Source organism: Cupressus sempervirens, chromosome 7 (assembly GCF_028749045.1).
Source record: "Cupressus sempervirens isolate cs-2001-9-10 chromosome 7, ASM2874904v1, whole genome shotgun sequence".
NCBI classification, from domain to species: domain Eukaryota; kingdom Viridiplantae; phylum Streptophyta; class Pinopsida; order Cupressales; family Cupressaceae; genus Cupressus; species Cupressus sempervirens.
Genome location: NC_143124.1, coordinates 687,286,452 through 687,358,540, shown reverse-complemented (window position 1 = coordinate 687,358,540; position 72,089 = coordinate 687,286,452). Strand labels below are relative to the sequence as shown.

The following is a 72,089-nucleotide window of genomic DNA, read 5'->3' as shown; positions in this document are numbered from 1 at the left end:
ACCTGATCAACGCACTTGAAGGGTCAAGTTTGTGGGGTGACTTGATGAACGGACCTAAAGAGTTGACCTGGTGAGAGTACTTGGTGGGGTGACTTGATGAACAGAGTTAAAGAGTAGACTTGGTGAGAGTGCTTGGTCGGGTGACTTGATGAACGCACTTGAAGAATCGACTTGGTTAGAGTACTTGGTGGGGTGACTTGATGAACGAACTTAAAGAGTCGACTTGGTGAGCCGACCTGGCAGGGTGACTTGATGAACGAACTTAGAGAGTCAACTTGGTGAGAGTACTTGGTGACTTGGTGGGCCGACCTGGCCGGGTGACTTGATGAACAAACTTAAAGAGTCCACTTGGTGGGCTGACCTAGCAGGGTGACTTGATCAATGAACCTAAAGAGTCGACTTGGTGAGAGTACTTGGTGGGCAGACATAGCGGGGTGATTTGATGAACTAAATTAAAGAGTCAACTTGGTGAGAGTACTTGGTGGGCCGACCTGGCAAGGTGACTTGATGGACTAACTTAAAGAGTCGACTTGGTGAGAGTACTCGGTGGGCTGACCTGGTCACGTGACTTGATGAACAAACTTAAAGAGTCGACTTGGTGGGCCGACTTGGCCGGGTGACTTGATGAATGAACTTAAAGAGTCGACTTGGTTGGCCGAACTAGTGGGGTGACTTGGTGAGAGTACTTGGTGGGCTGACTTGGCAGGGTGACTCGATGAACAAACATAGAGAGTTGACCTTGCGAGAGTACTTGGTGGGTCAAACTGGTGGGGTGACTTGATGAACGAACTTAAAGAGTCGACTTGGTGAGATAACTTGGTGGGCCGAGCTAGCGGGGTTAATTGATGAACGAACCTAAAGAGTCGACTTTGTGAGAGTCCTTGGTGGGCCAACCTGGCTGGGTGACTTGATGATCGAACTTAAAGGGTTGACTTGGTGAGAGTACTTGGTGGGCCGACCTGGCAAAGCGACTTGATGAACGAACTTAGAGATTCGATGTTGTGAGAGTACTTGGTGGGGTGACTTGATGAACAAACCTAAAGAATCAACCTGGTGAGAGTACTTGGTGGGTCAACCTGGTGAGAGTACTTGGTGGGCCGACCTGGCGGGGTGACATGATGAGAAAACTTGAAGAGTCAACTTGGTGAGAGTACTTGGTGGGCTGACCTGGCGGGGTGACTTGATGAACGAACTTAAAGAGTTGACCTTGTGGGCCGACTTGGCATAGTGACTTCATGAATGAACTTAAAGAGTCCACTTGGTGGGCCAACCTGGTCGGGTGACTTGATGAATGAACTTAAAGAGTCGACTTGGTGAGAGTAATTTGTGGGCTAACCTGGAGGGGTGACTTGATGAATTAACTTAAAGAGTGGACTTGGTGGGGTGACTTGATGAACACACTTGAAGGGTCGACTTGGTGGGGTGACTCTATGAATGGACCTAAAGAGTTGACTTGGTGAGAGCACTTGGTGGGGTGACTTGATGAACAGACTCAAAGAGTCGACTTGGTGAGAGTACTTGGTGGCTTGACTTGATGAGCGCACTTTAAGAATCAACTTGGTGAGAGTACTTGGTGGGGTGACTTTATGAACGGACTCAAAGAGTCGACTTGCTGAGAGTACTTGGTGGCTCGACTTGATGAGAAGACTTAAAGAGTCCACTTGGTGAGAGTACTTGGCGGGGTGAACTGATGAACGGACTTAAAGAATTGACTTGGTGGGAGTACTTGGTTGGCCGAACTGGTGGGGTGACTTGATGAACGAACATAAAGAGTCAACTTGGTGAGAGTACTTCTACTTGTTCTGGTGACTTGATGAATGGACTTAAAGAGTCAACTTGGTGGGGTGACTTGATGAAAGGACTTAAAGAGTCGACTTCGTGAGAGTACTTGGTCGGGTAACTTGATGAACGCACTTGAAGAATCCACTTGGTTAGAGTACTTGGTGGGGCGACTTGATGAACGAACTTAAAGAGTCAACTTGGTGGGCTGACCTGGCAGGGTGACTTGATGAATAAACTTAGAGAGTCGACTTGGTGAGAGTACTTGGTGACTTGGTGGGCCGACCTGACCGGGTGACTTGATGAATGAACTTAAAGAGTCCACATGGTAGGCTGACCTGGCAGGGTGACTTGATGAATGAACCTAAAGAGTCGACTTGGTGGGCTGACCTGGCGGGGTGACTTGATGAATGAACTTAGAGAGTCGACTTGGTGAGAGTACTTGGTGACTTGGTGGGCCGACCTGACCGGATGACTTGATGAATGAACTTAAAGAGTCCACATGGTAGGCCGACCTGGTAAGGTGACTTGATGAATGAACTTAAAGAGTCGACTTGGTGGGCTGACCTGGCAGGGTGACTTGATGAACAAACTTAAAGAGTCAACTTGGTGAGAGTACTTGGTGGGCCAACCTGGCAGGGTGACTTGATGAACAAACTTAAAGAGTCAACTCGGTGAGAGTATTTAGTGGGTTGACCTAGTCACGTGACTTGATGAACAAACTTAATGAGTCGACTTGGTGAGCCGACTTGGCCGGGTGACCTGATGAACAAACTTAAAGAGTCAACTTGGTGCGTCAAACTAGCGAGGTGACTTGGTGAGAGTACTTGTTTGGCTGACCCGGCAGGGTGACTTGATGAACGAACTTAGAGAGTCGACTTTGTGAGAGTACTCGGTGGGTCAAACTGGTAGGGTGACTTGATGAACCAAATAAAAGAGTCGACTTGGTGAGAGAACTTGGTGGGCCAAGCAGGCGGGGTGAATCGATGAATGAACCTAAAGAGTTGACTTTGTGAGAGTACTTGGTGGGCTGACCTAGTGGTTTGACTTGATGACCGAACTTAAAGGGTCGACTTTGTGAGAGTACTTGGCGGGCTAACCTGGCAGAGTGACTTGATGAACAAACTTAAAGAGTTGACTTGGTGAGAGTACTTGGTGGGGTGACTTGATGAACAAACCTAAAGAGTCGACTTGCTGAGATTACTCGGTGGGCCGACCTAGCGGAGTGACTTGGTGAGAAAACTTAAAGAGTCGACTTGGTGGGCTGACCTGGCGGGGTGACTTGATGAACAAACTTAAAGAGTCGACTTGGTGGGCCGACTTGGTGGAGTGACTTCATGAACGAACTTAAAGAGTCCACTTGGTGGGCCAACCCTACGGGGTGACTTGATGAACGAACTTAAAGAGTCGACTTGGTGAGAGTAATTTGTGGGCTGACCTGGCGGGGTGACTTGATGAATGAACTTAAAGAGTCAACTTGGTGGGGTGACTTGATGAACGCACTTGAAGGGTCGAATTGGTGGGGTGACTCTATGAACGGACCTAAAGAGTTGACTTGGTGAGAGTACTTGGTGGGGTGACTTGATGAACAGACTTAAAGAGTCGACTTGGTGAGAGTACTTGGTGAGGTGACTTGATGAGTGCACTTGAAGAATCGACTTGGTTAGAGTAATTGGTGGGGTGACTTGATGAGCGGACTCAAAGAGTCGACTTCTTGAGAGTACTTGGTGGCTCGACTTGATGATCTGACTTAAAGAGTCCACTTGGTGAGAGTACTAGGCAGGGTGAACTGATGAATAGACTTAAAGAATTGACTTAGTGGGAGTACTTTGTTGGCCGAACTGGTCGGGTGACTTGATGAACGGACATAAAGAGTCAACTTGGTGAGATTACTTGTACTTGTTCTAGTGACTTGATGAACAGACTTAAAGAGTCGACTTGGTGGGGTCACTTGATGAAAGGACTTAAAGATTTGACTTGGTGAGAGTACTTGGTGGGGTGACTTGATGAAAGAACTTAAAGGGTCGACTTGGCGGGGGTGACTTGGTGAACAGACCTAAAGAGTTGACTTGGTGAGAGCATTTGGTGGGGTGACTTGATGAAAGGACTCAAAGAGTCAACTTGGTGAGAGTACTTGGCGGCTTGACTTGATGAGCAAACTCAAAGAGTCCACTTGGTGAGAGTACTTGGCAGGGTGAACTGATGAACAGAATTAAAGAGTCAACTTGGTGGGTGTACCTATTGGGGTGACTTGATGAAGGGACATAAAGAGTCGACTTGGTGAGAGTACTTGTTCTAGTGACTTGATGAATAGACTTAAACAATCGACTTGGTGGGGTGACTTGATGAAAGGACTTAAAGAGTCGACTTGGTGAGAGTACTTGGTGGGGTGACTTGATGAACGCACTTGAAGAATCGACTTGGTTAGATTACTTGGTGGGGTGACTTGATGAACAGACTTAAAGGGTTGACTTGGCGGGGTGACTTGATGAACGGACCTAAAGAATTGACTTTGTGAGAGTACTTGGTATGGTGAACTAATGAACAGACTTAAAGAGTCGACTTGATTAGAGTACTTGTTCTGCTGACTTGACGAAAGGACTTAAAGAGTCGACTTGGTGGGGTGAGTTGATGAAAGGACTTAAAGAGTCGACTTGGTGGGGTGACTTGATGAAAGGACTTAAAGAGTCAACTTGGTGAGAGTACTTGGTGGGGCAACTTGATGAACGGACTTAAAGGGTCAACTTGGCAGGGTGACTTGATGAACGGACCTAAAGAGTTGACTTGGTGACAGTACTTGGTGGGGTGAACTGATGCACAGACTTAAAGAGTCGACTTGGTGGGCTAACCTGGTGGGGTTACTTGATGAACAGACTTATAGAGTCGACTTGGTGAGAGTGTTTGTTCCGGTGACTTGATGAACGGACTTAAAGAGTCGGCTTGGTGGGGTGACTTGATGAAAGGACTTAAAGAGTCGACTTGGTGGGGTGACTTGATGAACGAACTTAAGGGGTCAACTTTGCGGGGTGACTTGATGAACAGACCTAAAGAGTTGACTTGGTGAGAGTACTCGGTGGGGTGACCTAATGAACAGACTTAGAGAGTCGACTTGGTGAGAGTACTTGGTGGGCCAACCTGGTTGGGTGACTTCATGAACGGACTTAAAGAGTCGACTTGGTGAGAGTACTTGGTGGGGTGACTTGACAAAAAGACTTCAAGGGTCGACTTGGCGAGGTGACTTGATGAACGATCCTAAAGAGTTGACTTGGTGAGAGTACTTGGTGTGGTGACTTGATGAACAGACTTAAAGAGTCAAATTGGTGAGAGTACTTGGTGGGGTGACTTGATGAACGCACTTGAAGAGTCAACTTGTTGGGGTGACTTTATGAACGGACCTCAAGTGTTGACTTGGTGAGAGTACTTGGTGGGGTGACTTGATGAACATAGTTAAAGAGTCGACTTGGTGAGAGTACTTGGTCGGGTGACTTGATGAACGCACTTGAAGAATCGACTAGGTTAGAGTACTTGGTGGGGTGACTTGATCAACGAACTTAAAGATTCGACTTGGGGGGCTGACCTGGCAAGGTGACTTGATGAACGAACTTAGAGAGTCGACTTGGTGAGAGTACTTGGTGACTTGGTGGGCTGACCTGGCTGGGTGACTTGATGAACAAACTTAAAGAGTCAACTTGGTGAGAGTACTCAGTGGGATGACCTGGTCATGTGACTTGATGAACGAACTTAAAGAGTCAACTTGGTGGGCCGACTTGGCTGGAAGACTTGATGAATGAACTTAAAGAGTCAACTTGGTTGGTCGAACTAGCGAGGTGTCTTGGTGAGAGTACTTGGTGGGCTGACCTAGTAGGGTGACTTGATGAACGAACTTAGAGAGTCAACTTTGTGAGAGTACTTGGTGGGTCAAACTGGCGGGATGACTTGATGAATGAACTAAAAGAGTCAACTTGGTGAGAGTACTTGGCGGGCCGACTTGGTGGAGTGACTTGATGAACGAACTTAAAGAGTTGACTTTGTGAGAGTACTTAGTGGGGTGACTTGATGAACAAACCTAAAGAGTCGACTTGGTGAGAGTACTTGGTGGGCCGACTTGGTGGGGTGACTTGGTGAGCAAACTTAAAGAGTCCACTTGGTGAGAGTAGTTGGTGGGCTGACCTGGCGGTGTGACTTGATAAACGAACTTAAAGAGTCGACTTGGTGGGCTGACTTGGCATAGTGACTTCATGAATGAACTTAAAGAGTCCACTTGGTGGGCCAACCTGTTGGGGTGACTTGATGAACGAACTTAAAGAGTCGACTTGGTGGGCTGACTTGATGAACACACTTGAAGGGTCAACTTGGTGGGGTGACTCTATGAACGGGCCTAAAGAGTTGACTTGGTGAGAGTACTTGGTGGGGTGACTTGATGAAAGGACTTAAAGAGTTGACTTGGTGGGGCAACTTGATGAACGCACTTGAAGAATCGACTTGGTTAGAGTACCTGGTGCGGCGAGTTGATGAACAGACTCAAAGAGTCTACTTGGTGAGAGTACTTGGTGGCTCGACTTGATGAGCAGACTTAAAGAGTCAACTTGGTGAGAGTACTTGGCGGGTTGAACTGATGAACGAACTTAAAGAGTCAACTTGGTGGGAGTACTTGGTGCGCCGACCTGGTGGGGTGACTTTTTGGATGGACTTAAAGAGTCAACTTGGTTAGAGTACTTGTTCTGGTGACTTGATGAACGAACTTGAAGAGTCGACTTGGTGGGGTGACTTGATGAAAGGACTTAAAGAGTTGACTTGGTGTGAGCACTTGGTGGGGCAACTTGATGAATGGACTTAAAGGGTCGACTTGGTGGGGTGACTTGATGAACAAACCTAAAGAGTTGACTTGGTGAGAGTACTTGGTGGGGTGAACTAATGAACGGACTTAAAGAGTCGACTTGGTGGGAGTACTTGGTGGGCCAACCTGGTGGGGTGACTTGATGAACAGACTTATAGAGTCGACTTGGTGAGAGTAGTTGTTCTGGTGACTTGATGAATGGACTGAAAGAGTCAGCTTGGTGGGGTGACTTGATGAAAGGACTTAAAGAGTCGACTTGGTGGGGTGACTTGATGAATGAACTTAAAGGGTCGACTTTGCGGGGTGACTTGATGAACGGACCTAAAGAGTTGACTTGTTGAGAGTACTCGGTGGGGTGACCTGATGAAAAGACTTAGAGAGTCGACTTGGTGAGAGTACTTGGTGGGCCGACCTGGTTGGGTGACTTCATGAACTGACTTAAAGAGTCGACTTGGTGGGAGTACTTGGTGGGGTGAGTTGATGAACGGACTTCAAGGGTCGACTTGGCAAGGTGACTTGATGAACTGTCCTAAAGAGTTGACTTGGTGAGAGTACTTGGTGTGGTGACTTGATGAACAGACTTAAAGAGTCAAATTGGTGAGAGTACTTGGTGGGGTGACTTGATGAACATAGTTAAAGAGTCAACTTGGTGAGAGTACTTGGTCGAGTGACTTGATGAATGCACTTGAAGAATTGACTTTCTTAGAGTACTTGGTGGGGTGACTTGATGAATGAACTTAAAGATTCAACTTGGTGGGCTGACCTGGCGGGGTGACTTGATGAACAAACTTAGAGAGTCGACTTGGTGAGAGTACTTTGTGACTTGGTGGGTTGACCTGGCCAGGTGACTCGATGAACAAACTTAAAGAGTCAACTTGGTGAGAGTACTCGATGGGCTGACCTGGTCACGTGACTTGATGAACAAACTTAAAGAGTTGACTTGGTGGGCCAACTTGGCTGGGTGACTTGATGAACAAACTTAAAGAGTTGACTTGGTGGGTCAAACTAGCGGGGTGACTTGGTGGGCTGACTTGGCAAGGTGACTTGATGAACGAACTTAGAGAGTCAACTTTGTGAGAGTACTTGGTGGGTCAAACTGGCGGGGTGACTTTATGAACAAACTTAAAGAGTTGACCTTGTGAGAGAACTTGGTGGGCCAAGCGGGAGGGGTTAATTGATGAACAAACCTAAAGAGTCAACTTTGTGAGAGTACTTGGTGGGCCGACCTAGCGGGGTGACTTGATGATCGAACTTAAAGGGTTGACTTGGTGAGAGTACTTGGCAGGCCAACCTGGTGGAGCGACTTGATGAACAAACTTAAAGAGTCGACTTGGTGAGAGTACTTGGTGGGGTGACTTGATGAACAAAACTAAAGAGTCAACTTGGTGAGAGTACTCGGTGGGCTGACTTGGCAGGGTGACTTGGTGAGAAAACTTAAAGAGTCGACTTGGTGAGAGTAGTTGGTGGGCTGACCTGGCAGGGTGACTTGATGAATGAACTTAAAGAGTCAACTTGGTGGGGTGACTTGATGAACACACTTGAAGGGTTGACTTGGTGGGGTGACTCTATCAACGGACCTAAAGAGTTAACTTGGTGAGAGTACTTGGTGGGTGGACTTGATGAAAGGACTTAAAGAGTCAACTTTGTGAGAGTACTTGGTGGGGCAACTTGATGAACGCACTTGAAGAATCAACTTGGTTAGAGTACTTGGTGGGGCGACTTGATGAACGGACTCAAAGAGTCAACTTGGTGGCTCGACTTGATGAGCAAACTTAAAGAGTCAACTTGGTGAGAGTGGGCCTAACGGGGCGAGGTGGTGAGTGGGGCTAACGGGGTGAGTTGGTGGGGTGACTTGGCGAGTGGAATTAGAGAGCCAACATGGTGAGGTGACTCGGTGAGTTGGTTCATTGAGATGACATGGTGAGCTGACTTGGCGAGTCGACCTGGCGAGCGAACTTAAAGAGTCGACTTGGCAACGTGCTCGAGTCAACTTGGTGAGGTGACCTAGCGAGTGGGCTCATTGAGTCAACATGGTGAGGTGACTCATGGTGAGGAGCTATCCTTGAGGCGACTTGGTGGGCCTACTTGATTAGTCAACTTGGTGAGCCGACCTGACGAGCTGACATGGTGAGCCGGCTTAAAGAGGTGACAACTTGGTGGGGTAACTTGGCAAGCCAACTTATCGAGGCGAGATGGTGAGTCGACTTGGTGAGCTGACTTGGTGAGCGCACTTAAAGAGTCAACTTTGTGAGATGACTCGATGAGTTAGCTCACTGATGCGACTTGGGCGGGCTGACCTAGCGAGCGAACTTAAAGAGGCAACTTGGGCAGGCTGACCTAGTGAGCGAACTTAAAGAGTTGACTTGAAAATGTACTTGAACAACCGACTTGGTGAGCTGACATGGTGAGTGCACTTAGAGAAGCAACTTGGTGGGGCAACTTGGCGACCACACTTGCTGGGGCAAGGTGGTAAAACGACTAGGTGATTTGACTTGGTGAGCTGACTTAGGGAGCTAACTTGGTGAGCAAACTTAAGGGGTCAACTTGGTGAGGCAACCTGAATAGTCGACTTGGTGAGCTGACTTGGGGAGCCGACATGGTGAGCAGTCTTAAAGAAGAGGCAACCTGGTGGGGCAACCTAGTGAGGCAAGACGGTAAGTCATCTTGGTGAGCCGGCTTGACAAGCTGTGAGTGGACTTAAAGAGTCAATTCTTGATTTGGCAAAGACCACATGGTCAGATGACTTGGTGAGCCGGCCTGGCTAGCAAAATTGGAAAGAAAAATTATAGAATCGACTTGCTATCCTCAGCCAGGATCGCACGCCTTGGTCGACCCAACTTGGGTCACCCGACTCCGTCGCCCCAGCCTCAAGCGACCCAACTGGGTTGCCAGAGTGGGTCGATGAGGGGAAATTTTTTTTAAAAAAAAATCATGGGAGGCCCTGTACAGTGAAAAGCACTAAATTTTGGGCATTACAAAATTAAAAAAAAACAAATTTCCCGCTTTTGGATCACGCACAAGTTTCAGTTCACGTATTGTCGAGCCGACTCGAGGCGTTACGCCTGGCTAGCCAGATTTGAGGTTGGGTAGCCGAAACGATCCGATTTGAGAATTTTTTTTATAAAAAGAGATCATGATAGGCCCCATAAGGCAAAAAAGAATGAAATTTTTGGAGTTCAAAAAAAAATGTTACATAGTTTTTGGATCGCGCACAGGGCTCGGGTCACGTAGCATCGAGGTGCCCTGGGTGGCATGATTCGAGTGAAAAGTTGATGGTGGCATGAGTCATGCAAAAAAATTGGAGGCCATTAAGGCTCGAGGTGGGTCGGGTTGAAAACTTTGGGCGTTAACCAACAAGAAAAAGTTAACCACTTTTGGATAATGTACACGGCTCGGGGCACTTAGAATCAAGTCGAGCACGGTGACATGAGTCATGCGAAAAATTTGGAGACGACTCTAGTCGGGGCATCTAACTCTATTCGAGTTCAAAACTTTGGGACTTGACAAAAAAAAGAAAAAAGAAAAAGTTACCCAGGTTTGGATCACATAAGTGACTCAGGCCACTCAAAATCAAGGCGAGTGCGGTTACATGAGTCAAGCAAAAAAAAATGGAGGCGGTTAAGGCTCGAGGCAATTCGAGTCGGGGTAGCTAAGTCGATTTGAAAACTTTGGCCATTAGTCAAAAAATGAGTTAATCACTTTTGGATCACGTACATGACTTGGGGCGCATAGAATCAAGTCAAGCATGGTGACATGAGTGGTTCAAAAAAATTGCAGGCGATTAAGGCTCGAGGCGATTTGAGTCGGGGTTGCTGACACGATTCAGGTTGAAATCTTTGGGTGTTAACCAAAGAAGGAAGAAGTTAACCACTTTTGGATCATGTACATGACTCGAGGCACCAAGTCGAGCACGGTGACATGAGTCCTGTGAAAAAACTGGAGGCGGTTAAGGCTTGAGGCGATACGAGTTGGGGTTGCCGACACAATTTGGGTTGAAAACTTTGGGCGTTAACCCAAAAAAAGAGTTGACCACTTTGGATCATGCACATGACTTCGTGCACTTAGAATCATGTCGAGCATGGTGACATGAGTCATGCAAAAAAAATGGAGGCAATAAAGGCTCGACTCGATTTGAGTCGGGGTTCGGGTAATTGGGCTGATTCGTGTCGGGGTTGCCGACATGGTTCGAGTTGAAAACTTTGGACATTAACCCAAAAAAAAAAAGTTGACCTCTTTTGGACCATGTACATGACTCAAGGCACTTAGAATCAAGTCTAGCACAGTGACATGCGTTGTGTGAAAAATTCAGAGGCGATTCGAGTCGGGGTAGCCAACTCGATTTGAGTTCAAAACTTTGGGCATTAACCAAAAAAACAAGTTGATCGATTTTGGATCACGTACGTGAGTCGTCCACCCTCGTGAAAATTACAAAACCCAGGGACCCACCTGGAATTTGCAGTCGGAAGATTTTTCTGCCCTCACGAAATTTAAAAACCCCACCCGCTCAGAATTTGGCACTTGGAAATTTCAAAACTCCTTAGCGGATTTCGACTTCCATGACCACCGTCCTGCTATCTTAATCAACCAACACCCTTTGTGGGATCTGGGTTAGTGCACAATTTGGCACCATAACTCAGCTTTTAGTTCATCCTGCATCGCTAGTTTTGCTTACCAAAAATGGCCCACTTGGAGCTCGCAATTCTGTGGCATGGCTCAACAGAGCAGCCGCATCGACTTACCTATTTAAAGTTTGAGAATAGGTCAAGGGCGTTACGCCCCCGATGCCTCTAATCATTTTCTTTTCCCGATAAAACTTGCACATGAGCTCTAGCTATCCTGAGGGAAACTTTGGAGGAAACCAACTACTAGACAGTTCAATTAGTCTTTCGCCCCTATACCCAAGTCAGACGAACGATTTGCACATCAGTATCGCTGTGGGCCTCCACCAAAGTTTCCTCTGGCTTCGCCTTGCTTAGGCATAGTTCACCATCTTTCGGGTCCCAACAGGTGTGCTCGCACTCAAACCCTTCACAGAAGATCAGGGTCAGTCGGCGGTGCACCCCCCGAGAGGGGATCTTGCCAGTCAGCTTCCTTGCACCTCATGGGTTTTCCCAACCTGCCAACTCGCACACATGTTAGACTCCTTGGTCCGTGTTTCAAGACGGGTCGAATGGAAAGCCTGTTGGCCAGCGCCACGAGCGCACAGGTGCCCGAGAGCCCGCCGTAAAGGCATGCTCTTTGCTCCTCAACCACCGCAACAAAAGTATTTTTGCGACTAGAAGGTTGTGCTTGTGCCGCCGTGATAGCCTGCGCTGGCACGTCCCCCAAACCGAGCGGCAGACCGGCTCACACCGTTCTGCATCCGACTGGGGCACATTGCCAGCCTCCATCCACTTCCCTCCCAGCAATTTCAAGCACTCTTTAACTCTCTTTTCAAAGTACTTTTCATCTTTCCCTCACGGTACTTGTTCGCTATCGGTCTCTCGCCCGTATTTAGCATCGTTTATGGTTGAGACTAGGACGGTATCTGATCGTCTTCGAGCCCCCAACTTTCATTCTTGATTAATGAAAAAATCCTTGGAAAATGCTTTTGCAGTGGTTCGTCTTCCATAAATCCAAGAATTTAACCTCTGACAATGAAATATGAATGCCCCCGATAGTCCCTATTAATCATTACTCTGGTCCCAAAGGCCAACGGAACAGGACTAGACGTGAGGGCCAGTGCACACCCAGAAGGCGGACCAACTGTGACAACCCAAGGTCCAACTACAAGCTTTTTAACTACAACAACTTAAATATACACTATTGAGCTGGAATTACCATGGCTGCTGGCACCAGACTTTCCCTCCAATGGATCCTCGTTAAGGGATTTAGATTGTACTCATTCCAATTACCAGACTCGATGAGCCCAGTATTGTTATTTATTGTCACTAACTCCCCATGTCAGGATTGGGTAATTTGCGTGCCTGTTGCCTTCCTTGGATGTGGTAGCCATTTCTCAGGCTCCCTCTCCAGAATCAAACCCTAATTCTCCATCACCCGTCACCACCATGGTAGGCCTCTATCCTACCATCGAAAGTTGATAGGGCAGAAATTTGAATGAAGCGTCGCCAGCACAAAGGCTGTGCGATCCGTCGAGTTATCACGAATCACTGGAATAGCGGGCGAGCCCACGCAGTCCTTTTATCTAATAAATACATCCCTTCCGAGAGTCGGGATTTCGTGCACGTATTAGCTCTAGAATTACTTCGATTATCTGAGTAGCAAAGTACCATCAAAGAAACTATAACTGATTTAATGAGCCATCCACAGTTTCACAGTCTGAAATAGTTCATACTTAGACATGCATGGCTTAATCTTTGAGACAAGCATATGACAACTGGCAGGATCGGCCAGGTAGCTTCTAACAATGAGGGGACCCCCAAGACCTGCTATAGCCAAGGGATGCCCACCGTAATGGGAAACTGAAATTTGCATTCGCTCCATCATGCATCCAAACATAATCCTCCTCACAAGCAACAAGAATGACGTTCACAGCACATGGAGGACTCACAACGCTCAAAGATTTCACACAAGAGGAAAGTGTCCCATCATCGACTAGATAGGGCCAAACAAGGAGCCTCAGTTCATAGGCACCTTGGAAGAACATCTTGTACGAAACCCTTTACCCTTGAACTCGCTGTCGCCACTACTCGGAAAGAAGCCTCAAGTCTGTATGAGATGGCACCGTGCACGTAGCCACCTAAATTGTAAGGCCACTCAGAGACATCCATTTCCTAGGCATATGCCTCCTACATGCTTGTTGAGGTGCACCCGCACGGACAAAATCCTTCTCGATCGGAACAAACATTTTCCCATGATGAAGAGCTAGTCGCCGAAGTGCTAACGGAGACCACCATGCTAAAGGGTGAAGGGCCGTGCGAGTCAAAAACATGGCTGGTTATGTGATTGGCGGGCACATCGCTATGCACACGAACACCTCAATTATAAGGCCTCTCAAGGGCATTGTGTATAACACCCCCTCCGCACATTTATAGGTGATGAGAGCCCACTCGCATACAAGGACATGTCTAACCTCTGGCAAATATCTCCTTTCCCAACAAAGCCTCGCTAACCATTCGCCGTGACACGTGATCTACCAGCGTAGTTATAAAAAAGTTCCTATAGGTGAACACTCTCACACTAGCATTGTCGGACAAGCTTCAATCTCATGCACATGCACATACCGAATAACTGCACCGCGAGGGAACCACCCGCGAGCACCCACATCTTGGAAAAAAGCATTCATGTGATTTCTTCCCCTAGATAGACACGTTGGGCCTGCACTTGTCGGAGCATTGCAAAGATGAGCGCTCTAGTTTGCAGGAGCCTGAGAAGAACATCTTGTATGAAACCCATTCCCCCAAAATGCTCGAATCACAAATGCTCGCAGCAAAGTTGTAATGTAAAGATGTACACCGCGCATGCGACCGAGTAAGGACACTTAGAGACATCCATTTCCCAGGCATATGCCCCCTACACGCTTTTTGGTGCACCCCATACAAACGGCCATACTTCAACAAGCCCTCCCAGAATTTTGCATCTGAAGAGAGATGAAATGCCTTTGGCTTTTTGTCCACACAATGCAAACACCGAATACTCTCTTTAGGGGGGAGTTGAAGAAGAGTATCTCCCGCAGAACCCATGAGCCGCAGCCATTCAGATCGCATAGGGCAGGATAGGGCATGGAGAGTTTGCACATCCAAACAAAAATTATCAGTAATACTCTACGCTTCTACTAGCTCAGACCACAAAGGTGTCACGACAGTGCCATGCACTTCTGTAGGATGAGATAGTGAAGAGGCGAGCATGCACCGAGAATGCACTAGCGAATAAATTTTTTGGCAACCAAACCTTTCGCCGGCCCCCCTCTCAATCCAAAGGCTCTACCAATCGACAAAAACTTAGGGTGGAGAGTGGACCCTTGATGAAATTAGGGATGTCGAGCAATGCACCCGTGCAACCATCTCTTTCCTTCTTACCGTCCAGGTAGGATAAAAATGCAATGATAGAACGTGCCAATGAGACGGAGCCCTTGGCTAAAAGATACAACTCCATACACACTCAGCAACAAGTGCATCTTAGAATCAAACACCAAATGTACAGTGTGTTGCAAGCCATGCAGACACCTACATATAGGGTATATCCAACAAAACAAAGTGACAAGTACTTCCCACCAGCTCTGCCACTGCGATATTACCGAATGGGATATATACTCACCACCACAGATTAATGACCATCATTATCGTCTTAGAATAGATACAAGCACATCAAGCTTCATCCGATCAACTGGATGAATTTCACCTTGAAGGGGCCCAATCCAAAAGTTCTAGAGGTCATCTCCAGGAACTCTCAAGAACAAGGCCCATCTTACATGTAAACCTTGCTACTGCACAAACATAGGTTGCAATTAAAGAGAAATTGCAAGGCCATCACAATGGCCCGAGGCCAATGGCTCCAACTACTAAGTCAATTTTCTCTTGCAATCACCATGCCGCCATTCACAGAGAGATCTCCTCATTCACTTGTAACGACGCACAATCCAAGTGCTAGACGCAAGCTCGCCCTTGAAAGGCCGCGTTCCAAGACATCTCGATGACACATTGGAATGACAACTATTGTCGAATCATTCCCAATGTTGTGCCGATCGAGTTGGCACAGAGGCGATCTTAGGGAGCTCCCGAGTATCGATCGGGAAGTGCTTTCGTACCCATCTCTCATAAAAACCAATTTTAGCTGAACAATTTTAGAATCCAATGCTCGTATCCATCGATATCATCAGAACTAGGTCTATATTCAAAGGCCACAGAGAGGTTTCAATAAGAGAAGCTCCCCTGCTCGCTTGCACAAACATCCCCAAATGCTAGACGCAAGCTCCCGTCCTTAGCATCACTCTCTAGATCACCGCAATGACACGTTGGAACGACAACTGCTATCAAAAAACTCTCAAATTTGTGCCGATGGAGAGAAAAACAAGAGCCAGATCGGTTCAACGAAAATAGCTAAGCCAGATTGGGTCGGCCAGTATGGCTCGGCCACCATTTTTTTGCTAAGAGCTTTCGATATTAAAGCTCCCTTGTAGCCGCGATAAGTACACCATGACAAATTGCTAGAGGGCTGAGCACCCATAGAAAATTTCCATTATACCAAGCAACGTCGGAGTGCTAGACTAGGGCTCATGTTTAGATCAAGTTTTAAAATCACCAAAAGGACATGCCATGGATCGGCAATCGCTGCCTCACCTTTTCCAAAATTGAGTCATCAGAAAACATGATCTAAAGGAGAGCCGAGGAAAAGCATTGAGATCGCTTCATGCCCCTTTCATTCATTCAAAATCAGGATACACCGTTTGAAAACCCAACAATCTGATCCGCCTAGACACCAATGTTGAATCAATGAAAGGCGCATGGGAGAGGCTCGCGGCAACAACCTCTCCTATATAAGCTATTAGTGCGAGGCTCGCTCTACATTAGAAATCTGCAATAGCATGGACAACTCCCTTAAAAATCCAATTCAATGAAAAATGTGACCAAACAGCCATCCACGACACCATTTTTGTAGCTCAGACAGATCAGGTCGGCCAGCATGGCTCACCCAAAATGGCTCGGCTAGCATGGCTCGCCCAGATCGGGTTGGATAGAATGGCTCTCCCATAATGGCTCAGCCAAATTGGGTCGGCCAACATGGTGACTTTGTGACTTTGTCACAATGGCCCGAGGCCAATGCTTCGACTACTAAGTCAATTTTCTCTTGCAATCGCCATGCCACCGTTCATAGAGAGATCTCCCCATTCACTTGTGACGACGCACAATCCAAGTGCTAGACGCGAGCTCGCCCTTGAAAGGCCGTGTTCCAAGACATCCTGATGACACATTGGAATGACAACCACTGTCGAACCATTCCCTATGTTGTGCCGATCGAGTTGGGACAGAGGCGATCTTAGGGAACTCCCGCATAGCAATCGGGAAGTGCTTTCATACCCTTCTCTCACAAAAACCAATGTTAGCTAAACAAATTTAGAATCCAAGGCTCGTATCCATCGATATCGTCGGCACTGGGTCTATATTCAAAGGCCACAGAGAGGTTTCGATAAGAGAAACTCTCCTGCTCGCTTGCACAAACATCCCCAAATGCTAGACACAAGCTCCCACCCTTAGCATCGCTCTCCAAATCACCGTAATGACACATTGGAATGACAACTATTGTCAAGCAACTCCCAAATTTGTGCTGATGGAGTGAGAAAGAAGAGCCAGATTGGGTTGACAAAAATGGCTAAGCCAGATTGGGTCGATGAAAATGGCTAAGCCAGATCGGGTCGGCCAGCATGGCTCACCCAGATCGGGTCAGCCAGCATGGCTCGCCCACCATTTTTCGCCAAGAGTTTTCAATATTAAAGCTCCCATGTAGCCGCGATAAGTACTCCATGACAAATTGTTAGAGCATCGAGCACCCATAGAAAATTGCCATTATACTAAGCAACACCGGAGTGCTAGATAAGGGCTCACATTTAGATCAAGTTTTTAAATCACCAAAAAGACACGCCATGGATCGGTAACCGCTGCATCACCTTTTCCAAAATTGAGTCATCAAAAAACATAATCTAAAGGAGAGCTGAGGAAAAGCACTGAGATCGGCCAGAATGGCTCGCCCAGATTGGCTCGGCCAGAATAGCTCAGCCAGCATGGCTCAGCCAGAATGGCTCGCCCAGATCGGATTAGCCAGCATGGCTCGGCTAGAATGGCTCACCCAGATTGGGTCGCCCAGCATGGGTCACCTAGATTGGGTTAGCCAGCAAGGCTCGGCCAGCATGGCTTGCCTGGATCAGGTCGGCCAGAATGGGTCGCCCAGATCGGCTCGGCCAGAATGGCTTGCCCAGATTGAGTCGGCCAGCATGGCTCGCCCAGATCGACTCGGCCAGGCTGGCTCGCCCACCATTTTTCAAGCACACTACCTCCCCTATATAAGCTATTAGTGCAAGGCTTACTCTACATCAGAAATGTACATTCAGTGCACAAGTACCTTAAAACCCAATTCAATGAAAAATGTGAACGAATAGCCATCCACGATCCCATTTTTTGTGAGGTTGTCAACGGAGACAAAGATTGGCACTGGTTAGGTGATTTGATTGCATCAGTTAGGGGGGTAAATTGATCAATTTTTGGTGGGAGTACTTGGTGCGAGTACTTGGTTGGCTGAACTGGTGGGGTGACTTGATGAACGGACATAAAGAGTCAACTTGGTGAGAGTACTTGTACTTGTTCTGGTGACTTGATGAACGGACTTAAAGAGTCGACTTGGTGGGGTCACTTGATGAAAGGAATTAAAGAGTTGACTTGGTGAGAGTACTTGGTGGGGTGACTTGATGAAAGAACTTAAAGGGTCAACTTGGCGGGGTGACTTGGTGAACAGACGTAAAGAGTTGACTCGGTGAGAGCACCTGGTGGGGTGACTTGATGAACGGACTCAAAGAGTCAACTTGGTGAGAGTACTTGGTGGCTCGACTTGATGAGCAGACTCAAAGAGTCCACTTGGTGAGAGTACTTGGTGGGGTGAACTGATGAACGGACTTAAAGAGTCGACTTGGTGGGAGTACCTGGTGGGGTGACTTGATGAAGGGACATAAAGAGTCGACTTGGTGAGAGTACTTTTTCTGGTGACTTGATGAATGGACTTAAATAGTCGACTTGGTGGGGTGACTTGATGAAAGGACTTAAACAGTCAACTTGGTGAGAGTACTTGGTGGGGTGACTTGATGAACAGACTTAAAGGGTCGACTTGGCAGGGTGACTTGATGAACAGACCTAAAGAGTTGACTTGGTGAGAGTACTTGGTGGGGTGAACTGATGAATGAACTTAGAGAGTCAACTTTGTGAGAGTACTTGGTGGGTCAAACTAGCAGGGTGACTTCATGAACAAACTTAAAGAGTCGACCTGGTGAGAGAACTTGGTGGGCCAAACTGGCGAGGTGAATTGATGAACGAACCTAAAGAGTTGACTTTGTGAGAGTACTCGGTGGGCTGACCTGGTCACGACACTTCATGAACGAACTTAAAGAGTCAACTTGGTGGGCCAACTTGGCCGGGTGACTTGATGAATGAACTTAAAGAGTCAACTTGGTGGGTCGAACTAGCGGGGTGACTTGGTGAGAGTACTTGGTGGGCTAAGCTGGCAGGGTGACCTAATGAACAAACTTAGAGAGTCAACTTTGTGAGAGTACTTGGTGGGTCAAACTGGCGAGGTGACTTGATGAACGAACTTAAAGAGTCGACCTGGTGAGAGAACTTGGTGGGCCGAGCTGGCGGGGTGAATTGATGAATGAACCTAAAGAGTCAACTTTGTGAGAGTACTTGGTGGGCCAACCTGGTGGTGTGACTTGATGACCAAACTTAAAGGGTCGACTTGGTGAGAGTACTTGGCAGGCCGACTTGGCGGAGCGACTTTATGAACGAACTTAAAGAGTCAACTTGGTGAGAGTACCTAGTGGGTTGACCTGATGAACAAACCTAAAGAGTCGACCTGGTGAGAGTACTCGATGGGCCGACCTGGCGGGGTGACTTGGTGAGCAAACTTAAAGAGTCAACTTGGTGAGAGTAGTTGGTGGGCTGACCTGGCGGGGTGACTTGAGGAACGAACTTAAAGAGTCGACTTGGTGGGCTGACTTGGCAGAGTAACTTCATGAATGAACTTAAAGAGTCCACTTGGTGGGCCAACCTGGCGGGGTGACTTGATGAACGAACTTAAAGAGTCAACTTGGTGAGAGTAATTTTTGGGCTGACCTAGTGGGGTGAGTTGATGAACGGACTTGAAGAGTCGACTTGGTGGGGCGACTTGATGAACGCACTTGAAGGGTCGACTTGGTGGGGTGACTCTATGAATGGACCTAAAGAGTTGACTTGGTGAGAGTACTTGGTGGGGTGACTTGATGAAAGGACTTAAAGAGTCGACTTTGTGAGAGTACTTGGTGGGGCGACTTGATGAACGCACTTGAAGAATCGACTTGGTTAGAGTACTTGGTGGGGCAATTTGATGAACGGACTCAAAGAGTCAACTTGGTGAGAGTACTTGGTGGCTCGACTTGATGAGCAGACTTAAAGAGTCAACTTGGTGAGAGTACTTGGCGGGGTGAACTGATGAACGGACTTAAAGAGTCAACTTGGTGGGAGTACTTGGTGCGCCGACCTGGTGGGGTGACTTAATGGATGAACTTAAATAGTCGACTTGGTTAGAGTACTTGTTTTGGTGACTTGATGAACAGACTTGAAGAGTCGACTTGGTGGGGTGACTTGATGAAAGGACTTAAAGAGTCGACTTGGTGAGAGTACTTGGTGGGGCAACCTGATGAACAAACTTAAAGGGTAGACTTGGAAGGGTCACTTGATGAACGGACCTAAAGAGTTGATTTGTGAGAGCACTTGGCGGGGTGAACTGATGAACGGACTTAAAGAGTCGACTTGGTGGGAGTACTTGGTGGGCAGACCTAGAGAGTTGACTTGGTGAGAGTACTTGGTGGGCCGACGTGGTTGGGTGACTTCGTGAACTAACTTAAAGAGTCAACTTGGTGGGAGTACTTGGTGGGGTGACTTGATGAACGGACTTCAAGGGTCGACTTGGCGAGGTGACTTGATGAATGGTACTAAAGAGTTTACTTGGTGTGGTGACTTGATGAATAGACTTAAAGAGTCAAATTGGTGAGAGTACTTGGTGGGGTGACTTGATGAACATAGTTAAAGAGTCGACTTGGTGAGAGTACTTGGTCGGGTGACTTGATGAATGCACTTGAAGAATAGACTTGGTTAGAGTACTTGGTGGGGTGACCTGATGAACGAACTTAAAGATTTGACTTGGTGGGCTGACCTAGCGGGGTGACTTGATGAACGAACTTAGAGAGTCAACTTGGTGAGAGTACTTGGTGACTTGGTGGGCTGACCTGGCCGGGTGAATTGATGAACAAACTTAAAGAGTCGACTTGGTGAGAGTACTCGGTGGGCTGACTTGGTCACGTGACTTGATGAACGAACTTAAAGAGTCAACTTGGTGGGCCAACTTGGTCGGGTGACTTGATGAACAAACTTAAAGAGTGGACTTGGTGGGTCAAACTAGCGGGGTGACTTGGTGAGAGTACTTGGTGGGCTGAGCTGGTAGGGTGACTTGATGAACGAACTTAGAGTGTCGACTTTGTGAGAGTACTTGGTGGGTCGAACTGGCAGGGTGAATTGATGAACAAACTTAAAGAGTCGACCTGGTGAGAGAACTTGGTGGGCCAAGCTGGCACGGTGAATTGATGAACGAACCTAAAGAGTTGACTTTGTGAGAGTACTTGGTAGGCCAACCTGGCGGGGTGACTTGATGACCGAATTTAAAGGGTCGACTTGGTGAGAGTACTTGGCAAGCCGACCTGGCAGAGCAACTTGATGAACAAACATAAAGAGTCAACTTGGTGAGAGTACTTGGTGGGGTGACCTGATGAACAAACCTAAAGAGTTGACCTGGTGAGAGTACTCATTAGGTCTACCTGGCGGGGTGACTTGGTGAGCAAACTTAAAGAGTCGACTTGGTGAGAGTAGTTGGTGGGCTAACCTAGCAAGGTGACTTGATGAATGAACTTAAAGAGTCAACTTGGTGGGCCGACTTGGCAGAGTGAATTCATGAACGAACTTAAAGAGTCCACTTGGTGGGCTGACCTGGCGGGTTGACTTGATGAACAAACTTAAAGAGTCGACTTGGTGAGAGTAATTTGTGGGCTGACCTGGTAGGGTGACTTGATGAACAGACTTGAAGAGTTGACTTGGTGGGGTGACTCGATGAACACACTTGAAGGGTCGACTTGGTGGGGTGACTCTATGAACTGACCTAAAGAGTTGACTTGGTGAGAATACTTGGTGGGGTGACTTGATGAAAGGACTTAAAGAGTCAACTTGGTGAGAGTACTTGGTGGCGCGACTTAATGAATGCACTTGAAGAATCGACTTGGTTAGAGTACTTGGTGGGGCGACTTGATGAATGGACTCAAAGAGTCGACTTGGTGAGAGTACTTGGTTGATCGACTTGATGAGCAGACTTAAAGAGTCAACTTGGTGAGAGTACTTGGCGGGGTGAACTGATGAACGAACTTAAAGAGTCGACTTGGTGGGAGTACTTGGTGTGCCAACCTAGTGGGGTGACTTTATGGATGGACTTAAAGAGTCAACTTGGTTAGAGTACTTGTTCTGGTGACTTGATGAATAGACTTGAAGAGTCGACTTGGTGGGGCAACCTGATGAACGCACTTGAAGGGTCGACTTGGTGGGGTGACTCTATGAACGGACCTAAAGAGTTAACTTGGTGAGAGTACTTGGTGGGGTGACTTGATGAAAGGACTTAAAGAGTTGACTTGGTGAGAGTACTTGGTGGGGCAACTTGATGAACGCACTTGAAGAATCAACTTGGTTAGAGTACTTGGTGGGGCAACTTGATGAACGGACTCAAAGAGTCAACTTGGTGAGAGTACTTCGTGGCTCGACTTGATGAGCAAACTTAAAGAGTCAACTTGGTGAGAGTACTTGGTGGGGTGAACTGATGAATGGACTTAAAGAGTCGACTTGGTGGGAGTACTAAGTGCGCCGAACTGGTGGGGTGACTTTATGGACAGACTTAAAGAGTCGACTTGGTTAGAGTACTTGTTCTGGTGACTTGATGAACGAACTTGAAGAGTCGACTTGGTGGGATGACTTGATGAAAGGACTTAAAGAGTCAACTCGGTGAGAGTACTTGGTGGGGTGACTTGATGAACAGACTTAAAGGGTCGACTTGGTAGGGTGACTTGATGAACAAACCTAAAGAGGTTACTTGGTGAGAGTTCTTGGTGGGGTGAACTGATGAACGGACTTAAAGAGTCGACTTGGTGGGAGTACTTGGTGGGCCGACCTGGTGGGGTGACTTGATTCACGGACTTATAGAGTCGACTTGGTGAGAGTAGTTGTTCTGGTGACTTGATGAAAGGACTTAAAGAGTCGACTTGGTGGGGTGACTTGGTGAACGAACTTAAAGGGTCAACTTTGCGGGGTGACTTGATGAACGGACCTAAAGAGTTGACTTGGTGAGAGTACTCGATGGGGTGACCTGATGAAAAGACTTAGAGAGTCGACTTGGTGAGAGTACTTGGTGGGCTGACCTGGTTGGGTGACTTCGTGAACTAACTTAAAGAGTCAACTTGGTGGGAGTACTTGGTGGGGTGACTTGATGAACGGACTTCAAGGGTCGACTTGGCGAGGTGACTTGATGAACGGTCCTAAAGAGTTGACTTGGTGAGAGTACTTGGTGTGGTGACTTGATGAACAGACTTAAAGAGTCGAATTGGTGAGAGTACTTGGTGGGGTGACTTGATGAACATAGTTAAAGAGTTGACTTGGTGAGAGTACTTGGTTGGGTGACTTGATGAACGTACTTGAAGAATAGACTTGGTTAGAGTACTTGGTGGGGTGACCTGATGAACGAACTTAAAGATTCGACTTGGTTGGCCGACCTGGCAAGGTGACTTGATGAATGAACTTAGAGAGTCGACTTGGTGAGAGTACTTGGTGACTTGGTGGGCCAACCTGGCCGGGTTACTTGATGAACAAACTTAAAGAGTCGACTTGGTGAGAGTACTTGGTGGGCTGACCTAGTCACATGACTTGATGAACGAACTTAAAGAGTTGACTTGGTGGGCTGACTTGGCCGGGTGACTTGATGAACGAACTTAAAGAGTGCACTTGGTGGGTCAAATTAGTGGGGTGACTTGGTGAGAGTACTTGGTGGGCTGAGCTGGCAGGGTGACTTGATGAACGAACTTAGAGAGTCGACTTTGTGAGAGTACTTAGTGGGTCGAACTGGTAGGGTGACTTGATGAACGAACTTAAAGAGTCAACCTGGTGAGAGAACTTGGTGGGCCGAGCTGGCGGGGTGAATTGATGAATGAACCTAAAGAGTCGACTTTGTGAGAGTACTTGGTGGGCTGACCTGGCGGGGTGACCTAATGACCGAACTTAAAGGGTTGACTTGGTGAGAGTACTTGGAAGGCCGACCTGGCAGAGCGACTTGATGAATGAACTTAAAGAGTCAACTTGGTGAGAGTACTTGGCTGGGTGACCTGATGAACAAACCTAAAGAGTCGACCTGGTGAGAGTACTCGGTGGGCCGACCTAGTGAGGTGACTTGGTGAGCAAACTTAAAGAGTCAACTTGGTGAGAGTAGTTGGTGGGCTGACCTGGCGGGGTGACTTGAGGAACGAACTTAAAGATTCGACTTGGTGGGCCAACCTGGAAGAGTGACTTCATGAACGAACTTAAAGAGTCCAATTGGTGGGGTGACCTGGCGGGGTGACTTGATGAACAAACTTAAAGAGTCGACTTGGTGAGAGTAATTTGTGGGCTGACCTGGCGGGGTGACTTGATGAACGGACTTGAAGAGTCGACTTGGTGGGGCGACTTGATGAACGCACTTGAAGGGTCGACTTGGTTGGGTGACTCTATGAACGGACCTAAAGAGTTGACTTGGTGAGAGTACTTGGTGGGGTGACTTGATGAAAGGACTTAAATAGTCGACTTGGTGAGAGTACTTGGTGGGGTTACTTGATGAATGCACTTGAAGAATCAACTTGGTTAGAGTACTTGGTGGGGCGACTTGATGAACGGACTCAAAGAGTTGACTTGGTGAGAGTACTTGGTGGCTCAACTTGATGAGCAGACTTAAAGAGTCAACTTGGTGAGAGTACTTGGCAGGGTGAACTGATGAACGGACTTAAAGAGTCGACTTGGTGGGAGTACTTGGTCCGCTGACCTGGTGGGGTGACTTTATGGATGGACTTAAAGAATTGACTTGGTTAGAGTACTTGTTCTGATGACTTGATGAACGGACTTGAAGAGTCAACTTGGTGGGGTGACTTGATGAAAGGACTTAAAGTGTCAACTTGGTGAGAGTACTTGGTGGGGTGACTTGATGAACAGACTTAAAGGGTTGACTTGGCGGGGTGACTTGATGAACGGACCTAAAGAGTTGACTTGGTGAGAGTACTTGGCGGGGTGAATTGATGAATGGACTTAAAGAGTCGACTTGGTGGGAGTACTTGGTGGGCTGACCTGGTGCGGTGACTTGATGAACGAAATTATAGAGTTGACTTGGTGAGAGTAGTTGTTCTTGTGACTTGATGAAAGGACTTAAAGAGTCGACTTGGTGGGGTGACTTGATGAACGAACTTAAAGGGTCGACTTTGCAGGGTGACTTGATGAACGGACCTAAAGAGTTGACTTGGCGAGAGTACTCGGTGGGGTGACCTAATGAAAAGACTTAGAGAGTCAACTTGGTGAGAGTACTTGGTGGGCCGACCTAGTTGGGTGACTTCGTGAACTGACTTAAAGAGTCGACTTGGTGGGAGTACTTGGTGGGGTGACTTGATGAACAGACTTCAAGGGTCGACTTGGTGAGGTGACTTGATGAACGGTCCTAAAGAGTTAACTTGGTGAGAGTACTTGGTGTGGTGACTTGATGAACAAACTTAAAGAGTCGAATTGGTGAGAGTACTTGGTCGGGTGACTTGATGAATGCACTTGAAGAATCAACTTGGTTAGACTACTTGGTGGGGTGACTTGATGAACGAACTTAAAGATTCGACTTGGTGGGCTGACCTGGCGGGGTGACTTGATGAATGAACTTAGAGAGTCGACTTGGTGAGAGTACTTGGTGGGCCAACCTGGCCGGGTGACTTGATGAAAAAACTTAAAGAGTCAACTTGGTGAGAGTACTCGGTGGGCTAACCTGGTCACGTGACTTGATGAACAAACTTAAAGAGTTGACTTGGTGGGCCAACTTGGCCGGGTGACTTGATGAACGAACTTAAAGAGTTGACTTGGTGGGTCAAACTAGCGAGGTGACTTTGTGAGAGTACTTGGTGGGCTGAGCTGGCAGGGTGACTTGATGAACAAACTTAGAGAGTCAACTTTGTGAGAGTACTTGGTGGATCGAACTGGCGGGGTGACTTTGTGAATGAACTTAAAGAGTCGACCTGGTGAGAGAACTTGGTGGGCTGAGCTGGCGGGGTGAATTGATGAACGAACCTAAAGAGTCAACTTTGTGAGAGTACTTGGTGGGCCGACCTAGTGGGGTAACTTGATGACCGAACTTAAAGGGTCAACTTGGTGAGAGTACTTGGCGGGCCGACCTGGCAGAGCGACTTGATGAACAAACTTAAAGAGTCGACTTGGTAAGAGTACTTGGTGGTGTGACCTGATGAACAAACCTAAAGAGTCGACCTGGTGAGAGTACTCAGTGGGCCAACCTGGCGGGTTGACCTGGTGAGCAAACTTAAAGAGTTGACTTGGTTAGAGTAGTTGGTGGGTTGACCTAGCGGGGTGACTTGACGAATGAACTTAAAGAGTCAACTTGGTGGGCCAACTTGGTAGAGTGACTTCACGAACAAACTTAAAGAGTCCACTTGGTGGGCCGACCTAGCTAGGTGACTTGATGAACGAACTTAAAGAGTTGACTTGGTGAGAGTAATTTGTGGGCTGACCTGGCGGGGTGACTTGATGAACGGACTTGAAGAGCTGACTTGGTGGGTCAACTCGATGAACGCACTTGAAGGGTCCACTTGGTGGGGTGACTCTATGAACGGACCTAAAGAGTTGACTTGGTGAGAGTACTTGGTGGGGTGACTTCATGAAAGGACTTAAAGAGTCGACTTTGTGAGAGTACTTAGTTGGGGCGACTTGATGAACGCACTTGAAGAATCGACTTGGTTAGAGTACTTGGTGGGGTGACTTGATGAACAAACTCAAAGAGTCAACTTGGTGAGAGTACTTGGTGGCTCGACTTGATGAGCAGACTTAAAGAGTCAACTTGGTGAGAGTGGGCCTAACGGGGCGAGGTGGTGAGTGGGCCTGACGGGGCAAGTTGGTGGGGTGACTTGGGGAGTGGAATTAGAGAGCCAACGTGGTGAGGCGACTCGGTGAGTTGGTTCATTGAGATTACATGGTGAGCTGACTTGGCAAGTTGACCTGGCAAGCGAACTTAAAGAGTCAACTTGGCAATGTGCTCGAGTCGACCTAGTGAGGCGACCTGGCGAGCGAGCTCAAAGAGTCAACATGGTGAGGCAAATCATTGAGTCAACATGGTGAGGTGACTCATGGTGAGGAGCTATCCTTGAGGTGACTTGGTGGACCTACTTGATTAGTCAACTTGGTGAGCCGACCTGACGAGCTGACACGGTGAGCAGGCTTAAAGAGGCGACAACTTGGTGGGGTAACTCGACAAGCCAACTTATCGAGGCAAGATGGTGAGTTGACTTGGTGAGCTGACTTGGTGAGCATACTTAAGGAGTCAACTTTTTGAGGTGACTCAGTGAGTTAGCTCGCTGATGTGACTTGGGCAGGTCGACTTTGTGAGCAAACTTAAAGAGGCGACTTGGGTGGGCTGACCTGGTGAGCAAAGTTAAAGAGTTGACTTGGAAACATACTTGAACAACTAACTTGGCAAGCTGACATGGTGAGTGGGCTTAGAGAAGCAACTCAGTGGGGCAACTTGGCAAGCACACTTGCTGGGGCAAGGTGGTAAAATGACTAGGTGATTTAACTTGGTGAGCTGACTTAGGGAGCTGACTTGGTGAGCGAACTTAAGGGGTTGACTTGGTGAGGCAACCTGAATAGTCAACTTGATGAGCTGACTTGGGGAGCCGACATGGTGAGTGGTTTTAAAGAAGAGGCAACCTGGTGGGGCAACCTTATGAGGCAAGAGGGTAAGTCATCTTGGTGAGCTGGCTTGACGAGCTGTGAGCAGACTTAAAGAGTCAATTCTTGATTTGGCAAAGACCACATGGTCAGATGACTTGGTGAGCCAACCTGGCTAGCAAAATTGGCAAGCAAACTTATAGAATCGACTTGCTATCCCCAGCCAGGATCACACGCCTGGGTCGACCCAACTTGGGTCACTCGACTCCGTCGCCCTAGCCTCGGGTGACCCGAGTGGGTCGACGAGGGGAAAAAAATCAAAATAAAAATCATGGGAGGCCCTGTACAGCAAAAAGCGCTAAATTTTGGGCATTACAAAATTTTAAAAAAAACAAGTTACCCGCTTTTGGATCACACACCAGTTTCAGTTCATGTATTGCCGAGCCGACTCGAGGCATTACGCCTAGCTAGCCAGATTCGAGGTAGGGTAGCCGAAACGATCCGATTTGAGAATTTTCTTTATAAAAAGATATCATGATAGGCCCCATAAGGCAAAAAAGAATGAAATTTTGGGAGTTCAAAAAAAAACGTTACCCCACTCGCCCGAAATTTGGCACTCGGGAGATTTTTCTACCCTGGCAAAAATTTCTACAAAACCCCTCCCTCCTATCCGAAATTTGGCACTCGGGAGATTTTTTCTGCCCTGGCGGAAATTGCAAACCCGACCCGTCAGGAATTTGGCACCTGGGAGATTTTTACGCCCTCGCAAAAATTGCAAACCCCACCCGCCGGGAATTTGGCACTTGGGAGATTTTTTTTCCCTCGCAGAAATTTTCACAAAACCCCACCTGCCTGAAATGTGGCACTTGGGAGATTTTTCCGCCCTGGCAGAAATTGGAAAACCCCACCCCCTAAGAATTTGGCACTTGGGAGATTTCTTCGCCCTTGCGGAAATTTTCACAAAACCCCACCTGCTCAAAATTTGGAACCTGGGAGAGTTTTCCTGCCCTCGCGAAAAATTGCAAACCCCACCCACCCGAAATTTGGCACTTGGAAGATTTTCTCGCACTCGCACAAATTGCAAACCCCACCCGCTGGGAATTTGGCACCTTAGAGATTGTTACGAGCTCGCACGAAAAAACCTTGGAAACCCCACCCCCCCTAGAATTTGGCACTTGGGAGATTTTCTCGCCCTCGCGCAAATTACAAACCCCACCTGCCTTAGAGTCAAAAAAGGTTTTACGAATCAAGGTGACAGAGGGCTGAATCTTAGTGGATCGTGGCAGCAAGGCGACTCTGCCACTTACAATACCCCATCGCTTATTTAAGTCGTCTGCAAAAGATTCTTCTCGTCGATCGCTTGAAATTAATATCCAAGGTTTCTCCAACGGGCTAGTGTGCCGATGAAGATGGCCAATGAAATGGGCCCCTGGGAGTGCAAGAGCACCCCTACTGTGAGTCGCGATGCAGTTGGAGAGAGATATGCACCGCATCTAGCGTGGATTCTGACTTAGAGGCGTTCAGTCATAATATGACACACGGTAGCTTCGCGCCACTGGCTTTTCAACCAAGCACGATGACCAAATGTGTGAATCAACAGTTCCTCTCGTACTAAGTTGAATTACTATCGTGGCATGGATCATCAGTAGGGTAAAACTAACCTGTCTCACGACGGTCTAAACCCAGCTCACGTTCCCTATTGGTGGGTGAACAATCCAACACTTGGTGAATTTTGCTTCACAATAATAGGAAGAGCCGACATCGAAGGATCAAAAAGCAACGTCTCTATGAACACTTGGCTACCACAAGCTAGTTATCCCTGTGGTAACTTTTTTGACAACTCTAGCTTCAAATTTTGAAAGTCTAAAGGATCGATAGGCCATGCTTTCACAGTTTGTATTCATATTGAAAATCAAAATCAAATGAGCTTTTACCCTTGTGTTCCACATGAGATTTCTATTCTCGTTGAGCTCATCTTAGGACACCTGCGTTATCTTTTAACACATGTGCCGCCCCAGCCAAACTCCCCACCTGACAATGTCTTCCACCCGGATCGACGCGCCTAGACGCACCTTAAGGCCAAAAATAGGGGCATTGCCCCATCTCTACCTCACAGAATAAGTAAAATAATGTTAAAAGTAGTGGTATTTCACTTGCTCCCAAAAGCTCCCACTTATTCTACACCTCTCAAGTCATTTCACAAAGTCGGACTAGAGTCAAGCTCAACAGGGTCTTCTTTCCCCACTGATTCCGCCAAGCCCATTCCCTTGGCTGTGGTTTCACTAGATAGTAGATTGGGATAGTGGGAATCTCGTTAATCCATTCATGCACATCACTAATTAGATGACGAGGCATTTGGCTACCTTAAGAGAGTCATAGTTACTCCCGCCGTTTACCCGCGCTTGGTTAAATTTCTTCACTTTGACATTCAGAGTACTGGGCAGAAATCGAATTACGTCAGCATCCGCAGGGACCATTGCAATGTTTTGTTTTAATTAAATAGTCAGATTCCCCTTGTCCGTACCAGTTTTGAGTCGACTGTTCACCGCCTAGGGAAAGCCCTCCGAAGGGGGCGTCCTGCATCCGTCACTCGATCGGCACGCGACGGCCCGCCCTCCCCGTTGGAGCAGCTCGGGCAGGCTACCAACAACCCACAAGTTTGGGGCACAAACCCCTAGGCCCAGCCCTCAAAGCCAATCCTTTTCCCGAAGTTACAGATCCATTTTGCCGACTTCCCTTACCTACATTGTTCTATTGACCAGAGGCTATTCACCCTTGAGACCTGATGCGGTTATGAGTACGACCTGGCGTGAACGGTACTCGGTCCTCTAGATTTTCAAGGGCCGTCGAAGGTGCACTGGACACCGTGGGATGTGCGGTGCTCTTCCAGCCACTAGACCCTATCTCCAGTTGAACCGATTTCAGGGTGGGCAGGCTGTTAAAAAGAAAAGATAACTCTTCCCGGGGCCCCTGCCGACGTCTCCAGATTTCCTAACGTTGCCGTCCGCTGCCACGTCTCGGTTTAGGAATATTAACCCAATTCCCTTTCGATGATCATGCAAAGTGCACCCTTGAAATAGGGTTTCCCCATCTCTTAGGATCGACTAACCCATGTCCAAGTGTTGTTCACATGGAACCTTTCCCCACTTCAGTTTTCAATGTTCTCATTTGAATATTTGCTACTACCACCAAGATCTACACTGGGGGCCGGTCCACAGAGGCTCACACCCAAGGTTTTGCAGTAACCCCCGTGTCCTCCTACTCATCGGAGCTTGGCACTTGCCCCGACGACCGAGTATAGGTTGTGCGCTTCAGCGCCATCCATTTTCGGGGCTATTTGATTCGGCAGGTGAGTTGTTACACACTCCTTAGCAGATTTCAACTTCCATGACCACCGTCTTGCTATCTTAATCAACCAACACCCTTTGTGGGATCTGGGTTAGCACGCAATTTGGCACCGTAACTCAGCTTTCAGTTCATCCCGCATCGCCAGTTCTGCTTACCAAAACTGGCCCACTTGGAGCTCATGATTCCGTGGCATGGCTCAACAGAGCAGCCACGCTGACTTACCTATTTAAAGTTTGAGAATAGGTCGAGGGCGTTATGCCCTCAATGCCTCTAATCATTTGCTTTACCCGATAAAAATCACACGTGAGCTCCAGCTATCCTGAGGGAAACTTCGGAGGAATCCAGCTACTAGACAGTTTGATTAGTCTTTCGCCCCTATACCCAAGTTAGATGAACAATTTGCATGTTAGTATCACTGTGGGCCTCCACCAAAGTTTCCTCTGGCTTCGCCCTGCTCAGGCATAGTTCACCATCTTTCGGGTCCCAACAGGTGTGCTCGCACTTGAACCCTTCACAGAAGATCAAGGTCGGTCGGCGGTGCACCCCCCGAGAGGGGATCTTACCAGTCAACTTCCTTGTGCCTCGTGGGTTTTCCCAACCCACCAACTTGCACACATGTTAGACTCCTTGGTTCATGTTTCAAGATGGGTTGGATGGAAAGCCCGCTGGCCAGCGCCATGAGCGCACAGGTGCCCGAGAGCTCGCTGTAAAGGCGTGTGCTTCGCTCCTCGACCGGTGCAACGAAAGTATTTGTGCGACCAGAAGGTCGCGCTTGTGCTGCCGTGACAGCCCACGCTGGCACATCCCTCAAACTGAGTGGTGGACCGGCTCACACTATTTTGCATCCGACCAGGGCACATCGCAGGCCTCCATCCACTTCCCTCCTGGTAATTTCAAGTACTCTTTAACTCTCTTTTCAAAGTCCTTTTCATCTTTCCCTCACGGTACTTGTTCACTATTGGTCTCTCGCCCGTATTTAGCCTTTGATGAAATTTACCACCTGATTAGGGCTGCATTCCCAAACAACTCGACTCGCCAACAGCGCCTTGTGTGTGATAGGGTTCGAGCTCCACGGGGCTCTCACCCTCTGTAGCGCCCCCTTCCAGGGGACTTGGGCCTGGTCTCTCACTGAGGACACTTCTACAGACTACAATTTGATAGGCATGGCCATCGATTTTCATGCTGGGACCCCCTCTGAACTGCAACTGAGTAGAGACCTCTTTCTCTAACATAGACATCATTCGAAGGCACCGATCCTAATCTAGATTGCATCCGAGTCTCTTCTTCACCCCGTGGGGAATCCATGCTTTCGATCATGGGCATTTGATGTGACCCTCGACCTTGACGACGCTGGACCCGTAGCTTGGCCGTCCAGCACATCACTGCAGGGCCGAGTGTCTGCACGTCACTGAGATTTCAGGGTCGAGGAGGAGGCCAGGTCCATCCCCTACATGATTCAGGGTCTCGAACCAATAATGATCCTACCGCAGGTTCACCTATGGTAACCTTGTTATGAATTCTCCTTCCTCTAAATGATAAGGTTTAGTGAACTTCTCACAACATCACCGACAAGAACCGCTGTCGTCGCCATGATCTGAACACTTCATCAGATCATTCAATTCGTAGGAGCGACGGGCAGTGTGTACAAAGGGCTAATGTATTCAGAGCGTAGGCTTGCTTTGAGCACTCTAATTTTTTCAAAGTAATGGTGCTGAAATCGCAACCCAACCAATTAAGGCCTGGAACACGCCGCCGGCAGAAGGGATGTGAGGGCCAGTGCATACCCAGAAGACAGACCGACCGTGATGACCCCAGGTCCAACTACGAGCTTTTTAACTGCAACAACTTAAATATACGCTATTGGAGATGGAATTACCATGGATGCTGGTACCAGACTTGCCGTCCAATGGATCCTCATTAAGAGATTTAGATTGTACTCATTCCAATTACCAGACTCGATGAGCCAAGTATTGTTATTTATTGTCACTACCTCCCCATGTTAGGATTGGGTAATTTGTGCGCCTGCTACCTTCCTTGGATGTGGTAGCCATTTCTCAGGCTCCCTCTCCAAAATTGAACCCTAATTCTCCATCACCCATCACCACCATGGTAGGCCTCTATCCTACCATTGAAAGGTGATAGGGTAGAAATTTGAATGAAGCGTTTCTAGCACAAAGGCCGTGCGATCCGTCGAGTTATCATGAATCACCAAAATAGCAGGCGAGCCTACACCGGCCTTTTATCTAATAAATGCATCCCTTTTGAGAGTCAGGATTTGGTGCATGTATTAGCTCTAGAATTACTATGGTTATTCGAGTAGCAAAGTACCATCAAAGAAACTATAACTGATTTGATGAGCCATCCGCAGTTTCAAAGTCTGAAATAGTTCATACTTAGACATGCATGGCTTAATCTTTGAGACAAGCATATGACTACTGGCAGGATCGACCAGGTAGCTTCTAACAATGAGGGGACCCCCAAGACTTGCTACAGCCAAGGGATGCTCACCGTGATGGGAAACCAAAATTTGTATTCACTCTGTCACGCATCCAAACATAATCCGCCGCACAAGCAACAAGAATGACGTTCACAACACATGCAGGATTCCTAACACTCAAAGATTTCACACAAGAGGAAAGTGTCCCATCATCAACTGGAGAGGGCCAAACAGGGAGCCTCAATTCACAGGCACCTAGGAAGAACATCCCGTACAAAACCCTTTACCCTCGAACTCGTTGTCGCCACTACTCGAAAAGAAGCCTTGAGTCTGTACGAGATGGCACTGTGCACGTAGCCACCTCAATTGTAAGGCCACTCAGAGACATCCATTTCCTAGGCATATGCCTCCTACATGCCTATTGAGGTGCACCCACACGGACAAAATCCTTCTCGATTGCAACAAACATTTTCCCATGACGAAGAGGTAGTTGCCGAAGTGCCAACAGAGACCACCATGCTGAAGGGTGAAGGGTCATGCGAGTCGAAAACATGGCTGGTTATGCGATTGGTGGGGGCATCACTGTGCATGCGACCACCTCAATTATAAGGCTGCTCAAGGGCATCATGTATAACACCCCCTCCACACATTTATAGGTGATGAGAGCATGCCTGCATACACAGACATGTCTAACCTCTGGCAAATATCTCCTTTCCCATCATAGTCTCGCTAACCATTCCCTGTGACACGTGATCTGCTAGCGTAGGTACAAAAAAGTTCCTATGGGTGAACACTCTCACACTAGCATTGTTGGACAAGCTTCAATCTCATGCACATGCACATACTGAAGAACTACACTACGAGGGAACCACCCGCAAGCACCCACATCTCGGTAAAAAGCATTTGTGTGATTTCTTCCCCTAGACAGACACGTTGGGCCTGCACTTGTTGGAGCATTGCAAAGATGAGCACTCTGGTTTGCAGGAGCCTGAGAAGAACATCTCGTACGAAACTTGTTCCCCCAAAATGCTCGAATCACAAATGCTCGCAGCAAAGTCATAATTCAAAGATGTACACCTTGCACACGATCGAGTAATGACACTTAGAGACATCCATTTCCCAGGCATATGTGCCCTACATGCTTTTTGGTGCACCTTGTACAAAAGGCCATACTTTGACAAGCCCTCCTAGAATTTCACATCTGAAGAGAGATGAAATTCCTTGGGCTTTTTGTCCACACAATGCAAACACCGACCGCTCTCTTTAGGGGTGAGCTAAAGAAGAGTATCTCCTGCAGAACCCATGAGCCGCAGCCGTTCGGATCGCACAGGGCAGGACAAGGCATGGAGAGTTTTTGCATCCAAACAAAAATTATCGGTAATACTCTATGCTTCTACTGACCTAGAACACAAAGGCTATCACGACAGTGCCATGCACTTCTATAGGATGAGACAGTGAAGAGGTGAGCACGCACCGAGAATGCACTAGCGAATAAATTATGCGGCAACCAAACCTTTCGCCGGCCCCCCTCTCAATCGCAAGGCTCTACCAATCAGAAAAAACTTAGGGTGGAGAGTGGACCCTTGATGAAATTAGAGACATCGAGCAATGCACCCATGCAACCATCTCTTTCCTTCTTGCCGTCTGAGCAGGATAAAAATGCAATGATAGAACGTGCCAATGAGACAGAGCCCTTGGCTAAAAGATACAACTCCATACACACTCAGGAACAAGCGCATCTTAGAATTGAACACCAAATGTGCAGTGTGTTGCAAGCCATGCAGACACCTACATATAGGGTATATCCAACAAAACAAAGCGACAAGTACTTCCCACCAGCTCTGCCACTGCGATATTATTGAATGGGATATATACTCACCGCCACAAATTAATGACCATCATTACCGTCTCGGAATAGATACAAGCACATCGAGCTTCATCTGATCAACTAGATGAATTTCACCTTGAAGGGGCCCAATCCAAAAGTTCTGGAGGTCATCTCCTAAAACTCTCAAGAACAAGGCCCATCTTACATGCAAACTCTGCTACTGCGCAAACATAGGTTGCAATTAAAGAGAAATTGCAAGGCCGTCACAATGGCCCGAGGACAATGCTCTGACTAAGTCAATTTTCTCTTAGGGTGGAGAGTGGACCCTTGATGAAATTAGGGACGTCGAGCAATGCACTCGTGCAACCATCTCTTTCCTTCTTGCCATCCAGGCAGGATAAAAATGCAATGATAGAACGTGCCAATGAGACGGAGCCCTTGGCTAAAAGATACAACTCCATACACACTCAGCAACAAGCGCATCTTAGAATCAAAAACCAAATGTGCAGTGTGTTGCAAGCCATGTAGACACCTACATATAGGGTATATCTAACAAAAAAAAGTGACAAGTACTTCCCACCAGCTCCGCCACTGCAATATTATCAAATGGGATATATACTCACCGCCACAGATTAATGACCATCATTACCGTCTCAGAATAGATACAAGCACATCGAGCTTCATCCGATCAACTGGACTAATTTCACCTTGAAGGGGCCCAATCCAAAAGTTTTGAAGGTCATCTCCTGGAACTCTCAAGAACAAGGCCCATCTTAAATGCAAACTCTGCTACTACGCAAACATAGGTTGCAATTAAAGAGAAATCTCAAGGCCGTCACAATGGCCTGAGGCAAATGCTCTGATTAAGTCAATTTTCTCTTGCAATCACCATGCCGCCGTTCACAGAGAGATCTCCCCATTCACTTGTGATGTGATGCACAATCCAAGTGCTAGACACGAGCTCGCCCTTGAAAGGCCACTTTCCAAGGCATCCCCCGATGACACATTGGAATGACAACCGCTGTCGAACCATTCCCAATGTTGTGCCAATCGAGTTGGCACAGAGACGACCTTGGGGGGCTCTCGCTTAGCAATCAGGATGTGCTTTTGTACCCATCTCTCACAAACACCAATATTAGCTATGACCAAATTTGGAATCCAAGGGCTTGCATCCATCGATATCGTCAGCACTGGGTCTATATACAAAGGCCACGGAGAGGTTCCGAGAAGAGAAGCCCCCCCTGCTCACTCACACAAACATCCCAAATTCTAGACACAAGCTCCCGCCCTTAGCATCTCTCTCCAGATCACCGCAATGACACACATTGGAATGACAACCACTGTCGAACAAATCCTGAAATTGTGGCAATGGAGTGAGAAAGAGGAGCAACTTTGGGGAGAGGCGCATAGCAAACGGGCTGCTCCTTCATTCCACTCTTATATATAGATTCGATGTCGCTGATTTCATTTGGAGTCCAAGGCTGCATTCATCCTTGCCCACACAAGCAATGGCTCTTCTGATCGAATGGCCATGGGGAGCTTTCAATAACAAAGGCTCCCTTGTCACTCATGATGCACAGCCCGATTGCTAGACGATGGCTCGCCCTTCAGATCGATGCCCAGGCAACCACCGCAATGACACCATTGGAACAAACAACCGCTGCCGAACCATTTCGAAAATTTTGCGCCAAAGAAGTAGTTACAAAGAGAATGACTCTGGGGAGAGAGCACTCACATAGAAAAATCAGGATGGCTTCACGGCCCTTCCAATAGAGAAACAATGCTGGTGCCAATATTTGAAATCCAAATAATGTGTCTTTCTCGAACACCAGCACCGATTCTATTGGGGAGTGTCACCGAGAGCTTTTTTTATCAAAGCCTCCCATTGTAGCCATGATAGGCACATAAAATATTTTGCTAGAATGCCAAGCACACACCCACCTCATGGCTAGAGAGAAGGGCTCACCATTAGATCAACTTTGAAATCGCAGAACAGACGCCGTATAGAATGGTAACCGCTACCAAGTCTCTTCCGTAATTGCATTGGTCGAGTGATCAAAGAAGGTGATATAAGAGAGGGTCCAAGCGTAGGCATTCATTGGGGGATTTGCACCGATGGCATAAATTTATGCAATACCTGAGCAACATCGGACGGAGGCGCTAGACGAGGGCTCCTGTTTTAGTTTGAGTTTTAAAATCACCAAGTAGTAGATGCGATGAGGGCTGGCAACTGCTGCCAAACCTTTTTCCAAAATTGCGCCACCTGAGTGACAAGAAAACATGATCTAAAGGAGAGTCCAGGTATAGCACCTATGAGGGTGTGCTTCATGCCCCTCTAATTGATTCAACGTCAGTGTCCACCATTTCAAAATCTGACATATCCATCCGCCCTGACAGCAGCGTTGATTCAATATGAGGGGGGCACGGGAGAGGCTCGCGGAAAACCACCTCTCCCATTGTAGCCACAATAGGCATGCAAAAAATTTTGCTAGAGCGCCAAGCACCCACCTTATGGCTATAGACAAGGGCTCACCATTAGATCAACTTCAAAATCGCAGAACAAACGTGGTGTAGGATGGCAACTGCTGCCAAGTCTCTTCCATAATTGCGTCGGTCGAGTGATCGAAGAAGGTGATCTAAGAGAGGGTCCAAGCATAGGCATTCATTGGGGGATTCGCGCCGATGGCATAAATTAATGCAATACCTGAGCAACACTGGACAGAGGTGCTAGATGAGGGCTCCCATTTTAGATCGAGTTTTAAAATCACCAAGTAGATGCGGTGAGGGCTGGCAACCACTACCAAACCTTTTTCTGAAATTGTGCCAACTGAGTGACAAGAAAACATGATCTAAAGGAGAGTCCAAGAATAGCACCCTCGAGGGTGGGCTTCATGCCCCTCTAATTGATTCAACATCGGCGTCCACCATTTCAAAATCTAACATATCCATCCGCACTGACAGTGGCGTTGAATCAATGAGGGGGGCACGGGAGAGGCTCGCGGCAACCACCTCTATCATTGTAGCCACGATAGGCATGCAAAAAATTTTGCTAGAGCACCAAGCACACACCTCATGGCTATAGACAAGGGCTCGCGATTAGATCAACTTTGAAATTGCAGAATAGACGCGGTGTAGATTGGCAACCGCTGCCAAGTCTCTTCCATAATTGCGTCAATCAAGTGATTGAAGATGGTGATCTAGGAGAGGGTCCAAGCGTAGGCATTCATTGGGGGATTCGCGCCAATGGCATAAATTTATGCAACACCCGAGCAACACCAGATGGAGGTGCTAGATGAGGGCTCCCATTTTAGATCAAGTTTTAAAATCACCAAGTAGACGCAGAGAGGGCTGGCAAGTGCTGCCAAACCTTTCTCCAAAATTGTGCCAACTAAGTGGCAAGAAAACATGATCTAAAGGAGAGTCCAGGAATAGCACCCTTGAGGGTGGGCTTCATGCCCCTCTAATTGATTCAACATCGGCATCCACCATTTCAAAATCTGACATATCCATCTGCCCTGATAGCTGTGTTGAATCAATGAGGGGGGCACAGGAGAGGCTCGCGGCAACCACCTCTCCCATTATAGCCGCGATAGGCACGCAAAAAATTTTGGTAGAGTGCCAAGCACCCACCTCATGGCTAGAGACAAGGGCTCGCCATTAGATCAACTTCAAAATCGTAGAATAGACGCGGAGTAGAATGGCAACCGCTGCCAAGCCTGTTTCGTAATTGCGTTAGTAGAGTGATCGAAGAAGGTGATCTAAGAGAGGGTCCAAGCATGTAGGCATTCATTGGGGGATTTGTGCCAATGGAAAAAATTTATGCAACACCCAAGTAACACCAGACTGAGGTGCTAGACGAGGGCTCCCATTTTAGATCAAGTTTTAAAATCACCAAGTAGACACGGTGAGGGTTGGCAATTGCTACCAAACCATTTTCTAAAATTGCGCAACATGAGTGACAAGAAAACATGATCTAAAGGAGAGTCCAGGAATAGCAACCTCGAGGGTGGGCTTCATGCCTCTCTAATTGATTCAACATCGACGTCCACCATTTCAAAATCTGACATATCCATCCGCCCTGACAGCGGCGTTGAATCAATGAGGGGGGCATGGGAGAGGCTCGCAGCAACCACCTCTCCCATTGTAGCCATGATAGGCACTCAAAAAAATTTGCTAGAGCACCAAGCACCCACCTCATGGCTAGAGACAAGGGCTCGGCATCAGAGCAACTTCGAAATTGCAGAATAGACGCGATGTAGAATGGCAACCGCTACCAAGTCTCTTCCGTAGTTGCGTCGGTCGAGTGATCGAAGAAGGTGATCTAAGAGAGGGTCCAAGCATAGGAATTTTGTGGGGGATTCGCACCAATGGCATACATTTATGCAATACCCGAGCAACACCGAATGGAGGTGCTAGACGAGGGCTCCCATTTTAGATCGAGTTTTAAAATCACCAAGTAGATGCGGTGAGGGCTGGCAACTACTACCAAACCTTTTTTTGAAATTGCGCCAGCTGAGTGACAAGAAAACATGATCTAAAGGAGAGTCCAGGAATAGAACCCTCAAGGGTGGGCTTCATGCCCCTCTAATTGATTCAATGTCGGCATGCACCATTTCAAAATCTGACATATCCATCCGCCCTGACAGCAGCATTGAATCAATGAGGTGGGCATGGGAGAGGCTCACAGCAACCACCTCTCCCATTGTAGCCGTGATAGGCATGCAAAATTTTTTTCTAGAGCGCCAAGCACCCACCTCATGGCTAGAGAAAAGGGCTTGCCATTAGATCAACTTCAAAATCGCAGAACAGACGCGGTGTAGAATGGCAACCACTACCAAGTCTCTTCCGTAGTTGTGTCAGTCGAGTGATCAAAGAAGGTGATCTAAGAGAGGGTCCAAGCATAGGCATTCGTTGGGGGATTCGCACTGATGGCATACATTTATGCAATACCCAAGCAACACTGGATGGAGGTGCTAGACGAGGGCTCCCATTTTAGATCGAGTTTTAAAATCACCAAGTAGACGAGGTGAGGGCAGGCAACCACTGCCAAACCTTTTTCCAAAATTGCGCCAGCTAAGTGACAAGAAAACATGATCTAAAGGAGAGTCGAGTAATAGCACATCGAGGGTGGGCTTCATGCCCCTCTAATTGATTCAACGTCGACGTCCACCATTTCAAAAATGGACATATCCATCTGCCTTGACACTAGCATTGAATGAATGAGAGGGGCATGGGAGAGGCTCGTGGCAACCACCTCTCCTATATAAGCTATTAGTGTGAGGCTCCCTGTGCATTAGAAAATAGCAAAAACATCGACAACTGCCTTAAAAATCCAAATCCTTTAAAATTCTGACCAAACAGCCATTCACGACCCAATTTTTTATGAGGTTGGCAGAGGAGCAAAAGATTGTCATCGGTTAGGAGATGTGAGTTCATGGAGCCAAGGGACTAAAATGGTCATCGAGCTCATCCGATCAACTAGATGAATTTCAACTTGAAGGGGGCCCAATCCAAAAGTTTCAAAGGTCATCTCCTGGAACTCTCAAGAACGAGGCCCATCTTACATGCAAACTCTGCTACTGTGCAAACATAGGTTGCAATTAAAGAGAAATTGCGAGGCCGTCACACTGGCCCGAGGCCAATGCTCTGACTTAGTCAATTTTCTCTTGCAATCACCATGCCATTGTTCACAGAGAGATCTCCCCATTCACTTGTGACATGACGCACAATCCAAGTGCTAGACGCGAGCTTGCCCTTGAAAGAAAGACCACTTTCCAAGACATCCCCCGATGACACATTGGAACGACAACCATTGTCGAACCATTCCCAATGTTGTGCCAATCAAGTTGGCACAGACATCCTAAATGCTAAACACAAACTCCCACCCTTAGCATTGCTCTCTAGATCACCGTAATGACACATTGGAATGACAACCGATGTTGAACAACTCCTGAATTTGTGCCGATGGAGTGAGAAAGAAGAGCAACTTTGGGGAGCCGCGCATTGCAAACGGGCTGCTGCTTCATTCCACTCTTATATATAGATCCGATGTTGTTGATTTCATTTGGAATCCAAGGTTGCATTCATCCTTGCTCACACAAGAAAATGGCTCTTCTCATCAAATGTCGACGGGGAGATTTCGATTACAAAGGCTCCCTTGTCACTCGTGATGCGCAACCCAACTGCTAGACGACGGCTCACCCTTCAGATCACTGCCCAGGAAACCACTACAATGGCACCATTGGAATGACAACTGCTTTCGAACCATTCCAAAAATTTTGTGCCAAAGAAGTTTTTGCGAAGAGAACCACTTTGGGGAGAGAGCACTCGCATAGCAAAATCGAGATGGCTTCATGGCCCTTCCAATAGAAACGATGTTGGTGCCAATATTCCAAATCCAAATAACGTGTCTTTCTTGAACACCAACACCGATTCTATTGGGGAGGCTCGCTAAGAGCTTTTGTTATCAAAGCCTCCCACTGTAGCCGTGATAGGCACGCAAAAAATATCGCTAGAACACCAAGCACCCACCTCATGGCTAGAGACAAGGGCTCGCCATTAGATCAACTTCGAAATTGCAGAACAGATGTGTTATAGAATGGCAACGCTGCCAAGTCTCTTCCATAATTGTGTTAGTCAAGTGATCGAAGAAGGTGATCTAAGAGAGGGTCCAAGCATAGGCATTCGTTGGGGGATTTGCGTCGATTGAAAAAATTCATGCAATACCCGAGCAACACCAAATGGAGGTGCTAGACGAGGGCTCCCGTTTTAGATCAAGTTTTAAAATCACCAAGTAGACGCGGTGAGGGCTGGAAACTGCTGCCAAACATTTTTTCTGAAATTGTGCCAGCTGAGTGACAAGAAAAAATCATCTAAAGGAGAGTCGAGGAATAGCACCTCAAGGGTGGGCTTCATGCCCCTCTAATTGATTCAACGTCGGCATCCACCGTTTCAAAATCTAACATTTCCATCCACCTTGACATTGGCATTAAATCAATGAGAGGGGCACGGGAGAGGCTCGTGGCAACAACCTCTACTATATAAGCTATTAGTGTGAGGCTTGTTCTACATTAGAAATTAGTGAACACACCGACATCCGCCTTAAAAATCCAAATTGTTGAAAATTTTGACCAAACAGCCATCCACGACCCAATTTTTTATGAGGTCGTCTATAAGGAGCAAAAGATTGTCATCAGTTAGGAGATGTGAATTCATGGAGCCAAGGGACTGAAATGGTCATCGAGTTGATCCGATCAACTAGATGAATTTCACCTTAAAGTGGCCCAATCCAAAAGTTTCAGAGGTCATCTCTTGGAACTCTCAAGAACAAGGCCCATCTTACTTGCAAACTCTGCTACTGCGCAAACATAGGTTGCAGTTAAAGAGAAATTGCAAGGCCATCATAGTGGCCCAAGGCCAATGCTCCAACTAAGTCAATTTTCTGTTGCAATCACCATGCCACCATTCACAGAGAGATCTCCCCATTCACTTGTGACGCGACGCACAATCCAAGTGATAGACGCGAGCTCACCCTTGAAAGGCCACTTTCCAAGACATCCCCCGATGACACATTGGAACGACAACTGCTGTCAAACCATTCCCAATGTTGTGCTGATCGAGTTGGCACAAAGGTGACCTTAGGGAGCTCCCGTGTAGGAATCGGGATGTGCTTTCGTACCCATCTCTCACAAAAACCAATGTTAGCTATAAACAAATTTAGAATCCAAGGCTTGTATCCATCAATATCGTCAGCACTGGGTCTATATATTCAAAGGCCACAGAGAGGTTCCGATAAGAGAAGCTCCCCTTCTCACTCGCACAAACATCCCAAATGCTAGACACAAGCTCTCACCCTTAGCATCACTCTCCAGATCGCCACAATGACACATTGGAACGACAACCACTGTCGACAAAAACGGCTAAGCCAGATCGGGTCGGCCAGCATGGCTCGCCCAGATTGGGTTGGCCAGTATGGCTCACCCACCATTTTTTGTCGAGAGCTTTTGATATTAAAGCTCCCATGTAGCCGCAATAAGTACACCATGACAAATTGCTAGAGCGCCGAGCACCCATAGAAAATTGCCATTATACCGAGCAATGCCAGAGTGCTAGACAAGGGCTCATGTTTAGATCAAGTTTTAAAATCACCAAAAAGACACGCCATGGATCGACAACCGTTGCCTCACCTTTTCCAAAATTGAGTCATCAGAAAACATGATCTAAAGAAGAGCCAAGGAAAAGCACTGAGATCGCTTCATGCCCCTTTCATGTATTCAACATGAGCATACACCATTTGAAAACCCAAGAATCTAATCCGCCTAGATACCAATGTTGAATCAATGAAATGGGCATGGGAGAGGCTGGTGGCAACAACCTCTCCTATATAAGCTATTAGTGTGAGGCTCACTCTTCATTAGAAATCTGTGATAGCACAGACAACTCCCTTAAAAATCCAATTCAATGAAAAATGTGACCAAATAGCCATCCACGACACCATTTTTGGAGCTCGCCCAGAACGGCTCGGCCAGCATGGCTCGCCCAGATTGGCTCAGCCAGAATGGCTCACCCAAATCGGCTCGGCCAGAGCGGGTCAGCCAACATGGTGACTTGCTAACTTGGTGAGAGTACTTGGAACTATCAAGAACAAAGGCCAATCTTACATGCAAACTCTGCTACTGCGCAAACATAGGTTGCAATTATAGGGAAATTGCAAGAGGCCGTCACAATGGCCCGAGGCCAATGCTCTCACTACTAAGTCAATTTTCTCTTGCAATTGCAATGCCTCCGTTCACAAAGAGATCTCCCCATTCACTTGTGACGATGCACAATCCAAGTGCTAGACTTGAGCTCGACCTTGGAAGGCTGCGTTCCAAGACATCCCGATGACACATTGGAACGACAACCGCTATCAAACCATTCCCAATGTTCTGCCGATCGAGTTGGCACAGAGGCAATCTTAGGGAGCTCCCATGTATCGATCGGGAAGTGCTTTCGTACCCATCTCTCACAAAAACCAATGTTATCTGAATAATTTTAGAATCCAAGGCTCGTATCCATCGATATCGTCGGCACTAGGTCTATATTCAAAGGCCACAGAGAGGTTCTGATAAGAGAAGCTCACCTACTCACTTGCACAAACATTCCCAAATGCTAGATGCAAGTTCCTTCCCTTAGCATCGCTCTCCAAATCACTGCAATGACACGTTGGAATGACAACCGCTGTCGAACAACTCCCAAATTTGTGCCGATGGAGTGAGAAAGAAGAGCCAGATCAGGTTGACGAAAACGGCTAAGCCAGATCGGGTCGGCCAGCATGGCTCGGCCACCATTTTTCGCTGAGAGCTTTCGATATTAAAGCTCCCATGTAGCCACGATAAGTACACCATGACAAATTGCTAGAGTGTCGAGCACCCACAACAAATTGCCATTATACCAAGCATCCTCACCTTTTCCAAAATTGAGTCATCGGAAAACATTATCTAAAGGAGAGCTGAGGAAAAGCACTGAGATCGCTTCATGCCCCTTTCATTCATTCAAAATCAGCATACACTGTTTGAAAACCCAACAATCCGATCCGCCTAGACACCAATGTTGAATCAATGAAAGGGGCATGGGAGAGGCTCGCGCCAACAACCTCTCCTATATAAGCTATTAGTGTGAGGCTTGCTCTGCATTAGAAATATACGATAACACGGACAACTCCCTTAAAAATCCAATTCAATGAAAAATGTGACCAAACAGCCATCCACAACACTATTTTTGGAGCTCAGCCAGATCAGGTCAGCCAGCATGGCTCACCCAGAATGGCTCAGCTAGTATTGCTCGCCCAGATCGAGTTGGCTAGAATGGCTCGCCTAGAACGGCTCGGCTAGATCGGGTCGGCCAGCATGGTGACTTGGTGACTTGGTGAGAGTACTTGGAACTGTCAAGAACAAATGCCAATCTTACATGCAAACTCTGCTACTGCGCAAACATAGGTTGCAATTATAGAGAAATTGCAAGGTCATCACAATGGCCCGAGGCCAATGCTCCGAATACTAAGTCAATTTTCTCTTGCAATCGCCATGCCGCCGTTCACAGAGAGATCTCCCCATTCACTTCTGACGACGCACAATCCAAGTGCTAGATGCGAGCTCATCCTTGAAAGGCCGCGTTCCAAGACATCCCAATGACACATTGGAATGAAAACCTCTATCAAACCATTCCCAATGTTGTGCTGATAGAGTTGGCATAGAGGCGATCTTAGGGAGCTCCTGCGTAGCAATCGAGAAGTGCTTTCATACCCTTCTCTCACAAAAACCAATGTTAGCTGAACAAATTTAGAATCCAAGGCTCGTATCCATCGATATCGTCATCATTGGGTCTATATTCAAAGGCCACAGAGAGGTTCCAATAAGAGAAGCTCCCCTGCTCGCTTGCACAAACATCCCCAAATGCTAGACGCAAGCTCCCGCCCTTAGCATTGCTCTCTAGATCACCACAATGATACATTGGAAGGACAACCACTGTCGAACAACTCCCAAATTTGTGCCAATGGAGTGAGAAAGAAGAGCCAGATCGGGTTGATGAAAATGGCTAAGCCAGATCGGGTCGACGAAAATGGCTAAGCCAGATCGGGTCAGCTAGCATGGCCCACCTAGAACAGGTCGGCTAGCATGGCTCGCCCACCATTTTTTGCTGAGAGCTTTCGATATTAAAGCTCCCATGTAGCCACGATAAGTACACCATGACAAATTGCTAGAGCACCGAGCACCCATAGCAAATTGCCATTATACCAAGCAACGTCAGAGTGCTAGACAAGGGCTCACATTTAGATCAAGTTTTAAAATCACCAAAAAGACACACCATGGATCGGCAACCGCTGCCTCACCTTTTCCAAAATTGAGTCATCGGAAAACATGATCTAAAGGAGAGTCGAGGAAAAGCACTGAGATCACTTCATGCCCCTTTCATTGATTCAACATCAGCAAACACCATTTGAAAACCCAATAATCTGATCCACCTAGACACCAATGTTGAATCAATGAAAGGGGCATGGGAGAGGCTCGCGGCAACAACCTCTCCTACATAAGCTATTAGTGCGAGGCTCGCTCTACATTAGAAATATGCGATAGCACGGACAACTCCCTTAAAAATCCAATTCAATGAAAAATGTGACCAAACAGCCATCTACGACACCGTTTTTGGAGCTCGTCCAGCTCGGGTCTGCCAGCATGGCTCACCCAGACCGGCTCGGCCAGCATGGCTCGACCAGAATGGCTCACCCAGATCAGCTCGGCCAGCATGGCTCACCCATATCGGGTCGCCCAGCATGGCTCGCCTAGATTGGGTCGGCCAGCAAGGCTCGGCCAGCATGGCTCGCCCAAATTGGGTTGGCCAGAATGGCTCGCCCAGATCGGCTTGGCCAGCATGGCTCGGCCAGAACGGCTCACCCAGATCGGGTCGGCCAGCATGGCTCGCCCAAATCGGGTCGGCCAAGCTGGCTCGCCCACCATTTTTCAAGCACACTACCTCCCCTATATAAGCTATTAGTGCAAGGCTTACTCTACATCAGAAATGTACATTCAGTGCAGAAGTACCTTAAAACCCAATTCAATGAAAAATGTGACCGAATAGCCATCCACGACCCCATTTTTCATGAGGTTGTCAACGGAGACAAAGATTGGCATTGGTTAGGCGATTTGATTGCATCAGTCAGGGGGGTAAATTGATCAATTTTTGGAGACTGACTAGAATGGCTCGACGACCATTTTATATTGGAAGCTACCCAATTTGAGAATTATGAATCAAGTAGAATGGCTCGGGTACCCATTTTACGAACTTAAAGAGTTGACTGGGTGGGCCGACCTGGCAGGGTGACTTGATGAACAATCTTAAAGAGTTGACTTGGTGAGAGTACTTGGTGGGCTGACCTGGCAAGGTGACTTGATGAACTAACTTAAAGAGTCAACTTGGTGAGAGTACTCAGTGGGCTAACCTGGTCACGTGACTTGATGAACGAACTTAAAGAGTCGACTTGGTGGGCCGACTTGGCCGGGTGACTTGATGAATGAACTTAAAGAGTCGACTTGGTGGGTCGAACTAGCGGGATGACTTGGTGAGAGTACTTGGTGGGTTGACCTGGCAGGGTGACTCGATGGACGAACTTAGAGAGTCGACTTTGCGAGAGTGCTTGGTGGGTCAAACTGGCGGGGTGAATTCATGAACGAACTTAAAGAGTCAACTTGGTGAGAGAACTTGGTGGGCCAAGCTGGCAGGGTGAATTGATGAACGAACCTAAAGAGTCGACTTTGTGAGAGTACTTGGCGGGCTGTTCTGGCGGGGTGACTTGATGATCGAACTTAAAGGGTCGAGTTTGTGAGAGTAATTGGTGGGCCGACCTGGCGGAGCGACTTGATGAACGAACTTAGAGAGTCGACTTTGTGAGAGTACTTGGTGGGGTGACTTGATGAACAAACCTAAAGAGTCGACCTGGTGAGAGTACTTGGTGGGCCGACCTGGCGGGGTGACTTGATGAGAAAACTTAAAGAGTCGAGTTGGTGAGAGTACTTGGTGGGGTGACCTGGCGGGGTGACTTGATGAACAAACTTAAAGAGTCGACCTTATGGGCCAACTTGGCAGAGTGACTTCATGAACAAACTTAAAGAGTCCACTTGGTGGGCCGACCGGGTGGATGACTTGATGAACGAAGTTAAAGAGTTGACTTGGTGAGAGTAATTTGTGGGCTGACCTGGCGGGGTGACTTGATGAATGAACTTAAAGAATCGACTTGGTGGGGAGACTTGATGAACGCACTTGAAGGGTCGACTTGGTGGGGTGACTCTATGAACAAACCTAAAGAGTTGACTTGGTAAGAGTACTTGGTGGGGCAACTTGATGAACAGACTTAAAGAGTCAACTTGGTGAGAGTATTTGGTGGGGTGACTTGATGAAAGAACTTAAAGGGTCGACTTGGTGGGGTGACTTGGTGGATGGACCTAAAGAGTTGACTCGATGAGAGAACTTGGTGGGGTGACTTGATGAATGGACTCAAAGAGTCAACTTGGTGAGAGTAATTTGTGGGCTGACCTAGCGGGGTGACTTGATGAATGGACTTGAAGAGTCAACTTGGTGGGACGACTTGATGAACGCACTTGAAGGGTCGACTTGGTGGGGTGACTCTATGAAGGGACTTAAAGAGTTGACTTGGTGAGAGTACTTGGTGGGGTGACTTGATGAAAGGACTTAAAGAGTCGACTTGGTGAGAGTACTTGGTGGGGCGACTTGATGAACGCACTTGAAGAATCGACTTGGTTAGAGTACTTGGTGGGGTGACTTGATGAACAGACTCAAAGAGTCAACTTGGTGAGAGTACTTGGTGATCGACTTGATGAGCAGACTTAAAGAGTCAACTTGCTGAGAGTACTTGGCGGGGTGAACTAATGAACAGACTTAAAGAGTCCACTTGGTGGGAGTACTTGGTGCACCGACCTGGTGGGGTGAGTTTATGGATGGACTTAAAGAGTCGACTTGGTTAGAGTACTGATTCTGGTGACTTGATGAACGGACTTAAAGAGTTGACTTGGTGGGGTGACTTGATGAAAGGACTTAAAGAGTCGACTTGGTGAGAGTACTTGGTGGGGCAACTTGATGAACAGACTTAAAGGGTCAACTTGGTGGGGTGACTTGATTAACAGACCTAAAGAGTTGACTTGGTGAGAGTACTTGGCGGGGTGAACTGATGAACGGACTTAAAGAGTCAACTTGGTGGGAGTACTTGGTGGGCCAACCTGGTGGGGTGACTTGATGAATAGACTTATAGAGTCGACTTGGTGAGAGTAGTTGTTCTGGTGACTTGATGAAAGTACTTAAAGAGTCAACTTGGTGGGGTGACTTGATGAACGAACTTAAAGGGTCAACTTTGCGGGGTGACTTGATGAACGAACCTAAAGAGTTGACTTGGCAAGAGTACTCGGTGGGGTGACTTGATGAAAAGACTTAGAGAGTCGACTTGGTGAGAGTACTTGGTGGGCCGACCTAGTTGGGTGACTTCATGAACTAACTTAAAGAGTCGACTTGGTGGGAGTACTTGGTGGGGTGACTAAATGAACGAACTTCAAGGGTCGACTTGGCGAGGTGACTTGATGAACGGTCCTAAAGAGTTGACTTGGTGAGAGTACTTGGTGTAGTGACTTGATGAACGAACTTAAAGATTTGACTTGGTGGGCTGACTTGGCGGGGTGACTTGATGAACGAACTTAGAGAGTCGACTTGGTGAGAGTACTTGGTGACATGGTGGGCCGACCAGGCCGAGTGACTTGATGAAAAAACTTAAAGAGTCGACTTGGTGAGAGTACTCGATGGGCTGACCTGGTCACGTGACTTGATGAACAAATTGAAAGAGTCAACTTGGTGGGCTGACTTGGCCGGGTGACTTGATGAACGAACTTAAAGAGTCAACTTGGTGGGTCGAACTAGCGGGGTGACTTGGTGAGAGTACTTGGTTGGCTGAGCTGGAAGGGTGACTTGATGAACAAACTTAGAGAGTTGACTTTGTGAGAGTACTTGGTGGGTCGAACTAGCGAGGTGACTTGATGAACAAACTTAAAGAGTCGACCTGGTGAGAGAACTTGGTGGGCCGAGCTGGCAGGGTGAATTCATGAACGAACCTAAAGAGTCAACTTTGTGAGAGTACTTGGTGGGCCGACCTGGCAGGGTGACTTGATGACCAAACTTAAAGGGTTGACTTGGTGAGAGTACTTGGCGGGCCGACCTGGCGGAGTGACTTGATGAACAAACTTAAAGAGTCAACTTGGTGAGAGTACTTGGTGGTGTGACCTGATGAACAAACCTAAAGAGTCAACCTGGTGAGAGTACTCGGTGGGCCGACCTAGTGGGGTGACTTGGTGAGCAAACTTAAAGAGTCGACTTGGTGAGAGTAGTTGGTGGGTTGACCTGGCGGGGTGACTTGACGAATGAACTTAAAGAGTCGACTTGGTGGGCCAACTTGGCAGAGTGACTTCATGAATGAACTTAAAGAGTCCACTTGGTGGGCCGACCTGGCGGGGTGACTTGATGAACAAACTTAAAGAGTCGACTTGGTGAGAGTAATTTGTGGGCTGACCTTGCGGGGTGACTTGATGAACGGACTTGAAGAGTCGACTTGGTGGGGCGACTTGATGAACGCACTTGAAGGGTTGACTTGGTGGGGTGACTCTATGAACAGACCTAAAGAGTTGACTTGGTGAAAGTACTTGGTGGGGTGACTTGATGAAAGGACTTAAAGAGTCAACTTGGTGAGAGTACTTGGTGGGGCGACTTGATGAACGCACTTGAAGAATCAACTTGGTTAGAGTAATTGGTGGGGCAACTTGATGAACAGACTCAAAGAGTCAACTTGGTGAGAGTACTTGGTGGCTCGACTTCATGAGCAGACTTAAAGAGTCAACTTGGTGAGAGTGGGCCTAACGGGGCGAGGTGGTGAGTGGGCCTGACGGGGCGAGTTGGTGGGGTGACTTGGCGAGTGGAATTAGAGAGCCAACATGGTGAGGTGACTTGGCGAGTTGGTTCGTTGAGATGACATGGTGAGCTAACTTGGCGAGTCAACCTGGTGAGCGAACTTAAAGAGTTGACTTGGCAACGTGCTCAAGTCGACTTGGTGAGGCAACCTAGCGAGCGGGCTCAAAGAGTCAACATGGTGAGGCAACTCATTGAGTCAACATGGTGAGGCGACTCATGGTGAGGAGCTATCCTTGAGGCGACTTGGTGGGCCTAATTGATTAGTCGACTTGGTGAGCCGACCTGACAAGCTGACACGGTGAGCGGGCTTAAAGAGGCGATGACTTGGTGGGGTAACTCGGCAAGCCAACTTATCGAGGCGAGATGGTGAGTCGACTTGGTGAGCTGACATGGTGAGTGGGCTTAGAGAAGCAACTCGGTGGGGCAACTTGGCGAGCACACTTGCTGGGGCAAGGTGGTAAAATGACTAGGTGATTTGACTTGGTGAGCTGACTTAGGGAGCTAACTTGGTGAGCAAAGTTAAGGGGTCAACTTGGTGAGGCAACCTTAATAGTCGACTCGATGAGCTGACTTGCGGAGCCGACATGGTGAGCAATTTTAAAGAAGAGGCAACCTGGTGGGGCAACCTAGTGAGGCGAGACGGTAAGTCATCTTGGTGAGCTGGCTTGACGAGCTATGAGCGAACTTAAAGAGTCAATTCTTGATTTGGAAAAGACCACATGGTCAAATGACTTGGTGAGCTGACCTGGCTAGCAAAATTGGCAAGCAAACTTATAGAATTGACTTGTTGTCCCCAACCAGGATCGCACGCTTGGTTCGACCCAACTTGGGTCACCCGACTCCGTCACCCCAGCCTCGGGTGACCTGAGTGGGTTGACGAGGGGAAAAATAATAATAAAAAAAATCATGGGAGGCCCTGTACAGCGAAAAGCGCTAAATTTTGGGCATTACAAAATTAAAAAAAAACAAGTTACCCGCTTTTGGATCATGCACAAGTTTTAGTTCACGTATAGCTGAGCCGACTCGAGGCGTTATGCCTAGCTAGCCAGATTCGAGGTAGGGTAGCCGAAATGATCCGATTTGAGAATTTTCTTTATAAAAAGAGATCATGATAGGCCCCATAAGGCAAAAAAGAATGAAATTTTGGGAGTTCAAAAAAAAACGTTACCCAATTTTGGATCGCGCACAGCGCTCAGTTCACGTAGCATCGAGGTGCCCTGTGTGACATGATTCGAGCAAAAAGTCGATGATGGCATGAGTTGTGCAAAAACATTGGAGGCCATTAAGGCTCAAGGCGGGTCAGGATGAAAACTTTGGGCGTTAACCAAAAAGAAAAAGTTAACCACTTTTGGATCACATACACGGCTTGGGTCACTTAGAATCAAGTCGAGCACGGTGACATGAGTCATGCAAAAAATTTGGAGACGACTCGAGTCGGGGCATCCAACTCTATCCGAGTTCAAAACTTTGGGACTTGAAAAAAAAAAGAAAAAAGAAAAATTTACCTGGTTTTGGATCACGTAAGTGACTCGGGCCACTCAGAATCAAGGCGAGTGCGGTTATGTGAGTCGAGCAGAAAAAAAAATGGAGGCGGTTAAGGCTCGAGGCAATTTGAGTCGGGGTAGCTGAGTCGATTCAAAAACTTTGGCCGTTAGCCAAAAAAAGAGTTAATCACTTTTGGATCACGTACATGACTTGGGGCACATAGAATCAAGTCAAGCACGGTGACATGAGTGGTTCAAAAAAATTGCAGGCGATTAAGGCTCGAGGCGATTTGAGTCAGGGTTGCTGACACGATTCAGGTTGAAATCTTTGGGTGTTAACCAAAGAAGGAAGAAGTTAACCGCTTTTGGATCACATACATGACTCAGGGCACCAAGTTGAGCATGGTGACATGAGTCCTACGAAAAAACTAGAGGCAGTTAAGGCTCGAGGCGATATGAGTCAGGGTTGCTGACACAATTTGGGTTGAAAACTTTGGGCGTTAACCCAAAAAAAGAGTTGACCGCCTTTGGATCATGCACATGACTCGGTGCACTTAGAATCATGTCAAGCACAATGACATGAGTCATGCAAAAAAATTGGAGGCAGTTAAGGCTCGACGTGATTCAATTCGGGGTTTGGGTAGTTGGGGCGATTCGTGTCGGGGTTGCCGACACGGTTCGAGTTGAAAACTTTGGGCATTAACCCAAAAAAAAAAAAGTTGACCTCTTTTGGGCCACGTACATGACTTGGGGCACTTAGAATCAAGTCGAGCACGGTGACATGCATTGTGCAAAAAATTTGGAGGCAATTCGAGTCGGGGTAGCCAACTCGATTTGAGTTCAAAACTTTGGGCGTTAACCAAAAAAATAAGTTGACTGATTTTGGATCATGTACATGAGTCGTCTGCCCTCGCAAAAATTACAAAACCCGGGGACCCGCCTGGAATTTGCAGTCGGAAGATTTTTTTGCCCTCACAAAAATTTACAAACCCCACCCGCTCAGAATTTGGACTTGGAAGATTTTTTCGCCCTCGCGGAATTTACAAACCCCACATGGAAATTTCACTTGGAAGACTTTTTCACACTCGTGAAAATCACAAAACCCCACCCGCGGGGAATTCAGCACTTGGGAGATTTTTCTGCCCTTCCGACAATCGCAAACCCCACCAGCTCAGAATTTGGGACTCGGGAAATTTTTTTCCCCCTCGTAGAAATTTTACAAAACCCCACTCGCCCGAAATTTGGCACTCAAGAGATTTTTTTGCCCTGGCAGAAATTTCTACAAAACCCCTCCCTCCCGTCCAGAATTTGGCACTTGGGAGATTTTTTCCGCCGTGGCGGAAATTGCAAACCCCACCTGCCAGGAATTTGGCACCTGGGAGATTTTTACGCCCTCGCAAAAATTGCAAACCCCACTCGCCGGGAATTTAGCACTTGGGAGATTTTTTTGCCCTCGCGGAAATTTTCACAAAACCCCACCTGCTCAAAATTTGGCACCTACGAGAGTTTTCCCACCCTCGTGGAAAATTGCAAACCCCACCCGCCTAAAATTTGGCACTCGAAAGATTTTCCCGCACTCGCACAAATTGCAAACCCCACCCATCGGGAATTTGGCACCTGAGAGATTGTTACAAGCTCGTAAGAAAAAACCTTGCAAACCCCCCCCCTCCCCCGAATTTGGCACTTGGGAGATTTTCTTGCCCTCATGCAAATTAGAAACCCCACCCACCTCAGAGTCGAAAAAGGTTTTACGAATCGAGGCGACAGAGGGCTGAATCTCAGTGGATCGTGGCAGCAAGGCCACTCTGCCACTTACAATACCCCGTCGCTTATTTAAGTCATCTGCAAAAGATTCTTCTCGTCGACCGCTTGAAATTAATATCCAAGGTTGCTCCAATGGGCTAGTGCGCCGATCGGAGATGGCCAATGACACGGGCCCCTGGGAGTGCAAGAGCACCCCTACTATGGGTCGCGATGCCGCCGAAGAGAGATATGCAACGCATCTAGTGTGGATTCTAACTTAGAGGCATTCATTCATAATCTGACACATGGTAGCTTCACGCCACTGGATTTTCAACCAAGCGCGATGACCAAATGTGTGAATCAATAGTTCCTCTCATACTAAGTTGAATTACTATCGCGGTGCGGATCATCAGTAGGGTAAAACTAACCTGTCTCACGACGGTCTAAACCCAGCTCACGTTCCCTATTGGTGGGTGGACAATCCAACACTTGGTGAATTCTGCTTCAAACTGATAGGAAGAGCCAACATCGAAGGATCAAAAAGCAACGTCGCTATGAACGCTTGGCTGCCACAAGCCAGTTATCCCTGTGGTAACTTTTCTGACACCTCTAGCTTCAAATTTTGAAAGTCTAAAGGATTGATAGGCTATGCTTTCATGATTTGTATTTGTAATGAAAATCAAAATCAAATGAGCTTTTACCCTTTTGTTCCACACAAGATTTATGTTCTCGTTGATCTCATCTTAGGACACCTCCATTATCTTTTAACAGATGTGCTGCCCCAGCCAAACTCCCCACCTAACAATGTCTTCCGCCCGAATCGACGTGCCTAGATGCACCTTAAGGCAAAAAATAGGGGCATTGCCCAATCTCCAGCTCACGAAATAAGTAAACTAACGTTAAAAGTAGTGGTATTTCACTTGCACCCGAAAGCTCCCACTTATTCTACACCTCTCAAGTCATTTCACAAAGTCAGACTAGAGTCAAGCTCAACAGGGTCTTCTTTCCTCACTGATTTTGCCAAGCCCGTTCCCGTGGATGTGGTTTCGCTAGATAGTAGATAGGGACAATGGGAATCTCGTTAATCCATTCATGCGTGTCACTAATTAGATGACGAGGCATTTGGATACCTTAAGAGAGTCATAGTTACTCCCGCCGTTTACCCGTGCTTGGTTGAATTTCTTCACTTTGACATTCAGAGCACTGGGCAGAAATCACATTGCATCAGCATCCGCAAGGACCATCGCAATGCTTTGTTTTAATTAAACAGTCAGATTCCCCTTGTTCGTACCAGTTCTGAGTCGACTATTCGCTGCCTAGGGAAAGCCCTCCGAAGGGGGCGTCCTGCGTCGGTTGCCTGATCGGCACGCGATGGCTCGCCCTCACCACGAGAGTAGCTTGAGCAAGCTGCCAATAACCCACAAGTTCGGGGCGCAGACCTCTAGGCTAGCCCTCAGAGCCAATCCTTTTCCCAAAGTTACGGATCCATTTTGCCGACTTCCCTTACCTACATTGTTCTATTGACCAGAGGCTGTTCACCTTGGAGACCTGATGTGATTATGAGTATGATCGGGCATGAATGGTACTCGGTCCTCTAGATTTTCAAGGGCTGCCGAAGGCACACCGGACACCGCGAGATGTGCGGTGCTCTTCCAGCTGTTGGACCCTATCTCCGGTTGAACCGATTTCAGGGTGGACAGGCTGTTAAAAAGAAAAGATAACTCTTCCCGGGGCCCTCGCTGACATCTCTAGATTTCCTAACATTGTCGTCTGTTTCCACATCCTGGTTCATGAATATTAACCTGATTCCCTTTCTATGATCGCACAAAGTGCGCCCTTGAAATAGGGTTTCCCCATCTCTTAGGATTGACTAACCCATGTCCAAGTGCTGTTCACATGGAACCTTTCCCCACTTTAGTCTTCAAAGTTCTCAATTGAATATTTTCTACTACCACTAAGATCTGCACCAGCAGCCAGTCCACCCAGGCTCACACCCAAGGTTTCGCAACAACCCCCATGTCCTCCTACTCATCGGAGCCTGGCACTTGCCCCGATGGTCGAGTATAGGTTGCGTGCTTCAGCGCCATCCATTTTTGGGGCTAGTTGATTCGACAGGTGAGTTGTTACACACTCCTTAGCAGATTTTGACTTCCATGACCACTGTCCTGCTGTCTTAATCAACCAACACCCTTTGTGGGATCTGGGTTAGTGCACAATTTGGCACCGTAACTCAGCTTTCAGTTCATCCCACATCGCCAGTTCTGCTTACCAAAAATGGCCCACTTGGAGCTCGTGATTTTGTGGTGCGGCTCAATAGAGCAGCCACGCTGACTTACCTATTTAAAGTTTGAGAATAGGTCAAGGGCATTACGCCCCCGATTCCTCTAATCATTTTCTTTACCCGATAAAACTCGCACATGAGCTCCAGCTATCCTGAGGGAAACATCAGAGGAAACCTTCTACTAGACAGTTCGATTAGTCTTTCACCCCTATACCCAAGTCAAACGAATGATTTGCACATCAGTATCATTGTGGACCTCCACCAGAGTTTCCTCTGGCTTCGCCCTGCTCAGGCATAGTTCACCATCTTTCAGGTCCCAATAGGTGTGCTCGCACTTGAACCCTTCACAAAAGATCAGGGTCGGTCGGCGTTGCACACACCAAGAGGGGATCTCCATAGTCAGCTTCCTTGTGCCTTGCAGGTTTTCCCAACTTGCCAAACTGCACACATGTTAGACTCCTTGGTCTGTGTTTCAAGACAGGTCGGATGGAAAGCCCGCTGGCTAGTGCCACGAGCGCACAGGTGCCCGAGAGCCTGCTGTAAAGGCGCGCGCTTCGCTCCTCGATCGCTGCAATAGAAGTATTTGTGTGACTAGAAGGTCGTGCTTGTGCTGCTGTGATAGCCCGCACTGGCACGTCCCCCGAATCGAGTGGCGGACCGACTCACACCATTCCACATCCGACCAGGGCACATCGCCGGCCTCCATTGTCACTACCTCCCCATGTCAGGATTGGGTAATTTGCACACCTGCTACCTTCCTTGGATGTGGTAGCCATTTCTCAAGCTCCCTCTCTGAAATTGAACCCTAATTCTCCGTCACCTGTTAATAAATGCATCCCTTTTGAGAGTCAAGATTTGGTGCACGTATTAGCTCTAGAATTACTACGGTTATCTGAGTAGCAAAGTACCATCAAAGAAACTATAACTGATTTAATGAGCCATCCGCAGTTTCATAGTCTGAAATAGTTCATACTTAGACATGCATGGCTTAATCTTTGAGACAAGCATATGACTACTGGTAGGATTGACCAGGTAGCTTCTAACAATGAGGGGACCCCCAAGACCTGCTACAGCCAAGGGATGCCCACCGTGATGGGAAACCAAAATTTGCATTTGCTCCATCATGCATCCAAACATAATCTGCCACACAAGAAAAAAGAATGACATTCACAGCACATGTAGGACTCACACCGCTCAAAGATTTCACACAAGAGGAAAGTGTCCCATCGTCGACCAGAGAGGGCTGAACAGGGAGCCTTGGTTCACAAGCACCTAGGAAGAACATCCCGTACGGAACCCTTTACCCTCAAACTTGCTGTCGCCACTACTCGGAAAGAAGCCTCAAGTCTGTATGAGATGGCACTACGCACGTAGCCACCTCAATTGTAAGGCCACTCAGAGACATCCATTTCCTAGGCATATGCCTCCTACACGCCTGTTGAGGTGCACCCGCACAGAAAAAATCCTTCTTGATCGCAACAAAAGTTTTCAAATGACGAAGAGCTGGTTGCCAAAGTGCCAACAGAGACCACTGTGCTGAAGGGTGAAGGGCCGTGTGAGTCAAAAATATGGCTGGTTATGCGATTGGCAAGGGCATCACTGTGCACGCGACCACCTCAATTATAAGGCCGCTCAAGGGCATCATGTATAACACCCCCTCCGCACATTTATAGGTGATGAGAGCCCGCCCGCATACACGGACATGTCTAACCTCTGGCAAATATCTCCTTTCCCAGCACAGCCTTGCTAACCATTCCCCATGACACGTGATCTACCAGCGCAGGTACAAAAAAGTTCCTACGGGTGAACACTCTCACACTAGCATTGTCGGACAAGCTTCAATCTCATGCACATGCACATACCAAAGAACTGGACCGCGAGGGAACCACCTGCAAGCATCCACATCTCGGCAAAAAGCATTCATGCGATTTCTTCCCCTAGACAGACACGTTGGGCCTGCACTTGACAGAGCATTGCAAAGACGAGCGCTCTGGTTCGTAGGAGCCTGAGAAGAACATCTCGTACGAAACTCATTCCCCCAAAATGGTAGAATCACAAATGCTCGCAGCAGAGTCATAATGCAAAGATGTACACCACGCACACGACTGAGTAAGGACACTCAGAGACATCCATTTCCCAGGCATATGACCCATACACGCTTTTTGGTGCACCCTGTACAAATGGCCATACTTCAACAAGCCCTCCTAGAATTTTGCATCTGAAGAGAGATGAAACGCCTTGGGCTTTTTGTCCACACAATGCAAACACCAAACGCTCTCTTTAGGGGGGAGCTGAAGAAGAGTATCTTCCATAGAACCCATGAGCCGCAGCCCTTCAGATCGCAAAGGGAAGGATAGGGGATGGAGAGTTTCCGCATCCAAAAAAAATTATCGGTAATACTCTACGCTTCTACTGGTCCAGACCACAAAGGCTATCACGACAGTGCCATGCACTTCTGTAGGATGAGATAGTGAAGAGGCGAGCACGCATCGAGAACACACTAGAAAATAAATTATGCGGTAACCAAACCTTTCATCGACCCCCCTCTCAATCCCAAGGCTCTACCAATCAGCAAAAACTTAGGGTGGAGAGTGGACCCTTGATGAAATTAGGGACATTGAGCAACAAGCGCATCTTAGAATCGAACACCAAATGTGCAGTGTGTTGCAAGCCATGCAGACACCTACATATAGGATATATCCAACAAAACAAAGTGACAAGTACTTCCCACCAGCTCCGCCACTGTGATATTACCGAATGTGATATATACTCACCGCCATAGATTAATGACCATCATTACCGTCTCAGAATATATACAAGCACATCGAGCTTCATCCGATCAACTAGATGAATTTCACCTTGAAGGGGCTGAATCCAAAAGTTTTGGAGGTCATCTCCTAGAACTCTCAAGAACAAGGCCCATCTTACATGCAAACTCTGCTACTGTGCAAACATAGGTTGCAATTAAAGAGAAATTGCAAGGCCATCACAATGGCCCGAGGCTAATGCTCTGACTAAGTCAATTTTGTCTTGCAATGACCATGCTGCTGTTCACAGAGAGATCTCCCCATTCACTTGTGATGTGATGCACAATCCAAGTGCTACACGTGAGCTCACCCTTGAAAGGCCACTTTCCAAGGCATCCCCCGATGACACATTGGAATGACAACCACTGTCGAACCATTCCCAATGTTGTGCCGATCGAGTTGGCACAGAGGCGACCTTGGGGAGCTCCCGCATAGCAATCAGGATGTGCTTTCGTACCCATCTCTCACAAAGACCAATGTTAGCTATGAACAAATTTGGAATCCAAGGGCTTGCATCCATCGATATCGTCGGCACTAGGTCTATATACAAAGGCCACAGAGAGGTTCCGAGAAGAGAAGCCCCCACTGCTCGCTCGCACAAACATCCCAAATTCTAGACACAAGCTCCCACCCTTAGCATGGCTCTCTAGATCATTGTAATGACAAACATTGGAATGACAACCGCTGTCAAACAACTCTCAAAATTATGGCAATGGACTGAGAAAGAGGAGCAACTTTGGGGAGAGGCGCATAGCAAACAGTCTGCTCCTTCATTTCACTGTTATATACAGATTCGATGTTACTGATTTCATTTGGAATCTGAGGCTACATTCATCCTTGCCCACATGAGAAATGGCTCTTCTAATCGAATGGCCACGGGGAGCTTCCAATAACAAAGGCTCCCTTGTCACTCGTGATGCACAGCCCAACTACTAGATGACAGCTCGCCCTTCAGATCACTGCCCAAGCAACCACCACAACTGCACCATTGGAACGACAACCGCTACCGAACCATTCAAAAAATTTTGCACCAAAGAAGTTGTTGCGAAGAGAACGACTCTAGGGAGAGAGCACTCGCATAGCAAAATCGGGATGGCTTCACGGCCCTTCCAATCGAGAAACAATCTAGTGCCAATATTCAAAATCCAAATAACGTGTCTTTCTCAAACACCAGCACCGATTCTATTGGGGAGGATCGCCAAGAGCTTTTGTTATCAAAGCCTCCCAATGTAGCCACGATAGGCACGCAAAAAATTTTGCTAGAGCGCCAAGCACCCAACCACCTCATGGCTAGAGACAAGGGCTCACCATTAGATCAACTTTGAAATTGTAGAACAAACACGGTGTAGAATGGCAACCGCTGCCAAGTCTCTTCCATAATTGCGTTGGTCGAGTGATCGAAGAAGGTGATCTAAGAGAGGGTCCAAGCGTAGGCATTTGTTGGAGGATTCGTGCCAATGGCATAAATTTATGCAATACTTTAGCAACACCGGATAGAGGTGCTAGACAAGGGCTCTCATTTTAGATCGAGTTTTAAAATCACCAAGAAGATGCGGTGAGGGCTGGCAACCGCTACCAAACCTTTTTTTGAAATTGCGCCAGCTGAGTGACAAGAAAACATGATCTAAAGGAGAGTCCAGGAATAGCACCCTGGAGGGTGGGCTTCATGCCCCTCTAATTGATTCAACGTTGACATCCACCATTTCAAAATCTAACATATCCATCCGCCCTAACAGTGGCATTGAATCAATGAGGGGGGCACGGGAGAGTCTTGCGGCAACCACCTCTCCCATTGTAGCTAAGATAGGCACGCAAAAAATTTTTCTAGAGCGCCAAAGCACCCACCTCATGGCTATAGACAAGGGCTCACCATCAGATCAACTTCAAAATCACAAAACAATCGCGGTGTAGAATGGCAACCACTGCCAAGCCTCTTCCGTAATTGCGTCGGTCGAGTGATCGAAGAAGGTGATCTAAGAGAGAGTCCAAGCGTAGGCATTCATTGGGGGATTTTTGCCAATGCCATAAATTTATGCAACACCCAAGCAACACCGGATGGAGGTGCTACACGAGGGCTCCCATTTTAGATCAAGTTTTAAAATCAGCAAGTAGTAGACGCGGTGAGGGCTGGCAACCGCTGCCAAACCTTTTTCTAAAATTGCGCCACCTGAGTGACAAGAAAACATGATCTAAAGGAGAGTCCAGGTATAGCACCCATGAGGGTGGGCTTCATGCCCCTCTAATTGATTCAACGTCAATGTCCACCATTTCAAAATCTGACATATCCATCTGCCCTAACAGTAGCGTTGAATCAATATGAGGGGGGCACAGGAGAGGCTCCTGGCAAACCACCTCTCTCATTGTAGCCGTGATAGGCATGCAAAAAATTTTGCTAGAGCACCAAGCACCCACCTCATGGCTATAGACAAGGGCTCGCCATTAGATCAACTTTGAAATCGTAGAACATACGTGGTGTAGGATGGCAACCGCTGCCAAGTCTCTTCCGTAATTGCGTCGGTCGAGTGATCAAAGAAGGTGATCTAAGAGAGGGTCCAAGCGTAGGCATTTGTTGGGGGATTCGCGCTGATGGCATAAATTTATGCAATAAATGAGCAACACTTGACGAAGGTGCCAGACGAGGAATCCCATTTTAGATCCAATTTTAAAATCACCAAGTAGACGCGGTGAGGGCTGGCAACCGCTACCAAACCTTTTTCCAAAATTGCGCCAGCTGAGTGACAAGAAAACATGATCTAAAGGAGAGTCCAAGAATAGAACCCTCGAGGGTGGGCTTCATTTCCCTCTAACTGATTCAACGTCGGCATCCACCATTTCAAAATCTGACATATCCATCCACCTTGACAGCGGCATTGAATCAATGAGGGGGGCACGAGAGAGGCTCACGGAAACCACCTCTCCCATTGTAGCCGGGGTAGGCATGCAAAATTTTTTGCTAGAGCACCAAGCACCCACCTCATGGCTATAGATAAGGGCTTGCCATTAGATCAACTTCAAAATCATAGAACAAACGCAATGTAGAATGGAAACCGCTACCAAATCTCTTCCGTAATTGCATCGGTAGAGTGATTGAAGAAGGTGATCTAAGAGAGGGTCCAAGCGTGTAGGCATTCATTGGGGGATTCGTGCCGATGGCAAAAATTTATGCAACACCCAAGCAACACCGAACGGAGGTGCTAGACGAGGGCTTCCATTTTAGATCAAGTTTTAAAATCACCAAGTAGATGCGAAGAGGGCTGGCAAGCACTGCCAAACCTTTCTCCAAAATTGCGCCAGCTGAGTGACAAGAAAACATGATCTAAAGGAGAGTCCAGGAATAGCACCCTCAAGGGTGGGCTTCATGCCCCTCTAATTGATTCAACATTAGTGTCCACCATTTAAAAATCTGACATTTCCATCTGCCCTGACAGCGGCGTTGAATCAATGAGGGGGGCACGGGAGAGGATCGCGGCAACCACCTCTCCCATTGTAGCCGTGATAGGCATGCAAAAAATTTTGCTAGAGTGCCAAGCACCCACCTCATGGCTAGAGACAAGGGCTCGCCATTAGATCAACTTCGAAATCACAGAACAGACGCAGTGTAGAATGGAAACCGCTGCCAAATCTCTTCCGTAATTGCATCGGTAGAGTGATCAAAGAAGGTGATCTAAGAGAGGGTCCAAGCGTGTAGGCATTCATTGGGGGATTCGTGCCGATGGAAAAAATTTATGCAACACCCGAGCAACACCGGACAGAGGTGCTAGACGAGGGTTCCCATTTTAGATCAAGTTTTAAAATCACCAAGTAGACGCGGTGAGGGCTAGCAACTGCTACCAAAACTTTTTCTAAAATTGCACTAGATGAGTGACAAGAAAACATGATCTAAAGGAGAGTCTAGGAATAGCACCCTCAAGGGTGGGCTTCATGCCCCTCTAATTGATTCAACATCGACGTCCACCATTTCAAAATCTGACATATCCATCCGCCCTGACAGTCGCGTTGAATCAATGAGGGGGGCACGGGAGAGGCTTGCGACAACCACCTCTCCCATTGTAGCCATGATAGGCACACAAAAATTTTTTCCAGAGTGCCAAGCACCCACCTCATGGCTAGAGACAAGGGCTCACCATTAGATAACCTTCAAAATCGCAGAACGGACGCGGTGTAGAATGGCAACCGCTACCAAGTCTCTTTCGTAATTGCGTCGGTCAAGTGATCGAAGAAGGTGATCTAAGAGAGGGTCCAAGCATAGGCATTCGTTGGGGGATTTGCACCGATGGCATAAATTTATACAATAGCCGAGAAACACCAGATGGAGGTGCTAGACAAGGGCTCCCATTTCAGATCGAGTTTTAAAATCACCGAGTAGACGCAGTGAGGGCTGGCAACCGTTGCCAAACCTTTTTCTAAAATTGCGCTAGCTGAGTGAAAAGAAAACATGATCTAAAGGAGAGTCTAGGAATAGCACCCTCGAGGGTGGGCTTCATGCCCCTCTAATTGATTCAACATCAGCATCCACCGTTTCAAAATCTGACATATCCATCCACCCTGACAGCGGTGTTGAATCAATAAGGGGGGCATGGGAGAGGCTCGTAGCAACCACCTCTCCCATTGTAGCCGCAATAGGCACGCAAAATTTTTTTCTAGAGTGCCAAAGCACCCATCTCATGGCTATAGACAAGGGCTCGCCATTAGATCAACTTTGAAATCACAGAACAGACACGGTGTAGAATGGAAACCGTTGCCAAGTATCTTCCGTAATTGCGTCGGTCGAGTGATCAAAGAAGGTGATCTAAGAGAGGGTCTGAGCATAGGCATTCCTTGGGGGATTCGTGCCAATGTCAAAAATTTATGCAATACCCAAGCAACATTGGACACAGGTGCTAGACGAGGGCTCCCATTTTAGATCGAGTTATAAAATCACCAAGTAGATGCGGTGAGGGCTGGCAACCGCTGCCAAACCTTTTTTTGAAATTGAGCTAGCTGAGTGACAAGAAAAGATGATCTAAAGGAGAGTCTAGGTATAGCACCCACAAGGGTGGGCTTCATGCCCATCTAATTGATTCAATGTCGGCGTCAACCATTTCAAAATCTGACATATCTATCTGCCCTGACAGAGGCGTTGAATCAATGAGGGAGGCATGGGAGAGGCTCGCAGCAACCACCTCTCCCATTGTAGCCGAAATAGGCACGCAAAAAATTTTGCTAGAGTGCCAAGCACCCACCTCATGGATAGAGACAAGGGCTCGCCATTAGATCAACTTTGAAATCACAGAACAGACGCACTGTAGAATGGCAACCACTGCCAAGTCTCTTCCGTAATTGCGTCAGTCGAGTGATCGAAGAAGGTGATCTAAGAGAGGGTCCGAGCGTAGGCATTCATTGGGGGATTTGCGCCAATGGCAAAAATTTATGCAATACCCGAGCAACACTGGATGGAGGTGCTAGATGAGGGCTCCCGTTTTAGATCGAGTTATAAAATCACCAAGTAGACGCGGTGAGGGCTGGCAACCGTTGCCAAACCTTTTTCCAAAATTGTGCCAGCTGAGTGACAAGAAAACATGATCTAAAGGAGAGTCCAGGTATAGCACCCACGAGGGTGGGTTTCATGCCCCTCTAATTAATTCAATGTCGGCGTCCACCGTTTCAAAATTTGACATATCCATCCACCCTGACAACGACGTTGAATCAATGAGGGGGGCATGGGAGAGGCTCACGGCAACCACATCTCCCATTGTAGCCATGATAGGCATGCAAAAAATTTTGCTAGAGCACCAAGAACCCACCTCATGGCTAGAGACAAGGGCTCGCCATTAAATCAACTTTCAAATCGCAGAACAGACGCGGTGTAGAATGGCAACCGCTGCCAAGTCTCTTTCGTAGTTGCGTGGGTTGAGTGATCAAAGAAGGTGATCTAAGAGAGGGTCCAAGCATAGGCATTCATTGGGGGATTCGCGCCAATGGCATAAATTTATGCAATACCCAAGCAACACCGGATGGAGGTGGTAGACGAGGGCTCCCATTTTAGATCGAGTTTAAAATTCACCAAGTAGACGCGATGAGGGCTGGCAACCGCTGCCAAACCTTTTTTTGAAATTGCGCCAGTTGAGTGACAAGAAAACATGATCTAAAGGAGAGTCCAGGAATAGAACTCTCGAGGGTGGGCTTCATGCCCCTCTAATTGATTCAACGTCGGCATCCACCATTTCAAAATATGACATATCCATCCGCCCTGACAGTGGCATTGAATCAATGAGGGGGGCATGGGAGAGGCTCGCGGCAACCACCTATCCCATTGTAGCCACGATAGGCATGCAAAAAATTTTGCTAGAGCACCAAGCACCCACCTCATGGCTAGAGACAAGGGCTCACCATTAGATCAACTTCAAAATCGCTGAACAGACATGGTGTAGAATGGCAACCACTGCCAAGTCTCTTCCATAGTTGCATCGGTCGAGTGATCAAAGAAGGTGATCTAAGAAAGGGTCCAAGCATAGGCATTCGTTGGGGGATTCGCGCCGATGGCATAAATTTATGCAATACCTGAGCAACACCGAATGGAGGTGCTAGATGTGCGCTCTCATTTTAGATCGAGTTTTAAAATCACCAAGTAGACGTGGTGAGGGCTAGCAACCGCTGCCAAACCTTCTTTCGAAATTGTGCCAGCTGAGTGACAAGAAAACATGCTTTAAAGGAGAGTCAAGGAATAGCACATCGAGGGTGGGCTTCATGCCCCTCTAATTGATTCAACATCAGCGTCCACTATTTCAAAATCTAACATATCCATCTGCCATGACACTGGCATTGAATCAATGAGAGGGGCACGAGAGAGGCTCGCGGCAACCACCTCTCCTATATAAGCTATTAGTGCGAGGCTTGCTCTGCATTAGAAATTAGTGAACACACCGACAATTGCCAAGGGACTGAAATGGTCATCGTGCTCTTCTAATCAATTGGATGAATTTCACCTTGAAGGGGACCAATCCAAAATTTTCAAAGGTTGCAAACTCTGCTACTGCACAAACATAGGTTGCAATTAAAGAGAAATTGCAAGGCCATCACAATGGCCCAAGGCTAATGGCTCCGACTAAGTCAATCTTCTCTTGCAATCACCATGCTGCCATTCACAAAGAGATCACCCCGTTCACTTGTGACGCGACGCACAATCCAAGTGCTAGACATGAGCTCGCCCTTGAAAGAAAGACCACTTTCCAAGACATCCCCGATGACACATTGGAACGACAACCACTATCAAACCATTCCCAATATTGTGCCGATCGAGTTGGCATAGAGGAAACCTTAGGGAGCTCCTGCATAGCAATCAAGATGTGCTTTCGTGCCCATCTCTCACAAAAACCAATGTTAGTTGTGAACAAATTTGGAATCCAAGGGCTCGCATCCATTGATATCATCACCATTGAGTCTATATACAAAGGCCACAGAGAGGTTCCGATAAGAGAAGCTCCCCTGCTCGCTCGCACAAACCTCCCAAATTCTAGAAACAAGCTCCCGCCCTTAGCATCGCTCTCCAAATCACCGCAATGACAGATTGGAACAACAACCACTGTCAAACAACTCCCAAAATTGTGGCAATGGAGTGAGAAAGAAGAGCAACTTTGGAGAGCCGCGCATAGCAAACGGGCTGCTGCTGCTTCATTTTGCTCTTATATAGATCCAATGTCGTTGATTTCATTTGTAATCTGAGGCTGCATTCATCCTTTCTCACACAAGCAATGGCTCTTCTAATCAAATTGCCATGGGGAGCTTTCGATAACGGAGGCTCCCTTGTCACTCGTGATGCGCAGCCCAACTGCTGGACGATGGCTCGCCCTTCAGATCGCTGCCCAGGCAACCACCACAACGGCACCATTAGAATGACAACCGCTACCAAACCATTCTGAAAATTTTGTGCCAAAGAAGTTGTTGCGTAGAGAACAACTCTGGGGAGAGAGCCCTCGCATAGCAAAATTGAGATGGCTTCATGGCCCTCCCAATAGAAATGATGCTGGTGCAGATATTCCAAATCCGAATAACGTGTCTTTTGCAAACACTAGCACTGATTCTATTGGGGAGGGTCACCGAGAGCTTTTGTTATCAAAGCTCCCATTGTAGCCATGATAGGCACACAAAACATTTCTAGAGGTCCAAGCACCCACCTCATGGCTAGACAAGGGCTCACCATTAGATCAACTTCGAAATTGCTGAACAGACGCACTATGGAATGGCAACCGCTGCCAAGCCTCTTCCATAATTGCATCGGTCGAGTGATCGAAGAAGGTGATCTAAGAGAGAGTCCAAGGCTAGGGATTCATTGGGGGATTTGCGCCGATAGAAAAAACTTATGCAATACCCGAGCAACACCGAATAGAGGTGCTAGATGAGGGCTCCCATTTTAGATCAGGTTTTAAAATCACCAAGTAGACGCGGTGAGGGCTGGTAACCGCTGCCAAACCTTTTTCCAAAATTGCGCCAGCTGAGTGACAAGAAAACATGATCTAAAGGAGAGTCCAAGAATAGCACCCTCGAGGGTGGGCTTTATGCCCCTCTAATTGATTCAACGTCGGCATCCACCGTTTCAAAATTTGACATATCCATCCGCCCTGACAGCGGCGTTGAATCAATGAGGGGGGCATGGGAGAGGCTCGCGGAAACCACCTCTCCCATTGTAGCCATGATAGGCATGCAAAAAAATTTTCTAGAGCACCAAGCACCCACCTCATGGCTTTAGACAAGGGCTCACCATTAGATCAACTTTGAAATCGTAGAACATACGCAGTGTAGAATGGCAACCGCTGCCAAGTCTCTTCCGTAGTTGCGTCAGTCGAGTGATCAAAGAAGGTGATCTAAGAGAGGGTCCAAGCATATTCATTCGTTGGGGGATTCACACCAATGGCATAAATTTATGCAATACCCAAGCAACACTGGATAGAGGTGCTATACGAGGGCTCCAAAATTGTGCCAGCTAAGGGACAAGAAAACATGATCTAAAGGAAAGTTCAGGAATAGCACCCTCGAGGGTGGGCTTCATGACCCTCTAATTGATTCAACGTCGGCATCCACCATTTCAAAATCTGACATATCCATCTTCCCTGACAGTGGCATTGAATCAATGAGGGGGGCATTGGAGAGGCTCGTAGCAACCACCTCTCCCATTGTATCCATGATAGGCACGCAAAAAATTTTGCTAGAGTGCCAAGCACCCACCTCATGGCTATAGACAAGGGCTCACCATTAGATCAACTTTGAAATTGTAGAAAAGATGTGGTGTAGAATGGAAACCACTGCCAAGTCTCCTCCGTAATTGTGTCGGTCGAGTGATCGAAGAAGGTGATCAAAGAGAGGGTCCAAGCATAGGCATTCATTGGGGGATTTACGACGATGGCAAAAATTTATGGAATACTCGAGAAACATCGGACGGAGGTGCTAGATGAGGGCTCCCATTTTAGATTAGGTTTTAAAATCACCAAGTAGACGCGGTGAGTGCCGGCAACCGCTGCCAAACCTTTTTTCGAAATTGTGCCAGCTGAGTAACAAGAAAACATGATCTAAATGAGAGTCCAGGAATAGCACCCTCGAGGGTGGGCTTCATGCCCCTCTAATTGATTCAACGTCGACGTCCACCGTTTCAAAATCTCACATATCCATTCGCCCTGACAGTGGCGTTGAATGAATGATGGGGGCATGGGAGAGGCTCGTAGCAACCACATCTCCCATTGTAGCTACGATAGGCATGCAAAAAAATTTTCTCGAGCACCAAGCACCCACCTCATGGCTAGAGAATAGGGCTCGCCATTAGATCAACTTTGAAATCACAGAACAGACGTGGTGTAGAATGGCAACCGCTGCCAAGTCTCATCCGTAGTTGCATCGGTCGAGTGATCGAAGAAGGTGATCTAAGAAAGGGTCTAACCATAGGCATTTGTTGGAGTATTCGTGCCGATGGCATAAATTTATGCAATACCCGAGCAACACTGGACGGAGGTGCTAGACGAGGAATCTCGTTTTAGATCGAGTTTTAAAATCACCAAGTAGATGCGGTGAGGGCTGGCAACTGCTGCCAAACCTTTTTCCAAAATTGCGCCAGCAGAGTGACAAGAAAAAATAATCTAAAGGAGAGTCGAGGAATAGCACATTGAGGGTGGGCTTCATGCCCCTCTAATTGATTCAATGTCGATGTCCACTATTTCAAAAATTGACATATCCATTTGCCTTAACACCGGCGTTAAATCAATGAGAGGGGCACGGGAGAGGCTCGCGGCAACCACCTCTCCTATATAAGCTATTAGTGCGAGGCTCGCTCTGCATTAGAAAATAGTGAAAACACTGAAAACTGCCTTAAAAATCCAAATCCTTCAAAATTTTGACCAAACAGCCATTCACGACCCAATTTTTTATGAGGTTAGCAGAGGAGCAAAAGATTATCGGTTAGGAGATGTGAGTTCATGGACCCAAGGGACTAAAATGGTCATCGAGCTCATCTGATCAACTGGATGAATTTCACCTTGAAGGGGGCCCAATCCAAAAGTTCTGGAGGTCATCTCCTGGAACTCTCAAGAACAAGGCCAATCTTACATGCGAACTCTGCTACTGCGCAAACATAGGTTGCAATTAAAGAGAAATTGCGAGGCCATCACAATGGCCCGAGGCCAATGCTTTGACTTAGTCAATATTCTCTTGCAATCACCATACCGCCATTCATAGAGAGATCTCCCCATTCACTTGTGGCACGACGCACAATCCAAGTGCTAGATGCGAGCTCGCCCTTGAAAGAAAGACCACTTTCCAAGACATCCCCCAATGACACATTGGAATGACAACCGCTGTCGAACCATTCCCAATGTTGTGCCGATTGAGTTGGCATAGAGGCGACCTTAGGGAGCTCCCACATAGCAATTGGGATGTGCTTTCGTATCCATCTCTCACAAAAACCAATGTTAGCTATGAACAAATTTAGAATCCAAGGCTCGTATCTATCAATATCGTCGGCACTGGGTCTATATATTTAAAGGCCACGGAGAGGTTCTGATAAGACAAGCTCCCCTGCTCGCCCACACAAACATCCGAAATGCTAGACACAAGCTCCTGCCCTTAGCATCGCTCTCTAGATCACCGCAATGACACATTGGAATGACAACTGCTGTCGAACAACTCCTGAATTTGTTCCGATGGAGTGAGAAAGAAGAGCAACTTTGGGGAGTCGCACATAGCAAACGGGCTGCTGCTTCATTCCGCTCTTATATATAGATCTGATGTCCTTGATTTTTTTTGGAATCCAAGGCTACATTCGTCCTTGTTCACACAAGAAAATGGCTCTTCTCATCGAATGGCCACAGGGAGCTTCCGATTACAAAGGCTCCCTTGTCACTCGTGATGTGCAGCCCAACTGCTAGACGACGGCTCGCCCTTCAGATCGCTGCTCAAGCAACCACCACAATGGCACTATTGGAATGACAACCTCTGTCGAACCATTCCAAAAATTTTGCACCAAAGAAGTTGTTGCAAAGAGAACCACTCTGGGGAGAGAGCACTCGCATAGCAAAATCGGGATGGTTTCACGGTCATCCCAAAAGAAACGATGCTAGTGCCAATATTCCAAATCTGAATAAAGTGTCTTTCTCGAACACCAGCACCGATTCTATTGGGGAGGGTTGCCAAGAGCTTTTCTTATCAAAGCCTCCCACTGTAGCCGTGATAGGCATGCAAAAAATATTGCTAGAGCGCCAAGCACCCACCTCATGGCTAGAGACAAGGGCTCGCCATTAGATCAACTTTGAAATCACAGAACAAACACGCTGTAGAATGGCAACCGCTGCCAAGTCTCTTCCGTAATTGCGTCGGTCGAATGATCGAAGAAGGTGATCTAAGAGAGGGTCCAAGCCTAGGCATTCATTGGGGGATTCACACCAATAGCAAAAATTCATGCAATACTCGAGCAACACCGGACGGAGGTGCTAGACTCGGGCTCCTATTTTAGATCAAGTTTTAAAATCACCAAGTAGACGTGGTGAGGGCTGGCAACTGCTGCCAAAACTTTTTCCGAAATTGCGCCAGCTGAGTGACAAGAAAACATGATCTAAAGGAGAGTCTAGGAATAGCACCTTGAGGGTGGGCTTCATGCCCCTCCAATTGATTCAACGTCGGTGTCCACCATTTCAAAATCTGACATTTCCATTCACCTTGACACCGGCATTAAATCAATGAGAGGGGCACGGGAGAGGCTTGCAGCAATAACCTCTCCTATATAAGCTATTAGTGCGAGGCTCGCTCTACATTAGAAATTAGCGAACACATTGACATCCACCTTAAAAATCCAAATCGTTGAAAATTCTGACCAAATAGCCATCCATGACCCAATTTTTTATGAGGTCATCTATAAGGAGCAAAAGATTGTCATCGGTTAGGAGATGTGAATTCATGGAGCCAAGGGACTGAAATGGTCATCGAGCTCATCCAATCAACTGGATGAATTTCACCTTGAAGGGGCCCAATCCAAAAGTTCCGGAGGTCATCTCCTAGAACTCTCAAGAACAAGGCCCATCTTACTTGCAAACTCTTCTACTGCGCAAACATAGGTTGTAATTAAAGAGAAATTGCAAGGCCATCACAGTGGCCCAAGGAAAATGCTTCGACTAAGTCAATTTTCTGTTGCAATCACCATGCCACTGTTCACAGAGAGATCTCACCATTCACTTGTGATGCGACACACAATCCAAGTGATAAATGCGAGCTCGCCCTTGAAAGGCCACTTTCCAAGACATCCCCCGATAACACATTAGAATGACAACTGCTGCCAAACCATTCCCAATGTTGTGCTGATCGAGTTGGCACAGAGGTGACCTTAGGGAGCTCCTGCGTAGCAATCGAGATGTGCTTTCATACCCATCTCTCACAAAAACCAATGTTAGCTATGAACAAATTTAGAATCCAAGGCTTGTATCCATTGATATCATCGGCACTGGGTCTATATATTCAAAGGCCATGGAGAGGTTTCGATAAGAGAAGCTCCCCTGCCCACTCGCACAAACATCCCAAATGCTAAACACAAGCTCCCGCCCTTAGGATCACTCTCTAGATCACCACAATGACACATTGAAACAAAAACTACTATCGAACAACTCTTGAATTTGTGCCGATGGAGTGAGAAAGACGAGCAACTTTGGGGAGCCATGCATAGCAAACGGGCTGCTGCTTCATTCTGCTCTTATATATAGATCCATTGTCATTGATTTCATTTGGAATCTTAGGCTGCATTCATCCTTGTTCACACAAGCAATGGCTCTTCTCATCAAATGGTCATGGGGAGCTTCCAATTACAAAGGCTCCCTTGTCACCC

At 47.4% G+C, this 72,089-nt stretch overlaps 1 non-coding gene and 4 pseudogenes across 1 annotated transcript; all 5 read right to left on the bottom strand.

The window, feature by feature from the left end:
- Positions 1-12,018: 12,018 nt before the first annotated feature.
- On the bottom strand, positions 12,019-13,015 carry LOC149548720 (18S ribosomal RNA; annotated as a pseudogene; the record flags this gene model as incomplete).
- Positions 13,016-28,574: 15,559 nt separating this feature from the next.
- On the bottom strand, positions 28,575-31,900 carry LOC149548719 (25S ribosomal RNA). The gene has a single exon (XR_016354923.1). It is a non-coding gene; the product is annotated as a 25S ribosomal RNA (ribosomal RNA).
- A 254-nt stretch (positions 31,901-32,154) lies between these two features.
- LOC149548718 (18S ribosomal RNA) lies at positions 32,155-33,136 on the bottom strand (annotated as a pseudogene; the record flags this gene model as incomplete).
- A 20,544-nt stretch (positions 33,137-53,680) lies between these two features.
- LOC149548717 (25S ribosomal RNA) lies at positions 53,681-55,193 on the bottom strand (annotated as a pseudogene).
- Positions 55,194-56,417, bottom strand: LOC149548716 (25S ribosomal RNA; annotated as a pseudogene).
- Positions 56,418-72,089: the final 15,672 nt, after the last annotated feature.